At 37.8% G+C, this 54,039-nt stretch overlaps 2 protein-coding genes across 2 annotated transcripts; one reads left to right on the forward strand and one right to left on the reverse strand.

Moving 5' to 3' along the window:
• Nucleotides 1–26,053: 26,053 nt before the first annotated feature.
• On the reverse strand, nt 26,054–39,642 carry LOC140230018 (porphobilinogen deaminase-like). The gene is made up of 9 exons (XM_072310225.1): nt 39,511–39,642; nt 35,203–35,275; nt 34,192–34,375; nt 32,792–32,869; nt 32,107–32,182; nt 31,508–31,621; nt 30,088–30,300; nt 28,709–28,801; nt 26,054–26,457 (listed from the first exon to the last, which is right to left on the reverse strand). The coding sequence occupies exons 1-9, from the start codon at nt 39,556–39,558 to the stop codon at nt 26,269–26,271; spliced, it is 1,068 nt and encodes a 355-aa protein (XP_072166326.1). The 5' UTR covers nt 39,559–39,642; the 3' UTR covers nt 26,054–26,268.
• A 3,848-nt stretch (nt 39,643–43,490) lies between these two features.
• LOC140230019 (coatomer subunit delta-like) lies at nt 43,491–52,419 on the forward strand. The gene is made up of 9 exons (XM_072310226.1): nt 43,491–43,750; nt 44,668–44,847; nt 45,624–45,829; nt 47,365–47,532; nt 48,305–48,470; nt 49,058–49,205; nt 49,585–49,696; nt 50,588–50,792; nt 51,923–52,419. The coding sequence occupies exons 1-9, from the start codon at nt 43,553–43,555 to the stop codon at nt 52,010–52,012; spliced, it is 1,473 nt and encodes a 490-aa protein (XP_072166327.1). The 5' UTR covers nt 43,491–43,552; the 3' UTR covers nt 52,013–52,419.
• The last annotated feature ends 1,620 nt before the right edge of the window (nt 52,420–54,039 follow it).

The following is a 54,039-nucleotide window of genomic DNA, read 5'->3' on the forward strand; positions in this document are numbered from 1 at the left end:
GAGGTACATCGTATAGCGGAAATCGTTCATATGCACGCGCTGCTCCTTATTCATTCCTGTGTTCTTAAAGACCATAGATTGGTACTGCACTGATTTGATGGAAATGATACCATTTTCTGGTTTATTTCTATTCAAAACAACAATGAGGACTAGAGAAAAGTTGATGTTCATTTAGACGACGGTAAAAGATTTGAACTGAATTGAACTGAACTGAACTGAACTGAATCGAAAGTGGAATTGAAGTTTACGGAAGTCAAACGAAAAACATGACACGTCCACATCTAGGAATCCAGCCAGCGACCTCGAGGATACTACTACTAGAGTCAGCCCAAGGACAAGGTCAAGAAGATAGACTCGTGTCAAGGAGGAGTTTGCAATTATGTCTATGTCCCCTGTCTATATTATGTTTATATGTTAGTAGTCTAGATATGGCTTGAGAGGTATGACCCACATCTGTAAATAAATGAGACGTACCAGCGTTGAATTGAAATTACGATAGGAAACACAAACAGGATTGTGAACATTAACACACACGCACACACACGCAAACAAACGAACAAAACACAACAAAAAACATAACAAAAACATTTTCACAGACTGAATGGTATGGCATTTGGCTCTTTACAGGGAGAGTATTGAATTAAACTTAATTTAATAATACGACTTTCTATTCAATTCACCATTAGAAGCTTGTAAGCATTTACACTAAAGGCATTATTTGCCATTTGCAGATGAAACGAAAACCCACCTCTAGTGCTTCAAAATACATGTAGTTCTAAAATGTGAGTTAGGGATAGAAACAACCAATGCAAAAATTTGAATCCGTATAATCAATGTTTAGTATTGTTAAAGATATTTTTTTTTCTTAACCCTGTCCTAATTTCCCTGTTATGAAAAACTTTGCAGTTTACTTTCGTGAATTAAAAAAAAAATCAAAGCTCTTGCGTTAGTTGTCTGCAGTATACATGCAACCATCGCACTTTATTAAACCCCTCTTTTTCTTTTCATCAGAACTGAATTGAACAGAATTGAACAGAATTGAACAGAATTCCATAACACTTATCGGTTACAGTTCATTATTCCAAAAAAAAAAAGTTCGTTATTCCGAAGGTTCTTTAGTCCAAAGCTTCATTATTCCGAAGATTCGTTATTCCCAAGATCCGTTATTCCGAAGGTTCGTTAATCCGAAAATGTGATAAGATTTGTTGTTCCGAAGGTCCATTAACCCGAAAATGAAATAAAGTTCGTTATTCCGAAGGTTCGTTAATCCGGAAATGAAACCGAGCTCGTTATTCCGAAGATTGGTTACGTACCCTTTCATATTCGGATCAACAAACCTTCGGAATAACAAACCCTATTTCATTTTCGGATTAACGAACCCCCGGAATAACGAACCCTATTTTATTTTCGGATAAACGAGCCTTCAGAATAGCGAACCCTATTTCATTTTCGGATTAACGAACCTTCGGAATAACGAACTTCGGAATAACTCCACAAATGTTCGGATTAACGAACCCTTTTTCATTTTCGGATTAACGAACCTCTAGGTATAGGGAATTTGTGTGTTTCGGATAAACGAACCTTCGGAATAACGAACCTTCGGAATAACGAACAGCACCCCACTTATCGTATGATTGGTACACTATAAAACCATGATTCAGTGAGCACATGAGATACAGTTAGCAATAGTATGAGGACCAAAACCACGTTAGCCTTTTTCAAAGGCATTCACGCTCTTGTGAGCAGTCGTGAACGAAGAGCTGTATAGAAAGTCGAAGCCGAGTCCGTCCAGTGGCGTCAGTTCTCCAAAGCTATTCTCATTAGCGGCTTGACTGGAGTCTCACCTAACGACGCGGTCTGATTGTTCGACCCTCTTTCAATCAATACAGCGGGAGGGTCTTTGACCAAGGCCAGTCCATACCAATCTAGACGAATAGGGACGGGGGCCACATAATTATCTGCAGCTGTCGAACATGTTCAGGGGCCGCGGAACCGTGGTGAGGGAAGGGGGAGGTGGAGGGGTGATCTGCCCCCAAGTCCCACCCACTGCACACACGTTTTCGGATTTCACAATAATGGTACAATGTAATAATAATGATATTAATGATAATGATAATAATAACAATAATAATGATAATAATAACAATAATAATAATGATAATAGTAATGATAATAATAATAATAATAATAATAATAATAATAATAATAATAATAATAATAATAATGATAATCTCCTTCAACAGTTGAAAAGAACATTCATAAGAAAGCCCAAGACTTTCCGAAGATGTGTATGGAAGAGTGTATGGAAGAAGATGAGTGTTCCCCCTCCACACGCTCATACCCCCCCCTCCCACACACACACACACACACACACATTCAAAAACGTTTGTGGTCCCTGATGTACGATGATACACTCTAAAAACACAAATGTTGAATTAGCATTTAAAAGGGCCGAGGAGTGACAACATTTTCAAAGTGTTGGTTTTCCTGCTAGATTCAACATTCAAAATGTTATCTTAAAAGTTGGATGGAACACTTCAAAAAATGCTGTCACTCCTCGGCCCTTTTAAATGTTGATTCAACATTTGCGTTTTTAGAGTGTAATTAACAATAATAACAGCGACTCCTCAAGATCAGTGCTACTTCTTTAGCCTGCGGTATGTTACTCACTTCACGTCTTAGGTAGACGACTGTATTATAGACATCAGAACTGTCACAGGATTATTATGTTCTCGTTCTGGTTTTCATATGAAAAATACAATAATGCGCTGAAACACATTATCATTATAGGTGTGCAAACCCCGATATTATACAAGGTACACAACTCTAGCAAATATATTATCTTGTATGATGCGAATCATTACCATATTATGTAAGTTTTGTGTCTCTTAACAGTCAGATCTACGTTGTTGTCTCTTTTGACCTCGGTCCCAGTTAAATTATGTATTGCCTGGTCTTCATAATTTATAGGAACTATACAATTTATGATATTACCGTACATTATGTGACTCTCATACCCTGCAAATCAGTCAAAATCAGCAGAACTCCACACAGTGTATGCGGAATGTGGTTATAAATTCATTGTGTATAACTAATTTATGTCAGTATGGCAAATCCAATGCTACACGTTCTGAATACATACATGGATGTAAAAGGCAGAGAGTATACTCCCTAATTGCGGAGATCTGATATGCGCAAGGGTAAATCCCCTACCCGGGAGCAGACTATACGAATAATATATTTCGAACGCAAATGAATCCGTCTTTGAGTAGTATTATAATCAATCAAGCTATGGAGGCCAATTTTGTCATACAAAATGAAACTCGTGTGGGCGTGGGGGATACTCTGACTGTTCTGTCCGAAAGATTTGAATGTTATTGAGGGAGGTTTTAATAAGCAAGTTCGGAGTTCACTCATGGCACATTGGTACGAACACTCTAAAAACACAATGTTAAATTAGCATTTAAAAGGGCCGAGGAGTGACAACATTTTCAAAGTGTTGGTTTTCCTGCTAGATTCAACATTTAAAATGTTATCTTAAAAGTTGGATGCAACACTTCAAAAAATGCTGTCACTCCTCGGCCCTTTTAAATGTTGATTCAACATTTGCGTTTTTAGGGTGAATGACGTTTCTTTTCTTCTTTTTTTTTTTCTTTTTCTCAGTCGGTTACGGACACTTCACTCGTTTTCAGAGCGACATGATGCATAAGATTTACGTAACAGTTTATGGATTCATTAATCCTGTTCAAACAAAGAATGAACTTGCGTAGACCAAATGACCAAAATGATCCGTCAATTAACACTTGGGAAACACCCATTTCATTGCTTTGCATTGAATGTATTCACAATATCTTTCTATTGATTTTGCCAAATACCACTTTCGCTGTCAGGCGGATGTGCTGGCAAGTAGCATTTATAAGTATTACATGAATAATCATTACATCACAGATGCTCATCCCAGTGAAATTAAAAACCAACATGCCTGTTGGTACGAATAATCTTTTTTTTTTTTCTTTTTGCTCATCATGCGCAAAGTGGAACTTCGAGCTGTCTTATTCCTAAGCTAAAGTCGAATGCCAGTCAAAAATAGCTTTTCAAACTCTAAGGTTCATAGATCATTATGCATTATATTCCAGACAAAAGAGATCTTAATTTGTCATATATCACTCAAAATTCTGGGAGAGTAACGCATACCTTGAACTTGAATTTTCAGTGGCAGCTAATTTCGCAGCAGCATCGATGGTATAAAGACCAACACTCCGCAAGCTACTAGTATGGACAACAAGGTGACTCATACGCGCAGTGCGGACCCAAATTATTGTCTACCCTAATTTCATTACGCGCTGCACCCCGAAATCATTTTTCCGTACGACACTACGAGTCGCAAATTATCGGAGGCCCGGGTTTATTAAAGCATCTAAAGAATTTACGGAGTACGGTTTGTTTTAGTTTCAAATTTAGATGTTGTGTGTGTGTGTGTGTGTGTGTGTGTGTGTGTGTGCGTGTGTGTATGTGTGTGTGTGTGTGTGTGTGTGTGTGTGCGTGTGTGTGTGTGTGTGTGTGTGTGTGTTGTGATGTAAACAAAAAGACGTAGGCCTAAATACTGGTTTGAATATCTATTTGCTGTACTGATTTGTTGACAAATGCAACAAAATTAAACCCAGGATTTTACGTGAATATTGATTATTCTGTACAACAGGATTTTGCGCACTATCGTAGTAGACATCCAACAAAACCATGGCAATAACAACACTACAAGAAAAAAAAAATGACTCACAAAAGAACATGGCGGCTGGGTCTAAATTTGAAAGAGAAGAAAACTTATTAAATCATTCATGCTCCTTTATTCTCCACGACCATATTTCCCGCATTTTCTCGTAAATTTTGCTTGATGTTCCTGCTTAATTGAGAATGCCTTATTAATGATGTCTCGTCTTTACTGACGTCTTGATAAGGAAGACGGGAGAGTCAAGTGTGTATGCGCGCTTGCAAGCATGTGTCTGTGTGAATTTCAAAGTATGTGTGAGTGTGTGTGTGTGTGTGTCCCGTACCTGTAGAATATCGCTCTGATGCCATGGTAACGTACAGAAGTTGCGCTGAATAAGGAAATTGCAATAACTCTAGAGGAGCTGTTCACCTTCACATACTATGGATTAGGTGAATGCAGAAATATTAGTAGAACACATTAGTGAAAGTTTGGGGAAAATCGGACAATCCATTCAAAAGTTATGAATATTCTTAAATTATCTGTGCAGTCACTGCTGGATGAAAAGACTACTATAGTCACATGCGTACAATGATATTAGGAAAATATAAAGAGAACTTCGCAAAATTTAATTTTTTGAAAAAAAAAAAGTGCAAATTTCCTCAACCTGTCACTGATGTCTGTTAAGGGTTATTTTATTCCCCCTGCCTTCTGAAAGAGGCAAGTCAAATGTTCTTTTATTATGCGAGAAAAGTGAAAATATGCTAAATTTTCTTTATGATTTCTTTATATCGTTGTACACATGTGACATCACAAGCTATCTAGTAGTCTTCTCATCCAGCAGCGACCCAGCAGAAACTTCAAAACGTCATAACTTTCGCACGGGTTGTCCAATTTTCCTCAAACTCTTACTGATGCATTCTACTAATATTGCTGCATTCACTCAATCCACACGAAGGTGGACTTATCCTTTAAGGAGTGGGAGCGAGAAGTTATGAGAGACTCGTGTTCGATCTTCCAAAGTCTATTGCTTTATTTATTTATTTCTTTTCTTTTTTGCAATGATTGGGAAGATGAATAGTATGTGTATGTATGTGGTACGACTGCCGTATTGTTGATACTAAAGATCTCGCAGGCGTAGAATGCTGTTTGCTTTATACATACCAAGGAGATAATCTGTAATTAGGTATTTTATGTAGTCTCTTGGGCAGAGAGATAAGAAGTAATAAAACTTCCTCCTTTTCTACCTCTTGGACTATCAGCACCTTGGATTTGTGGCGAAACGCGATAAAAATAGCATATCCAATCAATTATCAATAAATATTGTTACCTAATATTCAACCCTTAACACAATCTGTGTATTCATCGGGCATTCCATTCGCACAGAATAAACAATAGTCACACACACACACACACACACACACCGGCTCATACACACACACACACACACACACACACACACACACACACACAATTACATTCTCTTTTTTTTTAACAGGAACGCAAACGCTTATTGGAAGGTGAAATGTAACGTAAATAATCTGCTAGTATAATCTAATGTGCCACGGACGAAGTTTCGTAATCTGATCCTATCAAAAACCTCTCCCACTATAAAGACTCCGCCCATCAGGTGGGTTTAAATGGGAGGCGCCAAGCAGTCAAATATTACGACATCTCGCCAGGAGAAAGACAAGGATAGACAACAGAGCTCACGGTGTGACTTTAAAATAACGGGTTCCTTCTCTCGTTTCCTATATAGCTGGATATCATGTAGGGCCTATCATTTTATTCTGTTATATTTGATGAATTATATCATTGAGAAATATGGAAAAAGATCGAAATAGACATTGAAATTTCCATCCATTCCCATATAACACTATACAGGCTGAATTATATACATGCATAATTATATATATATATATATATATATATATATATATATATATATATATATATATGTGTGTGTGTGTCTGTGTGTGTGTGTGTGTCTGTGTGTCTGTGTATGTGTGTGTGTGTACGTGCATACAAAGGCCTGTAATTACATACACATACATGTAATAAAAAAAATATGTAATTTATAGATTAATCTACTAGATACTAGAGATAGATAGATAGATAGATAGATAGATAAATAAATAAATAAATAAATAAATAAATAAATAAATAAATAAATAAATAAATAAATAAATAAATAAATAAATACTGGTTTGCTTGGCCAAACAAAATGGAACATTTATAGCAGCTCAGATTCTTAATTGCTGCATGCCATGCAGCTGTGTATACATGTAGTATGATGCATACACTACAAAACTCTGTATGATAAACATACAGAAAACCAATATGGACCTTATTATTGCATACATTAGCTACTTTATATCATTAAATTTCAAAATACAATATACTGTGTGTGATAAGATACACAATGCATGTCATATCATTTTCTAATTATATACGTGTGTATGCACATAGGTTTTAGATATAAATATCTATCTATGTGTTGTATAATTATATAGGCTATGTATGTTTTTCTTCTGAGGGCCCCACATCCTACAAGCTTTGTCTTTTTAGTGGGTCCCTCCATTTTTCGAATTTTGCATATTGCTTACTTGCTGCTAATCGCTTGAGTTTTATGACTTTGTATAATTATCGTAAGGTGCTACAATCATTGTACATTCTTTTCATCCTACATGGTTTTACGCATCTTATTTTCTGTTACCAAAAAGGTGATGTCTATATAATTATGTTCTTGTTGGAAAAAAAATGAAATTAAAATTGAATTGCATTGAAAATGAATATGTATGTATATATGTATGAATGTATGTATGTATGTATGTATGTACTGACGAGACCACATACACACACGCGTGATATTTACAGGTGTATTTCTAGTATGCATATCTGAGATGCATGCACAGTTAGATGATTTTCTATTCGGTTACTGCCTTTGGCAGCTTGCTTATCTATGCCCTCACATATTATACAACCTGAAAATTCCTTTTCTGTTCAATGTTCAAAGTCCATGCAATTTTAGAAAGCATTTTAACAATGCACAAACAAACAAACACTCACAAAATATGTTTGATGACGAAAAAAAATGTATCTGAAATTTCAGTGGGTTGATTGTCCTGTAAGTTTACCCTGTTATGAGATTACTAGATTTGCATGGCAAACCAACTTTATCAAAAATGAATTGTACCAGCTGTACTGAGGCAATTCGTCAAACCTCAAACATGATTTCTATTTACGTGGGACAACGCGAAGTGACTTGTTGTGAGTAAAACCCAATTCTTTTCAGTAATGATTGGTTATCATAGTTACTTCTACGATTTAGTCATCAAGATTGTTGTTGTGAGGTACATTTCACGCAGCGTCACTCATTAATGAACAGGTTTTTCAAGATTCAATTTCAAGATGTCATCTAGAAGAATTTCGAGGATATTCTGATGCAACTTCTCCTTAATTAGGGTCGTTTCACCACAAACAAGCTTCAAAGGAAACCGAGCTTTGAAAGACTCCATTTTACAGTTCAGAAAGAACCCTATATACCATTATGCAATATTAGTATACCCTGTACTATACCACGTATACTAATACCCTTTATACCATACCCTACACTATACCATATACCAATACTATATATACCCTATATACCATAAACGCGATGCCCTCTCTTTAATGAGTCCATCAATTATTTACAGGATTACAATGCGTGGTCGGGTCTAACGCAATATCACACAGAGATAAGGCTGTCCAAGTGAGCCTAGTGCAGGTGTGAACTTGTAACGAGTCTTTGTGCGCCAAACGTACAATTTGCAACATCAACATAATTGCCGAAAACAACAGGGGCACACAATTTTCCAAAGCATTTATAGAAGATTCTTTATGCACAGTGAATTAAGACATTTTTGGATTTCATAAAGGATCCCACGTACGTGTACACTACCTGTTGATGATTAATTTCTTTCTTCTTGTTGTTTTTAGAATAGATACCATCGAAAATGTAAAAAACAAACGTTGCTGATGATACGCGAGTAATAATACTACTACAACTATATACTATACTACGCTACTACTACTACTACTATACCACTACCACTACAACTGGGTACCGTTGCATAAAGCTTTTTTAGCAACCTTAAAAAATTCAGGTTGGGATTTGCCCAACCTGAATTTTTCAAGGTTGCTAATCTAAGAATGTAAAATCCGTTGCATAAAAACTCTGGTTGGGAGCTTCCAACCGGAATTTTGTGATTTCAACCGGGAAAAAATCCGGTTGGAGTTTTATGCAACGGGCCCCTGGTGTTAATCATGTTAATAATGCATCGTGTCATAACAAAACAACAATAATAATATTGATAATAACAATGACAATAGCAAAAAGTAGCACTAAAACACTCAAGATACATATCAACTCACACGCGTACGCGCGTGAATAGCTCATGCTCAAAACAGCGGATGCGCATTTAAAGCAAAACAAAACACAAAACAACTTAATTGATTCTGAAGGTGCTTGGTAAATGCTCTTCACAGTGCAGTGCATTAAGCGATTATAGGAAACCCACCTGATTGATCGAGGGACATTTTCACGAATGTTCAATAAGAGGTAACGGGGCAAATAAATAACCCTTCCGACACTTAAATTACATATAACTTTGATGTTGTATTTTTCCTGCACTATCTACGTCGCACAAAATGCATTTCTGTAATGGTTACTGTGTTACAAGGCTTCGGAGCATTATTACTCGTTATCCCTCCATACGTGGATTTCAAGGGCATTTCCTATACACCTGATCAAACTGGCCATAATAGGAATTGCCTTGCTGCTTGAATGCATCAATGGCTTGATATTAATAAAACCATATCCTTGTCTCTTTTTTCCTCCCTCTGTATATATATGCATGTATATATATATATATATATTTTTTTTTTTGTAGAGAGAGAGAGAGAGAGAGAGCGAGAGAGATGTTTAGGGAGGAAAAAAGAGAGACTAAAGGATAATTTTATACACACGACATAACCATGAATTGGTATTTTAGGAATGTAATTGATGCTTTCAGGCTTGACAATAATATTGTTAACATAATAGGCCTACATATTATGTAGGCCTATCAATGTAGTGTATTGTTGTAGTTGTAGACAGTGTTTACTCCGCTTCACACTTTGGGTATTGATGTTGACATCTCTTACAGCTCATCATTATAACGTTCGAACTGAATTGTAATGATTTGTGGGTATGACTATGAAGACCTGAATATAAGAACGAATAAAGTCCAATTTTTGGCCAAATTCAGTTTGACATGGGAAATTGTAGCTTATGCATGGACTCATCTTGTGTATAAATGATAAATCCCAATTACCCCCGGAAGTGCCTGAAATGAATGAGTTAAATCTTATATGAATGTAAGAATGAAGGACTTCGGTCATTCTTACATTCATATTATAGCGCCCTCTCTCATCCTTCTCTCATCTCTATAGCAGAATAATTATCATGTATATATATGATTCAAAGAATGGCCCAAGTCCATATGATTCAAAGAACGACCCAAGTCCATATGATTCAAAGAACGACCCAAGCCCATCACACAAAATGGCCTCTCCACAATAATGTAAATGTTAATTGTCATAATGATATATGTTCTAATTTGTATATACAATGTTGCCTTCCTATCATAGTTAAATAGAATATTATTGGACAAATAAAACAGATATGAAGGGGTTTTTTTTAAGTTTACTCGAAATGGCCTTCCATGGACTTGGGTCGTTCCTATATTCAGATACAGGTCGTTCTTATATTCAGATAACTGCATATATATATATATATATATATATATATATATATATATGCAGTTATAATAGTAGCATTATACTTGGTGTGGTCCTGTTGTACACCATTGTTTTAAGTTCTAGGATTTTCATGTATAGTTCCTATTGTCATTCCTTGAATGGAAACTTTTTTTTTAGTGCGTGAGTGTATAAATTTCCAATCTTCTTCCTCTTTCTGTGCCTAGGTTTTATCGCGTGGTATATATTGACTACCTCTGTACCGCATGAGATCACACCATCCAGTCTCATTTTTGGTTTCACGGCTTTGAAAATATCATAAATTTGATGCAAAGGATTCCTCTTTTGGGGTATTAATTCAAATGACTCGATGACAAAATAAAAACAAAAAATGCTGAAGATCTCTCACCTCAGGTATATATCCATCGCGAAGACAGGTCTATTATTATCAGATACAATTCAAATGGGTGCAATAAGAGAGGCATGTAATTTCTGTTCTCTTCCGATTGGGGAGTTCAAAGGGGGGGGGGGGATATTGAGAGACTGAGAGACTGCAGATTATTCCCTCCAGGGTAGAGGCTGCTGGTATAATGACCCCTAATGACCTAGCTCCGAGTCCTCTCCGCCAAACATGCCGTACTTTGGTGGACAAACACACATCACACACTCGCATGCACACGCAATATACTCACACATGCATAATCTAACGTACGTTCAACAAAACAGACGAACATACAAACAAACAAACGCAATCATATTCACAATGACACAGACGCATCACGCACATTTAGTGTACAAGCGCATTCACCTGAAAACGCTACATATTATCTGCCTGTTCATTGAGCTGTACAGAAAATTTGGTATAATCCATCCCTGTTACCAGGCTGGTACGAGATGTAACACAGACAGACAAACAGACGGAACTAAACATAGATACATGAGACTCCAAAGGATAATTTTATACACACGACATAGCCATGAATTGGTATTTTAGGAATGAAATTGATACTTTCATGCTTGAAAAGATGTAGGCCTATTTAAATAGATGTAGTGTATTGTTGTAGTTGTAGACAGTGTTTACTCCGCTTCACACTTTGGGTATTGATGTTGATATCTCCTAAAGCTCATTATTATAACGTTCGAACTGAATTGTAATGATTTGTGGGTATGACTATATATATATATATATATATATATATGTGTGTGTATATATATATATATATATATATATATATTTATTTATGTGTATATATATATATATATATATATATATATATATATATATATATATATAATATATATGAAGACTTTGTTTGCAAAAACCGATAAGTCCATATCTGCCAAATGGAGATATTTGCGATTACAGGTCAAGAAAAATAAAGAGAATAATAAGACAATTTTTGCTTCTTTCGACCATAACTTAAAAAATGTACCTTTATATGTAGTGACCGATATATCATTTAAAAGGTACTATTTTGTACTTATGACGGAGACCATACTTCAAAATCTTCAAAAATGGACTTATCGGTTTTTGCGAACAAACTCTTCATATATATATATATATATATATATATATATATATATATGCATATATGAAGAGTTTGTTTGCAAAAACCGATAAGTCCATATTTGCCAAATGGAGATCTTGGCGATTAAAGGTCAAGAAAAATAAAGAGAATAATAAGAAATTTTTTGCTTCTTTTGACCATAACTTCAAAAACAGAGACTGTACTTTAAAATCTTCAAAAATGGACTTATCGGTTTTTGCGAACAAACTCTTCATAAACTCTTCATATATATATATATATATATATATATATATATATATATATATATATGTATATATATATATATATATATATATATATATATATATATATGCAGTTATAATAGTAGCATTATACTTGGTGTGGTCCTGTTGTACACCATTGTTTAAGTTCAAGGATTTTAATGTATTGTTCCTATTGTCATTCCTTGAATGGAAACATATTTTTGTGCGTGTGTGTATAAATTTCCAATCTTCTTCCTCTTTCTATATAGGTTTTATCGCGTGGTATATATTGACTACCTCTGTACCGCATGAAATTACACCATCCAGTCTCATTTTTGGTTTCATGGCTTTGAAAATATCATAAATTTGATGCAAAGGATTCCTCTTTCAGGGTGACTCTATGACAAAATAAAAACAAAAAAATGCTGAAGATCTCTCACCTCAGGTATCCATCGCGAAAACAACTCTTTTAATTTCATTATCAGATACGACTCAAATGGGTGCAATAAGAGATGAATATTTCTCTGTTTTCTTTAACAGCTTACGACTGGGGAGTTCAAAGAAAAAAGTATTTTTGAGCCTCTCCTGTGAGACCGCAGAATTACTGGCAGATTAATCATTCCCTCCGGGCAGGGAGGTTCTCACCTCCCTGCTCCGGGGTGCGATTTTTTTTTATTTTTTTTTATTTTTTTTTTTTCGGGGTAGAGGCTACTGGTATAATGACCCCTGATGACCTCCGAGAGATCTCTGTCCCACATTCCGTACTTTGATAGACAAACCAAGGAGCTACTACAGACATTGTCTGTAGTAGCTCCTTGGACAAACACACATCACACACTCGCATGCACACGCAATATACTCACATATGCATAGTCTAACCAAGGGAGTAGCTCCTTGGTCTAACGTACGTTCAGCAAAACAGACGAACAAACAAACAAACAAACAAACGCAATCATATTGAATGACACAGACGCATCACGCACTATTTAGTGAACAAGCGCCTTCACCTGAAAACGCTACATATCTGCCTGTTCAGGGAGCTGTGCAGAAAATTTGGTATAATCTATCCCTGGTTACCACGCTGGTACAAGATGTGACACAGACAGACAAACAGACGGATCTAAACATAGATACAGACTATACTACATGAGATACTACAACAAATCACGACTCCAGCTCCACTGATCTGATAAAGCAAATAATGTACAAGCGAAAAAAATGAAAACATCGATCTACTCCACTCACCGTTCGATGTGAGAGGCTAACATCCACGTCAACAAAAATCTTGCTTTTTTGCTAAAATCTGGGTTTCACTGGCTGACCTCGCTGGCATCGCGCAGCCAGCGCAGACATGAGCTCCCCCGACACCCGACCCGCTCCGCCAGAGGTTACTCAGAGTTCTCCGAGAGTATTCACTATGCGGTCCTGCACTGATTTCCTGATTGATTCGCTGGTTGCGAAGCATGTGGTAGAGCAGTGCTCGGTGTATGAATGCCTAATCAAGATAGGTAAAATATAATGTCATAATTTCTCCGTCAATAACCCTCTGGTCATTGATGTCCATTGTGCACAGACGCGAAGAATGGATAACCGCATGGTTACTGCCGATTCCCTTTTTGCGGTGATCCCACGCGGTTTCCCAGAAGAGTGATTACGGAAAGACGGGTCACGCCAATCCAGGGCGTGCAACCCATGCGCTGACGGCCGCATCAGAGACCGGAAAAGGTGTGTACACTCTGTCCGTTGACGGTTTGAATAGAGTTCATCATCTTTTCCTCCCGGCTGTGTTATGCATTATTCCTCGTCACCGACATAGTATGCATCAAGACAGATTATATCTATATCATTTCTATTTCATGCAAAAATGTTTGCGAAGTTATGATAATTTGCGTGTGTGTTTTCGAGAATAATATCGCTATTTCATCCAGTTCCATATTGTCTTATTCTTCGTCTTGAACTCCGAGTAGGGGAAGCAAGCAATATATTTAAAAAAATAGGTATCCCCTTCCTGTTAGCTCAGTTTACTAATATCTAATTTTTCATAATAACAGAGGTATTCCCAATACCGAGCTTTAGTGTTCGTTTTCGTTTCGTTTATTTCATTTTCAATAACGAGTGACAATGTGCAAGCGTATCACAAGAAGTGAACAATAGGATGTAAAAATAAATATTCTCAATACGTCGAATAAACATCATGAAATAAGGAAGAAATAAATAAACGTATACATGGTACACAAATTATTTACTGAGTAACGTTGAAAATGGAGGGGGAGCTAAAAAGCAGAGCTTGTCATGTGCATTCGCCTCAAAACCAATATAAAGTACGAAAATGTAACTATGTATGGGTAGACAGAAGTATTAATGAAGAGTTTTATCGAAAAACGAGCTAACTCCATTCTTGTTAAGTTGAGATATTTGTGATTAAAGCTGCTAAAAAAACAAACAAACTGAACAAACAAAAAACAAAAAATATGGGATATTTTTAACCATAACTCTAGAATATTCCTGGTTATGTCACAAGTGAAGTATTACTGGAAAGGTTTAGTTTTGCTCTGTCTGATGATGGATTTATGACTTATGTACTTTGAAATGTTTAAAAATAGCGCTTAGCTCATTTTGCAATAAAACTCTAACAAATATGAAGGGACTGAAACACATCGAACACTAACAACAGAACTAAAACCTTACCAAACCCTTCACCAGGTCGTCTTCTTGTAGCTAAGAATTGGGCTGGAAAGGAATCATGAGTTGACTTCGAAACATATAACAGAGTAGTATCATGAGGGAGAAACGTCTGCGGTGACACCATTGTGTATGTATAGTTCCTAACCGGATCGTTGCTTGGTAGAAGAAGAGACTAGAAAGAGGAGAATTGATGAGGGAAGCGACATATTATGGGGCTTGTAAGGAGGGCAAAAAGGGAAGAGTGGGGGACAGTAATGGGCTGGAAGTTGAAGTTGCACTAGTGGAGACGGGAGAGAAGGGAACAGACAGAGCGGTAAGGAAGAATAGAGTGAGAATCAAGTAAGGTGTTCGGACATCTTTGGGAGGAGAAAGATGAACCAGAAGGGAAGAGGAAGAGGGAGAAGTGAAAATTCATGAAACCAAGAGAAGAACGAAGTCGGTGAATAATGTGAACTATGGAGTGCGGAATCAATTGAGAAAGGATGAATAATCCAGTGGAGGAAAGGTGAGTCGACGAGAGATGAGACTATGTTGAGAGAAGGAAGGCAGAGAGAGTATAATAATGTTCTTCAAGCTTCTCTTTTCTCTTATTAGGGATCTATAAGAGGGGAAAACCCCATTCCACTTCCCTGGAGGTACTATCTATATCATTTGGATAACAACTGATATCACAAGAGTCTACTCGGTCTTATTTGACTTTTGTAACATGGAACATGGCCAAACATAAACCCATTGTGGAGTACATCCGATAAGTGTATAATGAGATAACAAATATCAATCAAACCTGTTGTGGCACAAAATAGGGACAACCTCTTCAGTTTTAAAACACCGCCCTCTCGAGACGCCCTGCTGTTATTTCTACTCCATCCCAGCAATTTAAACCAACAATATTATTCAATGATCATTAGTTATCATCGTGTTTATCAAACTCTGGATATATTAATTTTCTGTCAAAATGCATACATTATACAATTCATTCATGTAATATTTTTCAAGGGAAAAAATGCAGAAATCTGATCAAACGTATGATCATTATTAAATTATAATCGCTAGATGTATTCTACGTTGAAATTGCAGCGATGATTTTTCTGTCTGTCTGTCTGTCTTTCTTTTATTCTATCTTTCTTTCACAGAACAACTATTCAGATGGACATGATCCTCGAAATTTAAACAATATAAATGTCCAAAAATCAAATGATTGAATGAAAAGGGAATTTTGTGTAAATGTCCCTTTGCTTTGTAATGATTTGCAATTATATTCTATATGGCATAATAATCTACGAGATTCTCTGTCCGCTTTACATACGTTAGAAAAAGAAAAAAGACGTTTTCAAGGTGTCTATCTCAGCAATACGTTTAATTGGAAACTTATACCACAAACTCAATGCTGCAGCGAAATAACGATCTCCATAATGAACATTAAAGGGAAGATAAACCCCAAGAACAATGTGGATTGAGTGAAAGCAGCAACATTAGTAGAACACATCAGTGAAAGTTTGAAGAAAATCGGACAATCGATGCAAAAGTTATGAATTTTTAAAGTTTTGGTGTTGGAACCGCTGGATGAGGAGACTACTAGAGGATATGACGTATGAGTGGACTACAATATCAAGAAAATATAAAGAAAATACTACAAAAATCATTTTTTCATGAAAATTACAAATTCCATCAACTTGATATTGACATATGTTAAGGGTAGCAATTATTCCCCCTGCTTTCTGAAAGCGGTTGGTCCACTGCTCTTTCATAATTCTAGAAAAGTGAATTTTTGTTGAATATCCTTTATATTTTCTTTGTATTGTTGTCCACTCATACGTCATATCCTCTAGTAGTCTCCTCATCCAGCGGTTCCAACACCAAAACTTTAAAAATTCATAACTTTTGCATCGATTGTCCGATTTTTCTCAAACTTTCACTGATGTGTTCTACTAATGTTGCTGCTTTCACTCAATCCACATTGCTCTTTGGGTTTACCTTCCCTTTAATGGATGAAACTGATATACAGCAAGAAAACGCCTTTCACCAGAGCGGAGGCGTCTTGTAAGACTGTGTATAGAGTAATATCATAGAGTCTAATGTAGGACTGGAGATTTATTGATCAGAACTCTATATAACATAGTAGAACAATTGTACACAATGATTATTTTTGCTGCAGGTTTATAAACAGTAAGACTGTAAGACTGTTGATACCCCATCTACAGCGAGTCAACTCCAGTCTGAAGAAGCCTGTAGAAAACAGTAAAAGGCGAAAGTTCACACCAGGTGAAAGATTTTTTATTGTGAACTAATGAAATTCGCTTTTGTTATAATTATAGTGCACACGATTCATCATTATTTGGCATAATTGTATCCCTATATACCATTTCCACGTTTAACACCAGTTGAACAGGATAATTTTTTACTATCTGCGATTTTCTTATATCACTGAAGTTTATCTACGACCTTGCGCAGGTTTTTGTTTGTTTTGTTTTGTTTCCCTTTTTAGTCAGAGAGAGAGAGAGAGAGAGAGAGCGTCAGACAGAAATGATCAGCAGACCTTTTTCATAATAATTTTTTATTATCTTTTCTTTTGTTAAGTTGTAAGCTTGCCAGCGGATCCGCGTTCCCATGGCATGTGTTTCATTTTAATCTAAAAAATGCAAAATCTCGTGTTGAAAAACACACCAACAAACAAGCAAACAAACAAACAAACAAACAAACAAACAAACAAACAAACGAACGAACGAACGAACGAACAAACATAAAACAAAACCGTGCTTCTCTCTGCCGTGTCTGTAGGCATCGAATGTGGCTACTGGTATGACTGGCGAAGTGTGGGTGATTCATTATGAAAGCCTTCGACTTTCGGGGAAACTGTTGACATGCAATAGAGACAATATACATAGAGACAACAACTCATTCGACATATTGTTATTTTATCTTCATTTGACACAAACGCAAAACAAGTTTACACTTTCACAACCACCCACAAATCAATGAATGCATAAATAGATTATGATATATATATATATGTACTGTAAGTAATGTGTAAAATACACATATGCCTACGAAACTGTCATCGCGTAATAAAAAAAAATAAAAAAAAAAGCCCGACTCTTCATCCTGCCTACAGAGGGGTAGTGTTATGTTTTATATTATAACGCACATAAAGGATGTAGAGCGACCGAGCACAGTGCATCTAAAAATCGTGAGGTAATTTGCGTGGGTAAGTGGGGCCAACATATCTCCATCCCTGAGCGTTGGCTTTGCCCCATGCCATGGTAACCGGGCAGCGATCGAAATTATGTGCCATCGCCGTTGTCAATTTTGATATATTGGGATGGCCGGATATAAACTACTTGTACTTTATCCTATGAATATCCGTTTGCATTAATCAGTATTGTATGCATTTGGATCGTCTGGTTCTTCTTAATTATTACGTTGTTGATCCTAAAGGAACTTAGAAAACAACATAGACAACTAAAAAGAGATGTCATCATATCGAATTTGCAGTTTAGCTCTAAAGCCATGGAAAGCTTTTAAACATACTGACTGCGGTGTGTATCAATTTTACTTACTCATGTACATTTATTTCAAGAACGAGGCTCGACAAAAATGACAGTAAATGTTTTCTTTTCGTTCATCATGTCGCCCGGAAACCTATCGAAGTCTCATATGGACACTCACTGCGACGCTTGCTTAATTTAGTGTCCACTAATTCACGCTCATATACCCATTCTTTCGTGGAGTCTGCACGGTCGTTATGCAGGCCTTCTACGAGTCAAATGCAATACAATAAGTACAATGTATTCGAATATGACAGTATTCGTGAGTACGTGCCTGGTCTATACAGCTACTATCACGGACTCGCGCATCTTCGCTTCTACAACATAAATAATAGCCTACATGTCAATATTTTCAATGACACAATTTGGAAGAGGACTCTTGCTTGAAGTGTAGTTTTATCGAACATAACATCGAAGAAAAGCAACACAATCACGTAACTAGACTTGGAATTTGTCAACACTGACAAATTAGGTGATCCGATCTATTTGGAAATCAACGATTCAAATCCTGATCCCAATAGGCATGGCCATAAATGTTTCATCTGCGTTTAGGGGATATTTGCCGTGTGATGTTTGGATTCTCATTGAGAAAAGGGAGTCAGACCTGCCATCTTTGGTACCGAATTCCGTATACACTAACGAAGATACAGAATGAAGTATATTTGACCTTTGACCCCACTTTCCACAGCCAAGATGGTATCTGAGCAAAAAGTGGTGATTTTGTGAAATGATCCTTGTAACATGGTCTTTGCGTGTGCAAAATATGGGAAAGATAGGACATGTATTCACCAAGATACAGGATGAAACATTTATGACCTTTGACCCTAATTTACATACCCAAGATGGTGTCCGATCAAGTAGCTGTTATTTTATGAAATAATGTACATGACATGAACTAAACATGTGCAAAATATGGGGGTGATAGGGGCTGTTTTTCTTGAGTTATTGCAAAGAAAGTTGCAGAAAGAAAGAAAATCTCAATACATCGAAGATAAGCTTTAATTTCAACCAAGTTTTTTAACGTGATCCCGACATCGTATGAAAAAACAATGTGTACAGTAATGATAGTGCAAAGTCTCAGCTACAACATATTGAAATCAGGGAGAAATTCACCGAAGCATATTAATTTTGAGCTAGTGCTCGAAAAAGATAGTCATGTCAATTTTCATTTGCAGAAAAAACTGCACTCCCATAGAGATAACACGTCATAACAAAGATAGAGAAAGAAGTACATATGACATTTGACCCCACTTTGCACAGACAAGATGGCATCTGAGCAAAAAGTAGTTATTTTGTGAAATGATTCTTGTAACATGGTCTTTACGTGTGCAAAATATGGGAGAGATAGAACATGTATTCACCAAGATACAGGATGAAACATTTATGACCTTTGACCCTAATTTACATACCGAAGATAGTGTCTGATCAAGAAGTTGTTATTTTATGAAATAATGTACATGACATGAACTAAACATGTGCAAAATTTGGGGGTGATAGGGGCTGTTTTTCTTGACTTATTGCAAAGAAAGTTGCAGAAAGAAAGAAACATCTCAATACATCGAAGATAAGCTTTAATTTCAACCAAGTTTTTTAATGTGATCCCGACATCGTATGAAAAAATGGAGGACACACTTGCGATAGCCCAAAGTCTCAGCTACAACATATTAAAATCTGGGAGAAATTCACTGTAGTGTAAGTGAGCTAGTGTTCGATAAAGGTAGTCATGTCAATTTTCATTCCAAGAAAAACTGCACTCCCATAGATATAACACGTAAACTGGTGAAATTTGACAACATTACTTTCAATCCGTTTTTACGAGGTGATAACGTCATCCAGTCAAACTTTTGTAATTACACTTTTAAAAGAACATTAAATAAGCTACAACATACTGAAATCTGGGAGAAAATTAACAAAGGATAAGTGAGATACGCTCGAGTGAACTTGAAATTTGATGACGTCATTTTGAAAATTTACTTTTTTTATTTTATTAAGAAATCTGATATCTTTTTTAATCATTTTTTCAGCATCGCCAACCCATGAAATGACATGTACAACTCATCACCTTTCAGAATATGTAAAGAAAATGGGGGGTCACCGTCCATCCTGACGAGTAAAATCGGATTTAAAATTGGCGGTTCTTTGGCATAGTTGCACTGTATATCGCCATTGACGCGCGCGCGGAATTTCAACTTTGACGGGCCTGTATGACGTCATATTGAGTCAGATTGACTTGAAACTTGGTAGAAATATTCCTTGACATTTGAGACATCCGATCAAAGTGAAAAAAACGGGAAATTTCTATTGTATATGAGCTGTGCGTGCGTATATGTGCGCGCGCGTACGCGTCCGTCCGATTTTTTCAATTTTTCAAAAAATGCTCCAAATGCTCTGAAACGTATGCAAAAAAAATTTGAGCGCGATTGGAGCATACAAATATTTCAACGCGCGCGTACGCGCACGTTTTAACGATGCGATGAATTTTGAAAACATGAGTAGAATTCCCTTGAATTGAAATTTACGTGACGTAAATTTCATTGAAAAATTCCATTCCATTAATGAGATATGATTGAAAATGTGTTTTCATATAATGACGTCATAGTGACGTAACGGTCGACTGATCACTATGATTTTACTTGACCCGTCGTCTTTGGGACATGATACATATATGGTATAATTTTGACATTGATAGGAAGAGGACTTTTTGAGGTAATCGATACACAAATTTTGTCCAGAAATAAAGAAGGAAAAAGAATCCGTACAGATACAGAAGGTGATCCGAAGGATACTCGGATCACCTAATTATGTAAAAGCACATGGGATTGGATTGAAATCAACGTTCTTCCCTCACAAAAAAAAAAAAAAAATAACAGTGAAGGTCAGAATTAAAAATCAAACAGCACAAGCGTACTGCCGGTTTCTCATTTCACATGCAGTGCGTTTAAAAGGAGATGTTTTTTTTTTTCTTCTTCTTCTTATTTGAGAGCAAAAGCTTTAATACAGCCCCGGGCGATTGAGACGTTTTAGAAGAATCCCCGTCGAGTCTGACGGCAAAGTATGAATAGTAATCCTGGATTTTTGAAGATTTTTAATTGTTGCGTATCGGCAAAGATTCTCCTTAATTCTATTTTTACAATACTGTAGGTGAGTCCAGTAATAGCAGCTTAATGACGGAGGTTAAAAAGATTAACAAACCGGCAGACAAACAGAAAAACACGGTGATTTCTTCGCTTCTAAAATACTCTATTTGATGATGGTAACGCCGGCATGTAGGCAGAAAAAGGGGGAAAAGAAAAAGAAAAACATCGCGATTTCGAAGACTTCATTGTAGGTGAAGAAAAGAGAAAATTACTGACTTTCTCCCTTCACTAGAGATTTTCTCCTAAAACTTTGAAAAGAATATGTACCCCTGCACCTTTGTTGAGAATTGATTAAGGATCTTACCCCATGGTCATCTTAATGCCAGTCTAGACCCATAGAGTGAACTGTGTTGAACACTCTGTTGTGTGTGTGTGTGTGTGTGTGTGTGTGTGTGTGTGTGTGTGTGTGTGTGTGTGTGTCAGATGTTGATAATATGGGGAAAAACAGACAAAAGATACATACTATGCACCCTTTCAACATGCACCCTATAAAAAAATCAAGCTTGTATGCGTAATCAGTAAGTGGATCTTATCAATACAATTTTGATGTTCTCTCCCGCTTTTTGTCTTATCTCTCTCTCTCTTTCTCCCTCTGTCACTTTTCTTTCTCTCTCGCTTTCTTATCTAGCACTCCAGAATGTCCACTTCTAGTCCCATGATGGCTGTACAAGTCATTCTGGGCCCTGTTTCACTACATTGTATCAGTAGCAACTGCTACATTTCTATGACAACTTTGCTCTCAGCCATTGAGATGCGAGGATTCCAATAGCTTGTACCAAGTTACTATCCTTACTTGTTTTCGGTAACAGGTTTTATGAAACGGGGCCCTGCTTTAAAATCACTGCAAGGATGTATGTTGTATTCCCAAGTACTATAGATCATTTTTCACATCTGTGGTCATGTATTTTCTTTTAATGTCCAAAATCATAGAACGATGAGGTTATCTCTTAGGTGTGCGCTTATTCACATCCTATGTGTATACCCCAATTATTCTCTCCTGCATATTTTGCTTAGAATGGGTGATAGTTGCGATAAGCATGATTTGTTTGTGATCTCCATCCACAGTATGAGGACCCATCTATTTTTAAGCTAAATCGGCAACGATGGTGGTCTCCCGTATCCAATAATCTTTATTTACTGGGAAAATGTTCACTAAGTCTCTTATTAACATGTTGGGTTTTTTTTTTTATGTTAACTGCACAATACTATTACTTATGTTCATCTGTTTGTGTAATGTTATCATTTCAAATTCAATTCAATGCTCAATTCAATTCAAATATACTTCCGTTTTTCAACAATAAGAATAACATAACATATATTTCACTTTCTTTAGTGACAGATATCATGCAAACAAAACAATGCTGATCTAACAGAGTAAACAATAATTGCAATAAATCATTGCACTTATTATACTTTGTTTTTGTGTTCAATTTGAATTCATTTTGTAATAGATAGAATGCGAAAAATAAATTAAATCAAATCAAGTCGAAATCAGTATACTCTCAAATTCATTCTTAGACTCATTCGTGTCATTTATCATCTGTGCCTTTTCAATATGTCCCTATTTTTTTTTTTATCTACGTTACTGTCCCAAAATGAATTGAACCAATGTATGGTCACTGTTCATAAAGTTTAAAAACATCCCGACACACTAAACTGCTAACATTCACACAACAACAACAAAATATGAAGATGTCATTGGCCATTTAGGGAGATATTCATAATTAACTGGCATTATAAAATGGGCTTTACAATCTCTGCAATCCGATTGGTCAATTGTCGTGCATTGATTTTTACTGATCCACACTGAGCCATGCGTCCGGTAAAATCCGAATGCATGGCCATGCATCTGGTAAAATCCGAACGCATGGCTCAAGTCTTGTATAGTGTAGTAGGTGTACCGGACGCATGATGGAGAAAATGGTTGTGCTTCATGACTTTACAGGCCCATTTTATAACATAAATGACTCACAGGCTTATGTTGTGGGTCAGTGAGAACTGGATGCTCTTGTTTAACTTTGGAATAGTCTAAAACCCACTCGCTGCGCTTGTGGGTTTAAACAGTTCCAAAGTTAAACTCGCACATCCGATTCTCACCGATCCACTCTGTCCTGCGTATCATTTGTATACTGTACCTCAACAGGCACAGAAAGAAAGAAAGAAGAAAGAAAAAAAAAAATAACCTCAGGAGGGCATTTATATTCTTTTAGCAGAATGTGAAAATGTGAAGAGAAATGAAGAGATCCGGAAGTGGGGGGGGGGGGGGGGGAGGGAGGATGGGGGATATTTGACCAGATACGTCCTGCAGAATAAGGGAGGCAGAGCAGCTCTGCTATACACCTGAAGATGAACACAACACAGAAACACACAAACGTATGGATGCACACACAAAAACATACACACAGACCAAGTGTACACTGTATGGTATCCTCTCTAGGTTAGGTTTATTACTATAAATCCACAATATGTGGATAAAATTTATTTAATGATGTTCAGTCCCATGCTTTATAGCGTATTTGCTGAGGCAGGTATGTGTTAGTACTGAGGAAATGAAAGGCAACAATGGAAACATTCACAAAAATTGGTCTAACATTCTTTGCAGTCTAACTGGCCAATTGCCATGTGCAGATATACATGTATCATGTTGTTGCTAATCAATACAATAATTTGCAAGCAAAATTCCCTCATTTAATTTTTGAACCGGAAGCATGACTTGCGGGGAAAAATAGGTCTAGTTTTGCCATTGCACTATGCTCATGTACCACTTTCATAAAATACATAATGAACACTTTGTGTGGAATTCTACAACATACTTGTATTCCTGAATAAACAGGCTATTTTTGTTCTGAAACTCAAAATTGAAAAAAAAAAATAACAAAAATCAACAAGATCAAGACAGAAATGGATATGATCAACTTTTGGCAAGAAATCTCGTTATTAAGAAATATGCATTAAGTACTATAAAAAATGCAGTATGTATTGTATACACCCATTACCTTCTCTGTAATTCTACAACACAATTTATGTATAAAGATATCGCTACCAATATCTAAAACTTGGATTTAAGAACCTGGTAATTGGTTTATTCATTTCTAAAATATTGAAATCATGATGCGACAATTAAGTGTGGCTTGGGCCCTAATTTATGTATGGTGCTACTGCCTTGTGGGTACATAACAACACAAAACTCTTAGGAAGTGAAGTTCATCCAATAGTCCTACAAAGTGTAACAAAATCAAAGCATTCTGATGTACACCACCTTCAGTACCTGGGTGATATTCTGTACCTGCTACTGAAGGACAGGGCACAGTTATAATACTTCATACATGTACAACATCACACACACTTCTATTATCCACCTGAGTTCAGAGAATAACTGTAGATGAGTGTCTATCTTAATTACGGAAAAACATGATTCTCAGAAGGGCTAGAAAAGCATCTCCCATCACTTTGAATTTGCTTGCAATACATGTAAAAGGTCTACCAAGAAACACATATCACTGACATGAATTGCCAGGAAAATTACTGTAAAACCAGACATGTTTGCATGCATTTTGATTTTGAGTATTTCGCAACAGTGAAGATTCCTGAAATTGAAATGCATGCAAAATTTGTCTACCTTATAATGCATTGGACGCCAGGGCAATTTGCAAAATTTCATGCTGCAAAAAAGGCCATCAGCTCCAATTTGCTAAGATTTCATGCCATAAATATTTCTTGCTATACAGTAGTTGTTTGGGATTACCTGTCCTGTCAGCAAACCTCTTTGGCTAAAATTTCGCATTTTGGTCACCAACAGAAATTGTGTTATCACAGCATCATCTCATCCATTTCTTATGCATGTGTGTCCATTTTAGAGCAAAAATTGAGTTTCTGCAGACGTATGAGAACCATGATTTACCTTGAAGTTCCTACACTGGAATTTTAATGTCACATAGTATTTCTAGCATGTGACATACTGCTGTGAAAGCCAAGACTTGAACCTAGGTCCTGCCTAAAACAAGTCCAGAGCTCACACCACAAGGCCATGAGACCCCAACATACATATCAACAAAGACATCTTGCTTGTTGTCCAATCAACATGGATGTTTAATATTCCTCGGCATACCAACTACAGTGGAAACTCAATATGAGGGTATAAAGAGATCTGATCTGGTTTAAACCATGGACAAAAACCATGGAGCGCCAAGTGTCGCATGGAATATTTCGTTACGAAATCAGTCATTTCATCGATGAAATGATTATTTTGTAACGAAATGACAACATTTTATAACTAAATGAACATTTCGTCCACGAAATTATAATTTTGTTAACGAAACTGTCATTTTGTCGACAAAATGACCAATTTCGTAACGAAATATTCCATGCGGCACTTGGCGCTCCATGGTTTTTGTCCATGGTTTGAACCATGGTTTCATTTGTACCACCTTCGTGAATTCGGGCCAATGAATTAATTTGTATTGTTTAAAGACTACTGACCTAACAAAATAACTGATATAAAGAACAAATTGTCTTGGTCCCAAGGATTTTGCTATACCGAGTTTCCACTGTACCCATACATCTTATACATAATCTATCTAAAGTTTCTATTTGGTAGAAGCAGGATAAATGATATTCTGAAGTGCTCACAGTATCTAATTCTTCTCATTTTCTCCTTTCGGCTATTTCATCTTTGGCAGCCTGGAGTATCGGCCCAGCGCCCTTGTCAAAGAGCGCCTTGGCCAGTCGTATCCCTAGAGCCTCCGCCTCCTGCATTGCATGCTGGGATATCAGAGGTGCCACGACTGAGGAGTAGAGTTGAGTTTCGGCGTTGGATTCCGAGTCGAAAGAGTGCTGATGTAGAAACAGACACAGAAAAAAAAAAGTTTGCCAGGGAAATAGCATGGGTAAATGATAGAGACAAAGAACTGACAAGCCCCAGACCGATTCACTCAGTTGTGTTTAATCAATATCTACATTTGCCCCTTCATCTGTGAAATAGCTTGGCTATACAGTCATCATTTGGTTTGTGACATCATCACTGCCTTGTTAATGTTTGCTCTGTCATGTGTATAGTACGCTTAAATTTGTCCATGTGTTTTTTTTCTTGGAAAAACTTCTTGTTTGCATCCTGGGATTTTTCTGTCAATCATCATTGTCTGATGGTCTTCATTGGTTTTTGATAAATAAAGATTGCTTTGTAATTGGATCGAACTGACATGTTGTGGTACTGACACATGTAGAAGACATTAATATATCGTTCTTTATTTCAATCAAGTCAATTCTGAGGAAGCTTAACTCACTGAGGACGGGCTGATTTTGATACAACATGCATTTCCCAAAGACACCTGCCAGAGTATACTTGGGACTCGTCCTCAACGGGTTAATAGTGTGTAGATCTAATAGTCTTGGTTTACACAATTAAAAGTAACAGTGAACTCTCCTTCAATTCATTCCTGTTGTTTGGGTCTCCAGTTCATCATCTTGTTTTCTAGCCTTTTTTTTTCCCACAAGTGCATCAATTTACAAATGTAAGGGAGCGTTTGAGTGCTCTATTACTAAAAGCTAACCAAAGCGAACTGAACTAAAGCATACCATGCTGAACTGTGCCAGACTTGGAGCGTTAAAGCACTCTGTTGAGAAAGCGCACCTCATGAATTATTTTTAGAGGGGGTTGCGCATTTTGTAGCAAAAGGGTCATTCACTTGGTGCATTTAAACTACTTACCGATGTCTTGAACAAAGAGAATGAACTCTTTACATTGTGACGCATGTGCATTTTACGTGCATTCTCACATGCAAACTTTTGGTACACTTTTGGTACCCTTTTGGAGCACATCGGGAAGTGGTCATTCAAGTGCTCCTCTGGCACAGGTACGGTATGGTACAGTTCACTTTAGGAGAGCGCTCGAACACACCCTTAACCCTAAAAAGACTGGGCTATTTTGGTAGCTCGAAAGACTGGGGGGGCCTAAAGGGCCCCCCCTTAAGATCTCGGCTGTGGATCGCGCGATCGCCGCGGAAATTTGCACAATGGTAGTGTACGATGTAATCTACAAGATCTTATATTTAAATTTTCCAAAATAGCCTTCTTTTATTTTATTTTGATTAATTATGCTAATTCATGCGAGAAATCAGACTCTTTGATCTAAATCAGTAAATAAAGCTCCAAAAGTGCTCATTTTTGGTCTAATCATTCTTTGTGGCATTCTTAGTAAATGTACTTGAAAAAAAATTCAGTATCAAAATTAATTTCTTATTTATTTTATTGTTTTATGAATTTCTTATGTATTTCTTTGTTTTTTGACCTTTTGTTTTTGTTGTTTTTTTAACAAAATTTGTGGCAGACACATTTTGAAGCATAATACTCCTAAAACAGATTAATTTTAGCCATTGAGAGTAAAAATAAGCATATTTATATGAACCATGTGAAAAAACTCAATTTGTATTGACTTTGTACACAAAATCACATTTTTGAGCCATTTTCGGCCTCACGCGCATGTAGGAAAAGTTATGTAACTTCAGAACCGTACCCCCGGGCGTCACAAATTTGGTGTCAAAATGTGCAGGAAACTCGAAAGAAAAAAGTCATAGAGCATCGCGGCGAGAGCATTGCGTGTTGCAGAGTAATCGCGCGAAATGTCGAGGGGGGGGGGCCTTTTAGCCCCCCCCCCCCCCCAGTCTTTTTAGGGTTAAAGGGATGGGATAGTATTGGTGGAGATGAGGGTTGGGCTTTTCATTTTTTTTTTTGGAGATACCAAGAAACCACTTATGAAGTGACACAGAACATACCAATCTAAGAGAAATTCAAAGTTTATTAGATGAAAAATGTTTTGGAATGGCTGAGACATCCAAAAACAAAGGAAAACAAAGCGATCCTTATAAAAGTTGGGTCCCACTTTTTATAAGGATCACTTTGTTTTGGATATCTCAGCCATGTCAAAACCAATTTTCATCAAAGAAACATTGAATCCCTCTTGAAATTACATGCTCTTTCATATTTCATAAGCAGTTTCTCATCTCACCAAAAATGTTGAAACCTGAAGTTAGGTCTCAACCAGAATTATATGATCCCTTTAATGTGCAATGTGATAAATGACTCTTACTTCTTGCGTGAGGTCTTGTGGCAACTTCACAGTCATCTTTTCCTCTCGTAATTCGGATCCATCTAAACTGAGCACGGCGGCCGTGAGCATGAGCTTATTGAAGACAAGGGCAAAAACAGAACAAACAAAAGCATAACCATGTAACTCTTCTACTGGTTGGACTAAGAGCCTGTGACCATATCCAGTGAGACACAAGGACTTCCTTTAAAGGCAATGGATTGTCATGTACACCAGGCCTGTGTACACATATAATCCATTATTTGGGCTCTGTCAATCATTGCACTCTTTGATGTTTAAAAGGCACTACAGGTATTTACCATTTGCAGACGAAACAAAAACCCAGCTTTAGGGCTTCAAAATAGTTCTAAAATGTGAATTAAGGATAGAGACAACCAAACGTAAAAATATTAATCAGTATAATCATTGTTGAGTATTGTTAAATATACAAAATGTGAAGAATAATTACACTAAAATTGTTTTTAGAATAAACCATCAGTTAATGGTTTACTGAGATAAATAGTGATATCTCTTAAGTTTTGTGGCTTTATTACTAAATTTTCATATGTTAGGATGTTTTGTGATGCAACTGACCTACACATGTGCATCAAATGTGATAACTTGAACATTTTTTTTTTAAATCACTGCTCCCAATGGTACGCAGTACCTTTAATATGGCTGCCTCAAGAGTCAAACAGCTCAATCAACCAACTTGTGGTCGATTCTCGAAACCATCCCATGCACAAATCACACAAAAAGCAAGGCTTTAATCTGACAATAATCTTACACATTAATATAGAACAAATGCAATTTCAGCATAAATAGAATTTTTTTGTTTGTTTTTCTCTCTCTTTCCCCTTTGATATTTATAACTCATTTTTGTTTGTCTGTTCTTCAAGCAAGCATTATGATAACTTAATTCTTTGGACATATACAAGTCAGTAGGACCATCAGAGTGTGTTTATGTGATCACTTACTACCAACAATGAAACCCACAAAAAAAAAAAAAAAAAAAACAACAACCCAAAGACAGCTGCTCTAGCAGTGCATTCTGAAGTAGAGAAAAAAAGTCAAATCACACAGTGATATTGCAATGCTGGGGCACATTTAGGAATTCCATAAAGGGGAGGTGCCTTTACAAATTAAAGGGGGGAGGGGTGCATGCACCCCCTTTTTCTTCTTATTTCTTTTGTTTTAACAAAAAATAAAGAGGGGGTGCTCCCAGTGCACCCCCTTTGGATCTGCCACTGCAATGGCATGTGAACCAATGACTTCTCAATGAGAACAATTATTTGTTTTGTTTGTTGTTGTGGGGACACGAGTCACAATTGATTTCAACACTCGACTGCCTACCACAAATGCAATTTCAAATCTGCTCTCACCTCTCCATCGTTGATCTCTGTGTGGACTGCGACGGGGGCGCTGCACCCTCCCTCCAGCGTCTTCAACAGTGCCCTCTCAGCGACGCACCGCAGGAGAGTCTGCGGGTGGTTGAGGCCGCTCAGTACTTGCTGCATATGGCGGTTCCTGGTCTTGATTTCAACACCGAGCGCTCCTTGACTCACGGAATACTTGCAGATCTCTGGTGAGAGAATCTGTGCGATGACAATTGCATCATCAGTCATAGGGCAGGAGACAAATAGAAAGGAGTAAAATTCATGTTAACCCACTGAAGACTAGTCCCAAGTACAGGGTCGGTGGAACTGGGCTGGGGGGGGGGGGCAACATAACATACAAAGGAACACATAAGGTGTCACCACTTTGGGCCCACCCACTTTTTTTGCCCCGCCGGAAGTGCATAAATAGCACTAGAAAGAAATAGATAGAAACCTTGAAGTGTGAGTGCGGTAAGGCCTTTGCTTTTGTGCTGAAGACCTTTTTTTTTTTTTTTTTTTTTTTGCTTGTCAGGTGAAGAAACCCGGAAGTGGCACCTTACAGAAGTTACGCTGAAGACCATTTTTTTTTTTTTTTTTTTTTTTTACAGAAGTGGCACCAGAAGTCTGAAGTGCCCCCCTCCCCCACTTTTGAAAACATGAAACCAGCCATGAAGTATACTTGGGCAGGGGTAAATGGGAAACTCCTCTAACAAGAAAACAGTCCATCTTCAATGGGTTAACCATCTATGAATTACCACAGTAAAATGATACTGAAACTGCATACAAATATGTTAATGATGGGAAATATGATTCCTTACATTTCACCTTCTTGTGAAAATGTGATAGCAAGTATCACGAGTTGCACAAATAAAAACAAAAAAAAAATATATCAATGGGAAGAGGAACTGCGATTCTCACAGGAGAAAACATAACCAAAAATTTAGGAGGAAGCATATACATGTCACCAGTTATAAATGTATGGATATGACATAGAAAGACAGAAATGGTTTTAATTTCATCTATTTTTTGTTAGGCATATTCCAGGGAAAATAGTCTATCCTTTGTGCAAAGTTCTAATGGCTGACTACAATACAGGCAAAGAATACCAGACAAAAGACACAGAGATAGTCAGAAATACTTGAATGCAAATCCAAGTAGAGTGCAGTTCACGTAACGGACATGACATGACAGAGTTGTTATAAACTCCATAGTTGTAAGTTAGGCAATAATTGATAAATGCAATTTAGAATAAATATTCCCAAACTTCAAGTGATGTACAGTACTGTATTTAATTGACATCTCTGACTTTTCTAGCTGTTCAGGGAAGTCTGGGTGGTGTTTCCCTTTAATCGGACTGTGATCGTATCTCTGGTCTTGTGTCTACATGACACAAACACAAAGTGGGAAGGAAATTGAGCTCTTTTACCTGACTGATCCTATGTTCCCATCCCATGCGCAAAAGGCCTGCAACAGCGAGGATCAACCCGTCATACACCTTGTCCTCGTCCAACTTCCTCAGCCTGGTGTTGAGGTTGCCTCTCTACACGCAGAAAGTTAGCAAAGTCAAGGAAAATGCTGCTGGGTGTGAGGTCGGCAATGGTGACAGTGAATTTAAAGGTACAAATAGGAATCTAATTTTAAAAGAACAAGAAAACTATTTAATTCTTTTTTAAAACACTTTTGGTTGATGGAAATTGTATGGTTATTGTGCTCTTTTGAGAGTAAAATTATGCTATAAACACCCAAGAATTTGATCAAAAGTAGTATCAAAATTTGGATAAAGTGAAAAGTAGACAATATCAATGAATTCAAGCTAAGTAATAGAAATGATTCATACACTTGAACATATGTAATTCATATCTTTACGTTTTGTACATACATATCAAGAATATGATTCCGCAGCAAACCATAGCCATATAGATAGGTGTTTGTGCTTTCCAACTTGGCAGAAGAACTGACTGTCCTTGGCACACTGTATCTTGATTGCCTCTACCGCCCTCAACAGTTGATGGAGAGAAAGGATACAACATCTTTGAAGACCAGGTGGGGAAACTTCCTCTTCAGCTGGGCAACTCTCCGCACTGAACTCGTCCCAATGACACTACAGTCAAAACAAATAAAGGGAGATATCTACAGAGGTATACATGATGGGGGGGGGGGGGTGAAGGACAGGGGTAAAAGTTGGTGGTGAACAAAAAGAAGAAGGGAAATTGAAGTAGGAAAAAGACTCTTGTTTTTGTCTAAAATCACAATTAAGTAGAGAAAGATGTCTGCTTCCTGTAACTGCAAACGCGTAACTGAAAGTGTCTACAGATCCAGTAGGTGAAAGTCTCATCAAGCAAAGTTAATTTGCAACTGATTGTGACAAAATGAGCGTTCAACCACTTGATATTCCAATCAGATGAATCTTTTCAGCGACATAAATAAATACATTGAGTGTACATACATACATAAAAACAAAGATAGTACATACATACATAAATACATTCAACATACATACATGTCTATAGAAAGAGAGCTTGATGGATAGATATAGATTCATGATCTATCAAACCAAATTCTGCCCTTTAAGTGGTTTTCTTTCATCAACCCTTACCTTCACCCACACAACATGATGCCCTCTTTCATTTGAAGTATTATTTCAAGGTAAATTCTGGCGATGATGCCAGGGGCTTGTGTGGAGAGCACAGCATTATCTGTCTTCACTCACCTTCCTTCAGGCAGCGTTTCTATGGAAACACCCGTGTGCTTCTTGTGTAGTACCAATGCATCATGGGGATCCTCCCTCCTGGTTTCAAGAAGAAGCAACACTGAATTAATGACAATAGTTTAACGCTCTAAAAACGATCTTGTAAAAATGTCATTGACATTGTCTAAAACCATGTTCTCATGGGAGTGGGACAAAGTAATAAAACCATGTGAGTGTTTGGGGCCATTGAGGAAGCACTTAATTGGTACATGAGCAAGTTACCACAAGACCAACAATGTTATGTTCCTTCTAAAGGACTAGATAAAGAGAATAAAATGCCTTGCCCAGACAGTAGACTCAAGACAGAGAACTTGGGATTGAGTATCTGTGGTCATATTAACAATAGCTTTCCATGACCAGGAAAATCATTTCTTCACTAATCAACTTCAGAGAAACACATCCTCAGCTCAAATTTTACTTCCTTCATCAAAACAGTTTTGCTGTACGTTTTTTTTTGTTTTTTGTTTTTTGAAAGCATTTCAAAAATTATTACTGAGGGTAACTTCACAATGACCCCTTTGAGTTAAACTGTGTTACAGCTTGAGAATTCGAGTCATTTGGTATAAACAGAGTATGCGTCCGATATCTGCCTCAATAAAATAAACCTCAAGTACAGCTATCGAGGAGTGAAAGTATTTGCTTTATACATTTTTGTTCTTACGTGTGTAGTGTGCACAGAATTCTTTATTGGGGTCAGGTATTTAAGTGGTCAGCCAATACATCCCAACAAATGTTTGTAGCAACATACGGACAGGCAAGGACAGTGATTTGGCTCAGTCGCTAGCGTGCCTACCTCCAGATCTAAGGGACCCGTGTTCAATTCCTAAGTCTATCTGAGGAATGCTGTGTGTAATCATACCATCCTCTTTAGTAAGAGGCAAAACATTCTGTCCCTCAGATAGGACATAAAATTGAGGTCTCATGTGTGACAGAGTCACAACTCCTGCACGTAAAAGATCCCGCTTCATTCACTCATCAAAGACAGCAGGGAGCATAACCTGGTGAAGCGGTCTCACCTCACATCAAACTGGACCCCGCGGAAGACCATCTAACGCAGCTGAATATGGGCTATCCAGCCATCTTCTCAGATGGAAAAATGAAACGAACGAACAAACATGGATCACTATAATTCTAATGGTTACGTCAGGGCTGCACACTGACCCATTTTTTCTACTTGTCCGATCTGTCTGTCGGACCAGTAGGTACCCAGTTTTTCCTTTTTTTACTGGTCCATTCCTAAAAAAGTTACTGGTCCGACAGTGATTTTTACTAGACTGGGAACATCGGACCAGTGCCAGTGTGCAGCGTTGGTTACACAGATACAATTGTACAAAGACCTTGGAATTATACGAAGCACTCACTCAGAAATGGCACCGATAGCCATGTCTGTGGGTAAGCGGGTAGGCATGTCCTTCAGTGAGTGAACAATCATGTCCACCTCGTTGAGGGCGAGGGCCTTCTCCAGCTCCTTGGTAAAGAGATTGGACTCTCCGATGGAGGACAGCGGCTTGTCCTGAATCCGATCACCAATGGTCTCCATGGTAACTGTTGAGATGGATTTTACGTATTTGTATTAAAGGCTTAAAGGGATGGTATAGTTTTGGATGAGATGGGGCTTGAGTTTTCCAATGTCTTTTTAATGATTTTTTGAGATAATGAGAAACCTCTATATGAAATAGCATTCTAAGAGCAAATCAACATTTAATTGATAAAAATTGGTTTTGAAACAGCTGAGATATATCCAAAACAAAGTGATCCAAATAAAAGATGGGACCCACCTTTTATTAAGATCACTTTGTTTTACTTTGTTTTTGGATATCTCAGCCATTTCACAACCTATTTTCATCAAATAAACTTTGAATTCCTTTTAAAATTGCATTCTCTTTATCATTTCACAAAGTGGTTACTATAGAATCTTGCAAAAAGATAAAAGCTGAAACCTCACCTCAACCAATACTATACCATCCCTTTAATTCTATGAGGACCGAGGATGACAAATATTCCTTCCACAAAATTATAGTTCCATGGAGGAAGCTTTACTCTTGCTTGTGAGAATAAAGTTAGGAAATTAGCAGAAATGTCGAACATTTTGCTGTTGATACATGTAACATGTTGATTTTGTATAATTCTAGTTTTGCATAGTGAGTGTCCACTTTAGTACCGGTAATGTGCCTGTCAGCACTAACTGATAGCATTGCTAGCACATCTCAGACTATTTACTTGTGTACACCTTCAGATAATAAAACTATTTACATTACTGTATCGTGGCTGAATTTCAGTTTTACATTTAAATGTAAATTATTTGCTTTCAATTTTGTGTCTTTAAGAGAGTTGTGGAGTAATGATAGCCTTGCAATGTGTAGGAAACTCACCAATCTTGAACTCGATATTTGGATGGATTTTCTGCAAAGACTCCACTACAAGATTGGTCTGGATCATGGCCAGCTATTGCAAGAAGGGGAGAAAAAACAAGCAATTAAAAAACCACTGCAGTGAAGACTCTGTAGTCTTGTGAGGTAGTCTAATGTGCTTGTGAGGTAGACCCTACCTCACAAGCACATTAGTATGTTTATTTGTTTGTTTTTCTAAGCGTTCTTGATCATTTAGATGGACATCATTTTCAGATTTTTGCAAACTTCTACCCTCGAACAAATCAGACTTACATTGTACATGTATTCACCATCAATTCTTAGAGTTTAAAAGAGAGCAACATTTTTTTCCCCTCTTTTTTTTAATGACGATAGAGTCAAAACTGGGGCCTGGATACTGTTTTTTTTATTTTTCTTTTTTTATTCTACCTTGAAAGCAATCTAGATCATTTAGCAGAGCGGCGACAATGTGGTAGATTTTTCTTCAATTTGTCTCCTTATGTAGAAATGAAATTTGTAAGACAAGTCTTTTATCAAAGGAATAATTCTGTCCATCTTATGGCCTTTGCGGTTTACTCCCTCCGTATATCGTTCCGTGTTGACAAAAAAAAAAAAAAAAAAAAAAAATCTCCCTTCTCCCCCTTTAATTTCAATTTCCTACTTTGTTGTTTGTTAGGGACATGAGGAGATAATATTAAGAGAACAAAAACTTATTTTTGCCATTTCATTCATGTCTCTCATTGTGTTGAATTGGTCTTTTGCTATCATTGCTATCCTGAAAGATTAATGAATGACAAAATGTCAATTCCTGCAATTTTTACTTTTTTGCCTTGGTAGTATTAGTAATCTACTATTACTAAATCTAGTGGAGAGAGAGAAAAACAACAACAACGAATGAATGTGTACAGTCAAGCTAGTCTACTAAAGTTTCCCTTTGTATTAAACCTAGTACTACTACTAGTTTGGTAGCCAATTAATATCAATTAAATTAACTTAAATTCAAGTATGGACCTTATGGACATTGGTTTTTATCTAAATATTATATGACTCATGAGGAATAAGAACTCAAAGGGACTGTACAATAAAATTACTGGTTGGGCTTAAGGTGATTTAGCCTTGTAATGTTTGCGAGATATTCAGAAACCACTCTATGATTGTTATGTATGAAATGACAATGTTAAAAAGCAGATAGAACGGTCGGTCTACAGTTGAAAGGGCAATCAAAAGTTTGATGAAATTCAGTGTTATAATGACCGAGATATCTAAAAAAAAAGGTAAAACAAAAAGATCCTGATAAAAGTCGTGGCTTGTCAATTTAATTCTTAGGATCGCTTTTTTTTTGATAGCTTGCTCAGCCATTTCAAGGCCAATTTTCATCAATCAAATACAGTTTGACCTTGATTATGCGGCCATGTCGGATATGGGAGACACAGTTTTAATGTAAATAGCTGCCGTCCAAGCTGCTGTCCCAGTGCACTGGCAGCTAGGCTAGGCAGGTAGGGTACCCCGCAACGGTGGTGTTATGCTAGCCTGCGCAAAATTGTAGTCCCTTCTTCTATAAAATAAAGTAATTTATGTCTTTATGTGAAAATCAAACATGTTTTACCTCACTAGATATTGAGAAACCTATCATGCACATCTTATGAAATTAGTGAAATAGATCCATGAAAACTGGATCTACATGTATTTCACTAATTTCATAAGAAGATGTGCATGATCAGGATGATAATAATATCTTTTAAAGATGTTAAAGTCACTGTTTTTTCTCAATTTTTGGATGGAAAAAGAAAGAGTCCTTCACTGCGTGAATGCATTCGGATAACAGAGATTTCCGGGTAAAAGGAGGCCGGATAATCGAGGTCGAACTGTAGTGTAAACTTTATTGAGCAACAAGTTTACCAAATAAACGATAAAATTAAACATTGAATCCTTTTTGGAATGTTGCTCTTTCATATTTCGTGAGAGGTTTCTCATTATCCCACCAAAAATGCTATAAACCTGATTTTTCACCTAAACCATTACTGTACAGTCCCTTTAAAGAGTGTTTACCTTTTCTTCTTCTTCTTCTTTTTTTTTTTTTTTTTTTGTCGCCGAGTACAGACTAGTAGTATGTAGTACAGTGAAACCCCGTTATAACGAGTTCGGTTATAACGAGGAACCGCTTATAACGAGGTGATCGCGTCGGTCCCGTTTTCCTTTGCGTGTAAACCTATGGCAGAACGGATCGGTTATAACGAGCTCGGTTATAACGAGATTCCGGTTATAACGAGGACAATTTCGGTAAATCATGATAAAGAAAAACATAAGCATTTTGATCGGATATAACGAGGTTCCATTTCTTGACCAAATTGCCGCTTTCAAACACGCGACAAATGAAACATTGAAAACCGAATTCACGCTATCCACGTCTTTTCCCGTTTTGCAGAGAACCGTTCCTTCCATGTTTTCTTCTTAATCACGCGATAAGACACAGGAATACCTTCCGATGTTCCTACTAAATTATTAAACATAATCATTCGATTTTCTTTTTCGCGAGAAACGAGTGCGTGATATGAGGTCAGACCACAGCGCAACGAGAAAAAAAAAAAATAGATAATTAACGCATTCAAAAACTTTTCATGTAGCGACAATTGTGACCAAAAATGGACAACTGGAATGCGTGTGCAACTCATTATTATATCCTTTCCAATTTTAGTTCCGACTTCCAGTTCTTTTGCTGGTTTTGAGCAAATATGAGTTTGGATGATTAATGCCGAAATAATAACATCATCGCCCCGATCCCGCCGTGTGACAGTAGCGTTAAAATAGTTGAGTAACGCATGTTAACCTACTTAATCGGTGTTCAGAAAAAGAAACAAACGCATTTATTGGTTTGAATAGATCTGGATTTGTTCATTATCATTTAACAAATGATAATTCGAATATGAGTGTGTGATCAAAGCAGAAATAATTAGTGAAATCATCGCGATCCCGCCGGGTGACAGTAGAGTACATATAGTTGAATAACGCATGTTAAGCTACTTAATCGGTGTTCAGAAAAAGAAACAAACGCATGTATTAGTTTGAATAGATCTGGATTTGTTCATTATCATTTAACGAATGATAATTTAAAAATGAGTGTCTATGATTAAAGCCAAAACAATTAATGAAATCATCGCGATCTCGCCGGGTGACAGTAGCGTAAAAATAGTTGAATAACGCATGTTAACCTACTTAATCGGTGCTCGGAAAAAGAAACAAACGCATTCAACAGTTCAAGAACGGATGTACAAAACGCGAAGAGATTTTCGGAAGAAAATAAAGAACGCATTTTTAATCCCTTCGAGCGCAACGATCATACATTGTATAAAATTACAGCCAAATGATTCATGAAATCATCGAATTCCCGCTGGGCACCAACAGCGTAAAATACCTCGCAAGTTAGCGGTAAACAACGCACGTATGTTACTTTGAAATCATCGCGATCTCGCCAGGTGACAGTAGCGTAAAAAAAGTTGAATGACGCATGTTAACCTAAATCAGAAAAAGAAACAAACGCATTTATTAGTTTGAATAGATCTGGGTTTGTTCATTATCACAATTTTAACACTGCATTTCACAATGGTGATTTTTTCTTTCTTTTGGAATGGTCTACCAGGTACAGCATTGCGTAAAAAGGATGACAACCTCCTACATTCAATCCTGTCGCATATTTTTCAAGAACGGTCGTACAAAACGCGAAGAGATTTTCGGAAGAAAATAAAGAACGCATTTTTTATCCATTTGGGCGCAACGATCATACATTGTACAAGATTACAGCCGAAATGATTCATGAAAACATCGCATTCCCGCTGGGCACCAACAGCGTAAAAATACCTAGCAAGTTACGGTAAACAAGGCCTGTATGTTCCTCTATATATTTGCGCTGGTGTTTATTTGAAAAAGCTTAACAAACAAGAATTACAATAAAGAATTAACTTATCATTTCAGCCCCTATTTCTTCGTCTAATTCACAAATAATTTCCCTTTATTCTCTCAATAATAACGCTCAATAATTGTGTAATAACAACGCAAAGTATATGTTCTTAAGTTTCATTGATGGGTATATGACGTCATGCTTATGTTTTTCTTTGTTTTTGATGCGTACGGTTATAACGAGGTACCGGTTATAACGAGGTAATATCGCCGGTCCCACGGACCTCGTTATAACGGGGTTTCACTGTAACAGTACTCAGTAGGCCTATCTGGTATTACGAGCTGAGAGCACAAACTTTAACAACCGCCAGAATAAACGTATGGGACTAATGGTATTGAGAGACTTCCTACTTTTACCTCACTCTTCCTCGATCCAATCCGAACGACTTTCTGGTCTTCTTCCATGATAATATGATTGCAAGTTACTGTAAGAAGGAAAATATGATGTCTACTGCATGATACATCAAATTGCAAACAAGAGCGCAGAGGTTTTTGTCTCCTTGCAGCCACCAAGTCTTGTAAAGTCGAAGCATAAGTAAAAACACTGCAGTGTAAAAACACACGTGCAGTGACCTTCAACCCGGAAGTATTTACATAATATAGCTCGTACATCGAAAACATATAGTTCGTGATGTTTTTCTACGTAGAAAACCCCACAACTTGATATATAATATCTAATTCCGATTCTTAGTTTGAATAAATATTGAAGGATACAACAGATCTTCTGTAACTAGCTATCTCTTCACAGGAGCTCAAAAAACCTGCAACAGTCTCTCAACATTTTCTGATATTAATCCGCCAAATTCGTGACACGTCCCGTGGATGTACGTGGCCTCATATCCCAAGACGTGTGTATGTACGTGGAGCTCGCGGTGGGCGACCAATGATCACTGCATCGGACAACACTGACCTGACACAACAATAACCTGAAAATCTAAATTTTCAAAATGGTAAAGTATATTTCGTGTTCCTTAACTTTTCTTGTAATTTTACTTAGTCATGTTACGCATGTTATGGGGACAAACCCTTTTCTGTAAAGTAAAAAAACGAGCAACTTGTGTCTCGGCTCCATCCAGTTTGTGCAAGTGTATGGCGATGGGGCACGGGCAGTAAAATGTTGAACTGGTAAATTTTACATGCAGCATGCAGCAGTGGTTCTGTGGTAGGCCGGTAGGGTAAGGGCAGTGGGTAGTCCGCCTAGCCTAGGCCTAGCGCCTGCCTCTCCTCTCCATCTCAAAAACTGAATGAGATTAGATCAAGGATCTAGTTGGTGTAGTCCTGGAGTCTAGGGGTAGGTAGAATAGAACTTAGAAGGTGGTTATTATGTGATGACCCCAAAATGTTATTGGTAATCGTGTAGAAATGCACACCTGGACCTAGGTCCTACCGTTCGCTTCACCGTTTGTCAATCAAATTTTGTGCAGCTATTGGAGATGCTAAATTGAACTAGGATCTCAGAGAGTTTTATCGGTCCCCTCTCGTTCCTCTCTCCTCCTCCCCTCTCGTGCAAAGTCTATGGAGGTTCTAAGAAGTCCCCGGCTATGCCTATGACGAAATGAATGGCGGTGAATGGACATGATGGAGTGGGGACCTATTTCGCGATAATGCCATATTTTTATGCTATTTTTATATGTTTCAGCTTTTCAGTGCCATCTTTCCACACCTTTATTTGAGAAGTTGAAAATGAATTTACAGCCATATATTGCCGGATGCACTCAACAATACCGCAGCCATAGAATTACGAAGACTCACTCGTCGATCGCAGCATCATGGGCATGTGTGCACACATTCGCCTGTGTAATCCCTTCACAACTTTTTGAGCTAGTTTGGAGTCCATTTTGCAAGCAGACAAACAAACAACTGAAACAAGCCAACATCAATTAAAAATACACTGCAACCTCCGCCTCCTACGTTTGTGAGGTAATAAAATGGCTTCCTTAATTTACTGATATATCACTATCAGCAAAGTCCATCATGTTTGGATCACAGAGAGAGTTGTGTTAGCTCAGTATAGAGTGCAGTTTGGTAAGATGTATGGTCAGGAGTATGTCTGTCCATTGGGGTTTTGTGTGTGTATGTGTATGTCTTGGCTGAATTCCCTCCTTTCTTTATGAATGAGGTGCTGCCTTGGTCATGTGGTTGCCATGGTTATGTGACTTACAGTAAACTTCCATGAAGGAATCCTAAACCCAGATGTAAATATTGGATTGATTGAAAGCAGCAATTAGTGTAATAGGTCAGCGAAGTTTGAGGAAAATCAGACACTGGATTCAAAAGTTTCTGTGCAGTTATTGCTGGATATGAGGACTGCTACAGTTCATGACATGTATTCAGTTCAGTTCAAATCAATTCAGTCTTTATTTCCGATCCTAAGATTATTTATAGGTATAAAATACATGTGAATATGAGCAAATTGTACAAAAGTGCAGATATAAAAAAAATGAAAACATTGACAAAACAAGGCAAGATTATGAAAAAGGAAAAAAAAAATGACGGGAAAACAGATCTATAATTTCATAAACAACACAAGCTCATTATCATTGTGTGTGTAGTTGATCAGAAAATGGTATGTGTGTAGAAAGCCAGAATAGGCTTGTTGCACATACCCTGTGATATAATTTTTATCAAAAATAGTTCTACAAACATGGCAACAAAATAATGATACTTTAAACAACATCATGTATGGACAACAATGTTACCGTTTGTTATTCGCCCTGTTTTCTGATGAGTTATAAGTCAAGTAGTGGAAGTACTCTTTCATTATGTTAGAAAAATGAACATTTTTGAATTTTACTCATATTTTTGTTGTATTGCTGTGCATACGTCACACCATGAACTGTAGTAATCTTCATATCCAGCAGTGACAGCCCTCCCCAACCCTTCCCCCCCCCCCAAAAAAAAAAAATATATATATATACATATGATATATATATATATATCAGAACTTTTGAATTGATAGTCTGGTTTTCCTCAAACTTTCACAGATTTGTTCTACTAAATTGTTGCTTTTACTCAATTCATGTTTGGGCTTTAGTTTCCTTTAACCTATTTCCCATGGGTCAGGTGACCCAGCTACAGTACCCAAGACAACATTGTTGAAAGACCAACTAGATATCTACCAGGGTATAAATGTGTGCATGCAATAGGCTTAGACATCTATAACATTTTACTTATGGGATCTGCTAAATGCCCAATTACAACTGAGAGTGATGAGGAGGCAATTCTTAAAGGGACTGTAAAGTACTGGTTGAAGTAGGGATTCATGTTTTGAACATTCCTAAGTGAGATAATGAAAAGCCTCTTATGAAATATGAAAGAGCATGTAATCTTAAGAAGGATTCAACGTTTATTTGATGAAAATTGGTTTTCAAATGGCTGAGATATCCAAAAAAGTGCTAATAATAAAAGGCGACATGCCCCAACTTTATTAGTATCTCTTTGTTTCACCTTGTTTTTGGATATCTCAGCCATTTCAAAACAGATTTTCATCGAATAAACTTTTGATACCCCTTAGAACCGCATACTCTTTGACATCTCATAGAATGGTTTCTGAATATCTCACAAAACGTTAAAAGCTACATCTTCACCTCGACCAGAACTGTACACACCCTTTAACGTTAATGAGTGGTCATCGTGTTCATAGAGTTGCATGAAAGAAACAAAGCTGTCAATGTCTTGTATTTGTGATTACTAGAGCACCCTGTCCTTGATTGTGCAAAATGATCATAATTTTACTGTACTGATTAATATTTAGTTTATAGCATGGTAAATCAAACACAATCGTCCAGTTAATACTTGCCATGATTACCTCCACCAAGGAAGGATGTTATGTTTTCATCAGTGTTGGTGTATTTGGATTGTTAGTTTGTCTGTGTGCAAAATAGCTAAAACAGTTGGGAATGGATTTGAATAAAACTTGCAAGAAAACTTGATAATTACACAAGGAACAGATGATAATATTTTGGTAGTGATCTAGGGATTTTTGTGGATTTTTGAAGGATTTGTGTTTATCTGTTGGCAGATAGGGTCAATAAACTTGGGAGTTCAAGCTGTGCATATTTGAGGTTTTCATACAGTATGCATTGTAAAGCTGTGGCACATGCTCTGCGCGGGCCAGATGCCACGCTGCTGGAGTCTGATGACGTAAAACAAAAAGCTTCTACATTGGGATATTGGGCGATTTTCAGCATGCATGTGCTAGTATGGGTGGAAATGAGGTGCTTGGTGGAGGTCTGCACTTTCAAAGTGCTTTTCTAGTTTGCAGTGTGCTCCCTGCAAGAAACCTTTCAGTAGCAGAGAGTGAGTGAAAAACTTGTTTCCATTCTCCCACCAGGTGCTGTTAGCAGCGGCCATATGCACCAAGAGCGGGAAGGCCCTGATTTCGCGCCAGTTCGTCGAGATGACGCGGTCGCGCATCGAGGGCCTCCTGGCGGCGTTCCCCAAGCTGATGAACACGGGCAAGCAGCACACGTTTGTGGAGACGGAGAGTGTGCGCTACGTCTACCAGCCCCTGGAGAAGCTCTACATGCTTCTCATTACCACAAAGACAAGTAACATCCTGGAAGATTTGGAGACGCTGAGGCTCTTCTCCAGAGTAGTAAGTTGGCTGAAGGATTTTCACTTGATATCATCATGTTTTCATTTGAAACATACATCCAAACCTGATCTAGTGACAAGCTTTCCATCTTTCCATTAAAATTACTCCACATATGTCCCTTCAGAGCACTTCAAATGTCTGTGAACCAGTCTGTTTGAAGACTACCTGCTTATTGAGACTGCCTTTTTATTGTCTTCTGAATAAAACAGTCAAAATTTGCACATCTAGAAAAGTTTATTGATCATTGTGCTATTTAAAAGTTCTGTCTATCTAGCCAAGTTGTAACACTAGATTCCTTTTAAACTATCAAGTAGTTAATGTAAATTATCAGAAAACAACCTTTCTATGTTATGTACCAGATGAGAGAATACATTTTGAGATTGAGCATTTGTAAGCACTTGAATTAATTATCTGAATTATCATTTTGCTGTTGTAATTGTCATTACTATTATGTGACATATCATGATGCTAAAGAGCTAGTTCTTTTAACTCTCAGACCTGTGTCTTTTACAGCACAAATTAGAACTGGGCCCTGTCGCATAAAAAGATGCAATTAAACATAAGTCAGGTATCAACCAATCAGAATTGAGTATTCAGAGACCTATGTTTGATTTTCTGACTTATATTTGATCTCAACTTGTATGCAACAGGGACCAGGGGGTGTTTCATAAAGCTGTTCTTATAAAAGTTACGAACGACTTAAGAATGACTTGTAATCAGTTCTTGTGCTGAATTATTGAAATTCTGATAAGTATGGCACATCAGAACGTGTTCCAGTCATTCTTAAGTCGTTTGTAACTTTAAGAACAGCTTTATTAAACACCCCAGTGTACATATTAAACAAATTACAATGTATGCCATCTTAAATCTCATGTATGTTCCAACAAAAAAGTTGAAATGTTTTCTTTCTCACACAGATACCAGAGTACTGCCGCGCCATGGAGGAGTCGGAGATCCTCGATCACTCCTTCGAGCTCATCTTTGCCTTCGACGAGATTGTTGCCCTCGGCTACAGGGAGAGCGTCAACCTTGCCCAGATCCGCACCTTCACCGAAATGGACTCGCACGAGGAGAAAGTGTTCCAAGCTGTCAGAGAGGTGAGCCGGAAAAAAAGGGGCATGTCACTCTGTAACGTGTGGGCATGTCGTCATTGAAACCTGTCAAATCCCAGGAGGAATTTTTGTTTCAGATGTTATCATGCTGTCACCATTAAATTTTCACCACTGATTTTCACTGTGGTTTAGTGGAGAAAAATAAAACAGAACTGATTATATTTATATAGTCTGGAAAAAAAAAAAATCATTTTGCCTGTATGAGATAAACAAGAACTTCAATCTTCTAAACCTGCTTTGCCAATCTAAGGATTATTTACTGATGTTAATTAAGCAACCAAGATTCTCTTGAAATTTCTGCAGTGGAACAAATTAAATCTGAACACCAGATGGCTCAACTGAAAGAAGTTCTTTTTTTTTTCATCTCTCTCTCTCTGCCTTATGATAAGTCAAGTAATAAAGGTATGGGGTTTTAATGGTCCACAAATCGTCATATTTTATGTCTAATTTCGATGAAATTTTTAGCCTTCTGCTTGTCTGAGTTTATTGACAAAAAAGAAAAGAAACGTATGCATTTTCAGAATTGTCTTTTTCCCCTGTAAAGCAGAAAGAGTCAGCTACATATGAGGTTATGTCAAGCATTTCTCTTTGAGAAAAAAAAATGGATTTACAGTGTACACTTCTATGTATGTATGTATGTATGTACCATATTTCATTTTCTCAACTTCTTTCTCTTGCATAATTTTATGTAGAATTATGTGAAATGTGTCTGAAATGTGTTCATTCTCAGTGTTCTGTATTTTGTCCCTGTTTTCCCGTAGTCACAAGAGAAAGAGGCGAAGCAGAAGATGCAGCAGCGAGCCAAGGAGCTATCCAAGCAGAGACAGGAAGCCATGAGGCAGGGCAAGAGAATGATGGGATACGGCAGCGGAGGCTACAGCTCCTCCAGCTCAGGGATGTCGTCGATGTCCAGTTCGATGTCGGTCATCACGCCGGAGAAGCCCGTCGAGTCGTCAAAGCCGAGCAGGTGAGAATTCAAGCGATTTGTCAGTCGTTCCAGAGGCATTGCCAATGGTGCTGTTACATTAAAGTAACATGTTAGGGGCAGCGTCTGATTTGCCCAAGACATATGAAGATATCTGTGTATTATGACATTGACCATTCGAGCATTGAGAATTTAGGGTATCTGGGACGAACACTGAACTAGGGCTTTCTATACCTCAGTCGGTAGAGCACCGGGCTAGCATCCGGAGGTCTCGGGTTCGAATCCCGATGGAATCCCATTTTCTTTGCTCAATTTTCCACTAATAAATGTTGAAACTATGTGACTATGGATGGCCTACAGTGAAACGTGCAACATATCTCATGTTTTGTGTTACAGAGTATCCCTACTTATCGTTTCCTGGCCTGTCAAATATAGATATATTGATAACTTGTTTATCCTTTTATGAACAGGACACATTTATTTTTGGTATACATTTGGTTGTAATGACTGGCTGTGAATATGATGATGTGTCAGAGTTTGTTCCAGATAGCAGAAAGGGAGTCACTGTACTGCCATTACGTTGATTAGTTATTTTTAGATACACCCACGGATATGTTCTATAGCTGTAAATATTTCTTGAGTTAATGTTGCCCTTTCATGTGTACCATGTGGAAACCATCCCCATGCCTGTTTAGCAAAGCAAAAAGATTCTGTGCAGCAACACTCACTCATCAAGACAAATTTGAGCCTGTTCAGTGTACATTTCAAACACATTCTATACTTTAAGTAGAATTGTAATGCCATTATGTGAATGATCATTTTGGGAAATGGATTTGCAATCTATACATGAAGTAGCACCTTTTGTAAACTGTAGATGATTTTGCATTGGGAATTCAAATGTCCATGAATATTTGTACATAAATTCAATGCACAGCCTTACAGGTGCCCATGAAGGGCTTTAGGCAACACACACACACACACCCACACACAAAAAAGTCCCTGAATTTGGTGATCTCCTAACAGCAGTATTTGTCACAAGAACTTTCAACTCTTTTGTTTTCAGTTGTGGTACTGATGTTGTAAACCTTATTGATACTGACTCTCGCAGTTTCATGCCATTACATATGAACCAAAAGAATTCATTGTTTTATGGGAATTTGGATAGTGAGCATTTGATGTTCCCTTCAGGATCCATACTTAACCTCCAGGTTCTGGTTGTAAAACTGGTGTTTTGTTTTCACTTTGTTTATGCATAATACTGTGTCATGTTGTGACACATAGATTCCTGCAGTTTTGATCTGGAAATTCCTTTTCATTAGAGGGACGTCAACACAGGCGATGAATAACTGTGTGCCTTGGTCGTATGATTGAAATTAGAAGGGCAAGGTGTACAGATGAAAGTCGTGAAATGTGCAGGCACAAAACAGATAAGTGGTGAGGAAGTGGTGTGGATATGAGGAAAACTGAAGTTGAGCACTGCCAAGTGGATTTGGACTAACTTTGTGTAATGAAATTGAAAAGTGAGATAGATGGCCGTGGCTACATTGGTATCCCGTCTGTTTTCTGCCCCCACACAGACCGTCGGCTACGGGCAGGGCCATGAAGCTGGGCAAGTCCAGCAAGAGCACCGACATCTTTGTGGACAAGCTGAGGTTAGAAGGGGAGGAGGTCTCGTCCAACTCCCCGAAAACGAGACAGTCGTCGAGCGCAGCCAAGACTGTCACACCAGCGAGCAAAACGGAAAGGTACTCTCCTTGGGTTCCCCACATCACGTAGATATGCTGTAGTTGATATACCATTGATTTAATTTGATTTACATGTATTTGGAAGCGGGTCGTTTTAATTTACATGTAGTAGGAAGTGGGTTGTTTGACTACAGGTTATCATGGTCAAGTTGCTGCATCTTTACGGCATAGGATGCATTTGTCATTATGTATGATATATGCAAGTAGTTGTCAACATGATAATGAATTCAATAGCATAGACATACCCATCCAGACACCACCCCCCCCCCCCCAACTAATTGATTTCCACCTTACACAAGACTCTTGTAGTCAATCCATGGAATGAAAAGGGAGGGATGTAAGCCACAATGGGTAGAGAAAGATTAATCCTGGGAAGTACAAGTGAGCCAATCATTAAGTATGTGCTTATTTATGTACACCCACATTTCAGTATTGGCTGCAGTGCCCAAACTGATTTGCAGGCTTTCTTTTTTGAGAAGAGAATAATTTACTACATTTGCCACATATTTAGCAAATCTTAATTTTTTGCAAATTGGGACTTCTTGACAGTTTTGCGAGTGATTAATTTTGCAACTGTGGAGGACAATAGTCAATAGAGAAATGTATGCGCACATATCATGTTCATAGTCAGAATCAGAGTTAATATTTTCATCTGTTGTTAATTTTGAGAATAGCGTCTCACTTGTGAAATTCACGAAAATTAAAACCCTGCGAAATATGTAAAGCGCAGACAAAGCGCTGATTGCTTTTGACCCATTTTTTTTTTATGCAGCGTCCACCTGCGTGTGGAGGAGAAGATGACGGTGTCTACGGGGCGCGATGGCGGCCTCCAGACCCTCGACGTCCACGGCATGATCACGCTCCGCATCAGCGACCAAAAGTGTGGCAAGATCAGGATCGCCGTAGCCAACAACGACGAGAAGGGAGCGCAATTGCAGGTGCGTGTGTTGAAATGTGCATCTGTCCTCTGCATTTGGACATGTCCTGGACACCAGAGATGCCAACTGTTATTTTTTTTGCAGTATTCTATTTATTTATTTTTTTAACACTCTGCCTCAAGTGCTGCAGCTTCATGGAAGATACTGTTTTCCCAAATTATATAATTACTACACTGTACATTAGTCTATTGGAGGAAAAGTCAAGGTTTTCCCATTAAAGGAAAACAAAACAAAACAAAACATTTTCAGCCTTCAGAATACTACTCTGCTGTTTACAAGGTTGGTACCTCTTGGTTGTGTTTAATTGATGTATGTTGTAAATCACTGTGATTTCTTGGGTTTTTTGTTGTTGTTTTGTTTAATTGGCCTCAGATGGTACAAGTGTATTTTTGCTCAAATATTGAAAAAAGGATGTCTGCACCTGCATGGACAGGATATTTCTGCATATCATAAATTGAGAGTGAGGAGGGTTTTAACTGATTTGCTGGGTCATTGGTGCTTGACCTCGTCTGTCGCTTGCCATGATGGGTGCATTTGGAAAGACTTGCTCCTTGACTAAATCTATATGTCCATCCTCACTCTTTTAGACACATCCCAACGTCGACAAGAAGTTATTTTCAACTCAGTCACACATCGGCATGAAGAATCCAGACAGGCCATTCCCTCTCAACAATGACGTCGGTGTGCTGAAATGGAGATTCCAGTCTACGGACGAGACCTTGATCCCACTGCTAAGTAAGATTGACTCGAACATGTTTTCTGCAAATATTTTTGTTTTCTTCCATAACGTCAAAGTATGAAGTCATATTTATGTCTTCACATAAAAGGTGAACTAGATAGAAACACTTTTTATGAGGAAATGTTTTGAATTTTTTTTTAGGGGGGGGGTAATATTTAGAAAACAATTTTGATTCAGTGACTGAATGAGATAATTACTTCAACTGTGCCTTTTTAAAATGTAAAAAAAATACATGAAACAAATTTTAATGCATGATGTAAACAAAGTTTTGTTTTTGCCTACGTGAATATTGCAATAATTTTTTTTTTTTTGTATCGCCTTATCAAACTGAGCTTTGGTGTCTTAATTTGTTTCTCACTGGTTTCCGTTTCGCAGTCAACTGCTGGCCCTCGCCGAACAACTCCGGCGGCTGCGACGTGAACATCGAGTATGAACTACTGCAGGAGGACATGGAACTACAAGACGTCGCCATCAACATCCCTGTCCCGTGAGTTAACTAGCCTTGTTTCAGGAGCTCTCTTGTATTTTCTTCCATTCCAGTGCATATGGATTGATACAGAGACCTCTTTGGCCATCAAGCAAAAAAAAAAAAAAAAGAGAAAGAAAAAGTTTCCACCTTCTACATGTAGCAACCCAAATCAGAAAGTGGCTTGATGATGTGGTTCTTTCAAGGTGGTGTAGTGAGTTTGTTTGTTTAATTTTTCTTTCTGAAAAGATGTCTTAGTAGCCCATATTCAGCTGCACTAGTTTGCCTTTCATGGGGTCCAGTTGGATTTGAGGTGGGACCACTTTAGTGGGTTAGTACCCTGCTCTTTGCAATGAATGAATGAAGCGGGATCTCTTGTGCATGAGTGCATGAGTTGTGACTCTTTCATACACGGGACCTCCATTTCATGGTATGATTACACACAACATTGCTCAGTTAGACTCGGAATCGAAACCACGTCCTTTAGATCTGGAGGCGAATGAACCACCGACTGACCGAAATCACCACCAAAATTATTATTGCCGATGATTGTGAAAGGGTTGAACACAGATAATAACAACAATGACAGTATGATGTTATCAGTGTTCCGAGGTAGGCTCGCATTTTTGTAGTGGCTGGCCTTCTTCCCGATATTGCCACGGTTTGTGCACTAATCATTTTGACAGACACAAGGCAGATGCTTGCTTTTTGGGCAGGGGATGTTAAAATAGTCCCAATTATAAATTTCACACAACCCTGCATGTTCACTTCAGTAATTAGTGCTGTAAAAGGAGTAGGGGTACTTTAATGGAGGTGCCCCCAAATCATTGGCTAGATAAATGTCGTAAATGCAGGTAGTACTTAAGCAAAGTTTGACACCACTGTTGCCACTATTCTCCTGCCACCTCTCAGGTCGGGAGTCGGGGCGCCAAAGGTCAGTGAGGTGGACGGCAACTACCGCCATGACGCTCGACACAACTTCCTGGAGTGGTCACTACCAGTCATCGATTCCAGCAACACAACGGGCAGCATGGAGTTCAGCATCGCCGGTCAGCCGGACGACTTCTTCCCCGTCACCGTCAGCTTTATTTCCAGAAAGTCGTACTGTAATATTCAGGTGGGCCTTTCTTTTTGCTTCCTATCCTTTAGCACCCTCTTTAGTGCCAATCTATCCATTTCCTGTATTTCTTTTCTTTTTTTTTTCTTTTTAAACAGTGCAAAATTTACCTCACATTCTGTATATACTTTCCTAGAACCACAAGCACTGTAGTCAGGCGTAGCGTTGTCATCCTCATAAATGCGACTCCTTCCATCGGTGCTACCACCCGTACAAATTTCACTTCCCCTGTCATGACTTTTCTTACCCTACATGTATGTGCAATATGTGCTGTTACATGTATAGTAGTGAGTGCAGTTTGATGATCCACACCAACATAATGGACTTTGCATGGTAATGGTTGCAGGAAAAAGACACAACAACCCAGAAGTAACAAAAACAGCAAAAGAAGCAAAACAAAATGGTAGCCATTTCCAAAATACAGTCATACCTGTCTTAGGAGCCACATTCATGTATCTATAGATGCCTCCTGCCACATACGGCCCCAAAAACATTTTCCTCTGAGAGAAAAACGCATGTTTAAGAACCTGTCTAAAGCAGCCACCTGTCTATAATGGCCACTTTTTCTTGTCTTCCATGGATGGCAGCTAGAGGCAGGTTTGACCGTACTTTCTTTGTTTTTACAGAGGTTTTTTTTTTTATCGTATTCTCCGGCGATACGGCCGCACCTCCGCATAGGCCGCACCCCGACTTTGGCGACAAATATAAGCAACAACAACAAAAAAATCTCCCCGAAATTGGCAAGGAAACAAAAGGGGTTAGTAGGTGATGACAGTGAAAAAACAAAACAAAACAAGTTGTCTATTGATTGCAGAACATAGCTTTGTCTATAAGATTGATTGACTCATTGTATGACTTTGAGGTGCTCATTGGCACATTGCATAGTCCCGTACATGATTACGTGTGTTGGTTCAGCAGCTCGTTCGCTAGGTTGAACAGGCCATGATTTGGTTGTGCTGGCGTATAGGCGGCACCCGCAGTTTTTTGTTTCTTTTCTGTGAAAATTAGTGCGGCCTTATCGCCGGAGAATAAGGTAGTTGTTTAGAGGATGAATCGATTCAAGTTTACAAGCAGTAACTCATTACCTTATTTGTCTCTCTACCATGTTCTCTTTTTATCTTCTTCTGCAGGTTGAGGATGTTGTATCTGTGGAGAGCGAGCAGCCAGTGAAGTTTTCAACGGATGTCGCCCTCTTGGTTGAGAAATACGAAGTTGTATAGAACAACGTTCAGACGGGAGGGGAAGGTCACTTAATCATTGCAGCCCGGCTGCAGAATGTACAGAAATAAAAAGTAACTTGTCGCCCAGCACCATCCAACATCAAAGGCAGTATGTGGGACCGACACTGAGTACCTTCGTGATTGGGAAATAGGAAGAGAATCAGAATCAGATACCATTTTGCAGCTTTACCTTCTCTAATGACTTTGTGAATTTCTTTGCTGTAGTGCATTTAAATTCAAAGCAACAAGAACAATTGAAGAACCTTGAAAAAAAAAACGTCTGCGAAGTTTCGTGAGAAAAATTATGCAGTCTTGACACTGCTCAGTATTTGCACTTTAGAGGTAGCTCCATATTTGGATGATTTTTTTTTTTTGTTGTTGCTCCTGCCAGACCTTTCTTGTCGTAGAAATATGTGAATAGTAATAGAAATATATCAAAGAAATGTTTGCATTCTTTCCATGCTTGGTACTGGTAGAAAGATTAGTTTGCCATACCTACATGTAGATGCCTCCACAGATAACTTGGCTTTTTGAAGTCGATGTGAACATGTCTTCATAATTGTTTGCAAGAAGTGATACTTTCTTTATCAATTATTTATGGGAAAGCCAATACAGAAAATCGGATGAAATTCAGCATTTACCAGGGTATTCTCTCGTATAGGATAACCAAGTTAGATGTAGCACCAAGGGAGTTTATTTATCGCGATATTCCTCTATTCCCATCGCTTTGTGTTGGATGGTGCTGGAATTTTTCTTCTTTTTTTTTTGTAAATACATATCAAACATACTTATTGTAGCACTCCCCTTATTGTCCATTCCAAAAAAGAAAAAAAAACTCTAAAAACAAATAAAAATGTAAAAGAAAAAGGAGACGCTATTGTTTACTGGCTGTAAGTGGTTGAATACATTTTTTTTCTCCCCTTTATTTATCAGCGGTATATTATTTTGTCTTTGAGTAAAAGTACTGCTTCGATTTTGTTCTCTGTGCACTGCAGGTTGTCCTGTACTTGACTGCTGTGTACATTGTTTTGCCTAGGAGCCATGCCAAGCAAATGTTTGTATGGCTGTTTTGTTGTCATCTAGTTGGCTTGTAAGGGCAAACTCGTGTCAGGGTGGGGTTTGGAGGGGGGGGGGAGGGGATGAGAGGGGAGGGGCACCTTCTTTTACCTCCTATTCTCTATTGATTTTTTAAAATTATTTATTTATTTATTTATGTATTTTTTTAAATTGTTGATAGGGAGACATGAGCTTGGCTAAAAAGGCAAATTGTTTTAATCTTGGAAAGGAAACTGATGAAGAAACTCATGCTGCTCACATCCATCCAATATCCAGATACTCTGTGACACTGATGTGCCATGAAGTGTTTCGTGTGAGGGTTGAGGGCACCCTTCATGTCTCCAATTTCCTTTTGTCTTCATCCTCAGCCATGGAAGACAAAAACTGCACGAAAACTGCCGCCTGACTTCCTGTATGGCATTAGACCTTGGGCTAGAATTTTGATAAGGACTGATGCCAAGCAGGAATTTGAGCGACAGTTTCTTGCAGTTTTTGTCTCTGTTCCGCATTGGTCCGTGGGCTAGAAATTGGATAAATGTTGATGATTTTATGAGTAACGAATGGCAAGACAGAGTAGTATGTGGAATGAACGAGGTAAGAATTACAGGGAAAGCTGAATTGCTTGAAAGAATTACATAGGCATCATTTTAGTATTACTTCATATCGGTGCCACCCCCTCCTCTGTCACCCCCATATGACAGTATACCAATAATGCACAGGACAGAGTGGATCAGTGAGAATTGGATGCAGGAGTTTAACTTTGGAACTGTTGACACCCACGAGTGCAGGAAGTGGGTTTTAGATTACTTCCAAAGTTAAACGAGAGCATCCAGTTCTCACAGATTCACAAATCGGGCGTGTGTATCATTTGTTTTATAAAATGGGCCCATAAATTCATGAAATTCAACCTTTTTCCCCATCATGTGTCCGGTACACCTACAACACTGTACAAGGCTTGAGCCATGCATTCA

Source organism: Diadema setosum, chromosome 6 (assembly GCF_964275005.1).
Source record: "Diadema setosum chromosome 6, eeDiaSeto1, whole genome shotgun sequence".
NCBI classification, from domain to species: Eukaryota; Metazoa; Echinodermata; class Echinoidea; order Diadematoida; family Diadematidae; genus Diadema; species Diadema setosum.

Coding starts and splice junctions, on each gene's coding strand:
- LOC140230019 (XM_072310226.1), top strand. CDS start 43,553: ATGACGCGGTCGCGCATCGAGGGCCTCCTGGCGGCGTTCCCCAAGCTG. Junction 43,751..44,667: donor TGAGGCTCTTCTCCAGAGTA/GTAAGTTGGCTG, acceptor TTTCTCACACAG/ATACCAGAGTACTGCCGCGC. Junction 44,848..45,623: donor TGTTCCAAGCTGTCAGAGAG/GTGAGCCGGAAA, acceptor GTTTTCCCGTAG/TCACAAGAGAAAGAGGCGAA.
- LOC140230018 (XM_072310225.1), bottom strand. CDS start 39,558: ATGGAAGAAGACCAGAAAGTCGTTCGGATTGGATCGAGGAAGAGTGAG. Junction 35,276..39,510: donor TTGGATCGAGGAAGAGTGAG/GTAAAAGTAGGA, acceptor TTCTTGCAATAG/CTGGCCATGATCCAGACCAA. Junction 31,622..32,106: donor ACCTGGTCTTCAAAGATGTT/GTATCCTTTCTC, acceptor TTCTGCGTGTAG/AGAGGCAACCTCAACACCAG.